This window comes from Homalodisca vitripennis, chromosome 8 (assembly GCF_021130785.1).
Source record: "Homalodisca vitripennis isolate AUS2020 chromosome 8, UT_GWSS_2.1, whole genome shotgun sequence".
NCBI classification, from domain to species: domain Eukaryota; kingdom Metazoa; phylum Arthropoda; class Insecta; order Hemiptera; family Cicadellidae; genus Homalodisca; species Homalodisca vitripennis.
In genome coordinates, this window is record NC_060214.1 from 39,939,385 (window position 1) to 39,991,711 (window position 52,327).

At 32.4% G+C, this 52,327-nt stretch overlaps 5 protein-coding genes across 7 annotated transcripts; 3 read left to right on the top strand and 2 right to left on the bottom strand.

Annotated features, from left to right (window-relative positions):
* Nucleotides 1-699: 699 nt before the first annotated feature.
* LOC124368113 (esterase E4-like) lies at nucleotides 700-20,454 on the bottom strand. The gene is made up of 11 exons (XM_046825386.1): nucleotides 19,608-20,454; nucleotides 16,951-17,056; nucleotides 15,541-15,678; nucleotides 14,436-14,592; nucleotides 12,994-13,179; nucleotides 11,556-11,746; nucleotides 9,550-9,715; nucleotides 8,596-8,777; nucleotides 7,385-7,541; nucleotides 6,010-6,142; nucleotides 700-1,102 (listed from the first exon to the last, which is right to left on the bottom strand). The coding sequence occupies exons 1-11, from the start codon at nucleotides 19,820-19,822 to the stop codon at nucleotides 880-882; spliced, it is 1,854 nt and encodes a 617-aa protein (XP_046681342.1). The 5' UTR covers nucleotides 19,823-20,454; the 3' UTR covers nucleotides 700-879.
* Nucleotides 20,455-22,550: 2,096 nt separating this feature from the next.
* Nucleotides 22,551-24,571, bottom strand: LOC124367584 (esterase E4-like). Its single transcript, XM_046824538.1, has one exon. It carries the CDS (start codon nucleotides 24,357-24,359, stop codon nucleotides 22,659-22,661), a length of 1,701 nt encoding a protein of 566 aa, XP_046680494.1. The 5' UTR covers nucleotides 24,360-24,571; the 3' UTR covers nucleotides 22,551-22,658.
* Nucleotides 24,572-31,320: 6,749 nt separating this feature from the next.
* Nucleotides 31,321-45,844, top strand: LOC124367586 (mediator of RNA polymerase II transcription subunit 9). Of its 3 annotated transcripts, none has more exons than XM_046824542.1 (3): nucleotides 31,321-31,352; nucleotides 41,263-41,368; nucleotides 45,704-45,844. In XM_046824542.1, exons 1-3 carry the CDS (start codon nucleotides 31,336-31,338, stop codon nucleotides 45,842-45,844), a joined length of 264 nt encoding a protein of 87 aa, XP_046680498.1. In that variant the 5' UTR covers nucleotides 31,321-31,335. The 3 variants fall into 3 exon arrangements, with proteins under 3 accessions (XP_046680498.1, XP_046680496.1, XP_046680497.1); XM_046824540.1 differs by lacking the exon at nucleotides 31,321-31,352 and adding an exon at nucleotides 33,244-33,642; XM_046824541.1 differs by lacking the exon at nucleotides 31,321-31,352 and adding an exon at nucleotides 33,263-33,337.
* Nucleotides 45,845-45,849: 5 nt separating this feature from the next.
* LOC124367587 (protein NCBP2AS2 homolog) lies at nucleotides 45,850-46,107 on the top strand. The gene has a single exon (XM_046824543.1). It carries the CDS (start codon nucleotides 45,850-45,852, stop codon nucleotides 46,105-46,107), a length of 258 nt encoding a protein of 85 aa, XP_046680499.1.
* An 85-nt stretch (nucleotides 46,108-46,192) lies between these two features.
* On the top strand, nucleotides 46,193-47,158 carry LOC124367585 (protein YIPF3-like). The gene has a single exon (XM_046824539.1). It carries the CDS (start codon nucleotides 46,193-46,195, stop codon nucleotides 46,871-46,873), a length of 681 nt encoding a protein of 226 aa, XP_046680495.1. The 3' UTR covers nucleotides 46,874-47,158.
* Nucleotides 47,159-52,327: the final 5,169 nt, after the last annotated feature.

Consider the following 52,327-nt stretch of genomic DNA (forward strand, 5'->3'; position numbering starts at 1 on the left):
GGGAGCCCCCTCCCTTGGCTATCAGCAATAAGTTCAATCTTAACTTGTTCACACCATTGAGGTTTGAGAGAAGCCCTGTTTGTCCCTCTTGTAATCCTAGCTTTTGATTGATTTGTTTTAGGTTTTTCTAAATTATCCTTATATTTGTTTCCATTTTTGTTTTGTTGAAGGACATTAAATCTGTTAGACACAGATATGCCAGATTTGTTTCCACTTTCATATTTTATTAGATTAGAATATTTAGAATTGTTTACCTCCTGCCATTCTTCTCTAGGTGTTTTAGCCATTATATTAATTTGCTTATAGCCTGTCAGCCAATAACCCTTATACAATCCATTTTAGTCAAATTCAATAAGTATACAAATACAGATTGCTTGAGTAGTAAAACACGCTTTATCCCATTATTTATCATCACACCATAACAAATATGGTGTCAAAATGTTTGTCTTTAACAAGCTATCACAGAATGGCCTTGATAATTTTTCTCTTCGAGTTGGTTTTCATAAAATTTTGCTTAAAAATTAGCTGCCATTTTAAACTATTAACAATAAATGTGTTTCATCTAATAGAAAGTAACATCCTAATTATATACAATAAAAAACTGTAAAAATTACAAAAATATAACTTAATCATTTCCAAGTTATGGTTTTTTTATTTAAAACTCAAATATACGCTAAAAAAGCTAAGTAGTGTTAAAGGAACTTTTTATAATTTTCACCTCTTGAACCATATTCCAAAATATTTCTTCACATTTATTGAACACTCTGTATACATTAAATGACTGTTGCCATGTTGGTTTAACCTGTATAACTAGAAAAATCTCATTTTTCATAATAGAATATCAATAAAAGGTATCATTTAGATTGAAAAAAGCCTATCTTATGAGATCTTTGTACACCTTGAAGGCTTTTTTGAACAGGACTCCCTTCCACTCTCAGGTTCCTTGAATGGAAGACTGTTCCAGAAGACTTGGTTGCCGAAGTCATATTTCCTAACCATCTGCAGCCTGTCTGGTCCAGCTATGTCTAGGAAGGTCAGGTACCCTTGGCGGAAATCCGAGCAAGGGACTGGATCCCAAGTCACACCTCCCACATCAGGAACCCTGTCAGTAGTTATTAGTCATTATATACTTTCCAGTATCATTACTTACAATACTATATGGTCCAAATTGCAATACACATGAAAAGACAGTTTCTCGAAGCACAAGAAAGGTACAATATATCAGGAAGTGAAAATGACAAATTGATAATGTCACGGCTCAAAAAAGACTTGAGACTTGAGGCTGAAACTCCTTAGGAAACAAGACCATGCAGAAACAGTGTCAAGGTCAGGTAACAAATCAAAAACTCTTTGGCAAATTATAAATTCTGAAAGGAAATCAAAAGATGAGAAGTCCCTACCTTTAGCACTGGATATCCACGGAGAACATGTACAGGAACCAAAACTGATTGCCGATCACCTTATCACATTCTTTACCAATATAGCCCACGAAACCATTCAACTGAATGGACACACTAATTTACAGAAAATAACACCAGCAGAAAATTTCAGTGTCCCAACTTTGATACTTCAACCAACAAACAGAGAGGAAATGACTAAACTCATTCAATCATTGAAGTTAAAAACCTCTACCGGTTACAACAATGTCTCTACAAGACTCCTGAAAATCTACAAAGAGGAGCTTGTCGATCCCTTAACAGAAATTATCAATAGTTCATTTAGCCGAGGAATATTCCCATCTGCATTAAAAATAGCTAAAGTCTACCCAAATACAAACAAGGACCCACCACGCAACCTGCAAACTACCGCCCTATATCATTGATACCAACCTTCTCTAAAGTAATTGGAAAGCTTGTTCTTAATAGGATTTTAGAACATTTATCAATGAATCAACTTTTGACTCCACATCAACACGGTTTCTTACCAGGTAGATAAACTACAACTGCTTTAATAAGTCTGGTAGAGTTTTTAGCTGATCAACTCGAAGATGGAAACACTTCCACAGCCATATTCCTTGACTACAGCAAAGCCTTTGACTGCCTTAGCCACGACCACCTGCTATCAAAACTAGCCACGCTTGGAATACGAGGACAATCCCTGGAATGGTTCCGAAGCTATCTCACAGGACGAAGCCAGATGACAGAAGTGAAATACACCGCCAAAGGAGTTACACGCCAAATATGCTCAGGACTACAAGCCATCACTCGAGGAGTGCCGCAAGGCTCTGTTCTTGGACCAGTCCTCTTTATCCTCTACACAAACGATTTTCCTCAGTACATAGAGGATTTCAGCAGTACACTGATGTATGCTGATGATACTGTGCTTCTGCTCGGGAAAACAAATCAAGACGAGCTAGAGATAGCTGCTTACACGGCTGTTAATATGGCAGTGCAATATTGCCATGGCAATGACCTTGTTGTAAACGAGACAAAAACAAAACAGCTATTCTTTGGAAGACACAAAGATACTGTAGGAGGACTGCTTGAACTGGAGGAAATCAGCACTTCAAAGTATCTCGGAGTGACAAAAGATGATTCTCTGACGTGGACACACTACATTGACAACCTCTGGAAAAGGCTTAGCGCAGAACTGTACGTGATCCGCAGGATGAAACATATCAGCGACCTAGGAACACTAAAACTGCATACTATGCTCTCTACGAATCACATGTTCGATACGGTATAGCAGTCTGGGGAGGTACCGCACTAGGCAACCTGCAACGGGTCCTAATACACCAAAAGAGAGCAATTCGGATCCTTGCAAGCCTACGCACAAGAGAATCATGCAGGCAAGCCTTTCAAGAATTGAAGATTCTCACTGTGGTTAACCTATACATCCTAGAAGTTGTGACCTACGTACACCTGAAATCACCCGATGAAGTGATGACTGGAGCACAGCAACATGACTACAACACTCGGCATGCTGCAAACTACCATCTTCCAGCTCACCGCCTAGCGTCCACGGAGAAGAAGCCAACGTATGTCGGAGCAAAGCTGTGGAACGCCCTCCCACTAGAACTGAAGAGGAGAGACCAACTGCAGTTTGGACACAAACTAAAACTCTGGCTTCAAGACCATCCATTCTACACAATAAATGAATTTTTAAACAAAACTTTCTAACCTGCTGTAACAAAATAAAATCTGATGATTGTACTGTTCTCTAAGAATATGTTCAATAAAGAATATTTACTATAGATGAGCCACTTTGAAAGCGACCTGTTAAGTGAACAATGTGGGGGGGGAGGAGTGAGAGAGAGAGATGTGGAGAAAAGAAGCGCGGACTCACTTCTCCCTCCACATTCCTTACCAACCACTCCTCAGTCCCTACTTTACCACTCATAGGGTATGTGTTACATAACAGCTGTTTTACAAACCCAGTAATAATAACAACAGCTGTTAACAATAAAAATTTGTTAAAATAGTTCTTAATTATATTAACATATTAAATAGATGCAATGGACTATTGTTAACATGAATAATAGTATTTGTTATTCCATAACAACAAAAAATAGCGTGATGCTCCAAAACACCAACGCAGGGAAGCAAAGCACTCGGTTTCCACTTGTGCCTTGTAATGGAAATAGATCAAGCAGTGAAAAAGAGGGTGGCAGTAGGCGTGTTCGAGCTCCTGCTCCTCCCTCCCCCTATGTGCAAGAAATCTTCGTGCAGGTCTCTTTCAAAGCGGCTCATCTATAGTTTACAATGCTAGGTATTTTGATACTTTACTTTTAAAATTACTCAATTTGCTGTAACTTTTTAAATTTAGCTTCAAAAATGAGAATTATACAATCAGTATTTAAGAGTTAATTTTTCCTAATATTAATTTTAATTGAAATAAAAACCAACAGCGAGTTTTTATTTCAATTCTTCCTTAACTGATTAAACAAACACATTTTTCCAAGTAAAGTAGTATAAATTAATTAGCATTTATTACATTAACATAAGTATGGATTAATAATTCAAATGTATATAACTAACCGTTGAGTATGTCTGTGAACCCGTTTAGTGCCAGCATCTAATTGAACAAAAGTCAGTTTTTCTGCCAAAAAAAATCAATGTCCAGCTGATTGGAAGATCTACATTTATTTTCTTCCAACACCAAATATTATTTGATAATACACTAGAACTTGGATAATTCAAACATTTTAAATTTAAAATCTTGGATAACTGAAACCCCTCCTCCTTGCAATGTCTTTGTTTAGCATTACTATTATGATAAATGAGATTATCGTGCATAATGATATTCTTATTGCATCAGACATAATATTTTGTTTATCTTTTGTCTAAGAACGTTAATACAGTGCTTTAGACTTGCAGTTTAATATTTGTTAGTTCGATTTTTAACAGTAATATATTTTTATATCATGGGTTAAAATAATTTTTTTAGTCTCTCTTAAAACAAATTTAAAATGTGGGTAATTTGATTTTTTAACAATCACTTGAGGTTTGAATTATCCAAGTCCCACTGTATTCTTCTCAATAAATTCAATTTCATGAATAAATATTTTTCTTCTATTGGAGCAGCCTGCATGAAAATAACCGATGATGGCTGGTGAATTTGAATCTCCCTCTACACCTGCGCCTAACACTGTTGCCAATTTTACGTTAATGGAGAAATTACTAATCTATATCAACATCTTTTGCAATAAACAAACATCATCGGCTGTTATTGTAAACAAATATGCATGCATTTCATTTCATTCATCTATATTACAGACAACATGCAAAGCAGGGACAGTAAATGACCATACAGCCATGTACAAAGACGTAGCCAGCGAGGGGGTCCAAGTGGTCCTGACCACCCTCAATTTTCAATTCTTTAAATTACTTTTTCAGTAAACTATTATTATTATTTAAATAATTCAGTATTGACATGTACTGCTGAAAGATCGTTCTCAACAAAGAAATGGGCCAAGAACTTTTTAAGGAACAATATGGAGCCTCACTCTCTGTCCACTACGGGAAAATATCAGTTGTCTGGACCCCCAAAATTTTTTCCTGGCTACGTTCTTGTGCATATGTCATAGAGGGAACAGCTGGTGGTTAGTATCAGAATGGCAACACAAGACATAACAACTGACTATTTTGGTGCAGGTTGCTGTAGTAAAATCTTCCTTTCGTTATTTTCAAAGTCAAAAGCCATTGTTTGTGACAGTGTTAATTTCTTAATAAAGAATGTTTACATTTTTAAGCTTTTACGGTACCAACAAAAATCTTTATTTGTAATAGCCATACTTAAAACAATATCTATTATAAGTTCTTGAAGAGAAATTGTGTGTGTATAGTCTACCGTGCCAAAAACTTCAAGATAAAAATATCAAGTAATCTGTAAAATGTAATAAAACAGTTTTACGGACTTTTACAAAAGCATACATGTTTTCAGATAAAAAAAATTTTTCATGCCAAAAATGTTTTTTTTAATTATTTTTGGGCTTCATAAAAAAAAGCGTAATACGTGTGTACGCAATGTTAAAACACAGTAAAAAGCTCTTTGTAAGTTAAAAATAGGAGCTTATATTTTTTTTATATAGTAAATATAGTTAGTAAGACAACAAACCCAAAGTTTTAATCAATTAGTATCAAAACTTATATATATTTATATAATTAATGTGCAATTAACACATTAACTGTCATGATTGTAACTTCCTACGATTCCGGTTATGTTAAAGTATGTACATGACTTGTGTCTCAGTAAAAGTATTAAAAACATATTCTGTAGCTAGAATATGTATCATAGTTAAAAACATTGACTGCGATGATTAAAAATAACTATGATTCCAGCTGCCCTAAAGCTGGTTCTAAAGTAGTGTATGTGAGAAAACACTTACAAAAAAGTTTTAAAGTGAGCTGGCATGGCACTAAAGAGTTTATTAAAGTTATAAGCATTAATTGAGTTAAAACGTTCATTTAGAAATATAAGCAGCTTATATACTTCCCCCCCCTACTTATACTTTTCCCTTTTTTAAAATATTCAGGTTTTCATTTTAAGTCAAATTATAATGCTGATTACCCTGTGATAGCAAAGCTGGCCCATAATTTAACCATCAAGTCTCTCATTTCTGCATCCCTTTGGTCAGACGAGGAGTTGAAAAATAATACGGAATTTTCCAAAATGTATAGTAAATCGTCTCCATTTGCTGCCCCTGTAAAAAATATTCAAGTTCAAGTTCAAAAATCATTAATAATTTTAAAAATCTTTTTTTATTTATGTAAAAAAGTATTATTTACAATATTGTGCATGAATACCACTGAGGTCAGACTAGGAAATGGAAAATGATACATAATGTTCCAAAATATACAGTAAAACGTCTCCAATTGTTACCTCTGTGAAAAATTTCTTTACAAAACTGTCCATGTTTATCACTGAGGTCAGATGAAGAGTTGAAAAATGATAAAGAATGCTCCAAATGTGGAAGAAATCGTCTCCATTTGATGCCCCAATGAAAAGTTCTTTTACAATATTATGTACTTTTTTCATGGGTCAGATGAGGAGTTCAAAAATTATATAGAACATTCCAAAATGTATTGTAAACTATCTTCATATGCTGCCCCTGTGAAAAATATTCTTTATAATATTGTACATGATTATCACTGGTCAGACTAGGAGTTGAAAAATAATACAGAATGTAACAAAATGTATAGTAAATTGTCTCCATTTGCTGGCCTGTGAATAATATTCTTTATAATATTGAGCATGATTATTACTGAAGTCAGACGAAGAGCTGAAAAATAATACAGAATGCTCCATAATGTATAGTAAATTGAGGGAAATTCCCTCCTCCTTTGAAAAATGGGGGAGGGAATTTTTCATCCTCCAAAAAAGTATTTTAAATTTTAATAAGTATAGTGAAAATTGTACAATGATATCTCAATCCGTTTAGAATATATCAAGACATATCAGGACTTAATTTACACCCTGTATAAGAATATATGCAATTCCAAAAAACCGATTTATTAAATAATATGAGATGATGTTATAAGAGGAAATGATTCTTCTCATGTAAACTAAGTTTCATTGAACAAATTTAATAAAATCAGACTGCGCAATTGGTGATATTAAATTGAAACAATGGTTAATCAAAACTTTAAATTTGTCATAAACTATTGCACGAAACAGATAAAGAAAGGACCATATTTTGAATTTAATATAAAAGCAATATAAAGAAGTGGAGCAGTAAAACGTTAAGCGTTTCTATTAAACTTCTGGTTAAAGATGGTTGTAAGATAGTATTTTCTGCTATAACAGCCTTTGCACAGTATTTGTGGGAAATGATGTCTACAATACATAGACTCCACAAATACATATATACTCAACTTGGTGTATTTTATATATGTTCGAAACCAGCAGCAATTGTTTTTCAAGTTTTAACCACCAAGTAATTTACCATAATTCCCATAGTCAGCCGGGTTGTAGAATTCAGAGTTACTGTTCTGTCCTCTATATCTGAACTGGTAGAAATAGACAGGACTAAACAAGTTAAGCTTTGCTTGCAGGGCTGCAGCTCTTCCGTTGTCTGCAAGAAATTGTCGATCCCCAAACAACTGCAAAATTTGAAGAAAAAGATCATTTCGAAAAATTATTGTATTATTAGTTTGAAAAAATAGAAAATTATTTATTACAAATTACAAATATACCAAAAGTTATTTTTTAGAAGTAAGAAATTAGGATTGCTGTTAGTTGTTTAAGTGAAAACTTACAATGAGGATGAAATTTTTCATTGTTGGTCTACATGTTTTAAGAGACTGTTATAGAATTAATAGAAAGTTGAAGATTAATTAGAATAATCGTAATTTCCTTGTTCATAATTATTTTTCAATTTTTAGTAGTTCTTTATTTTAGGACTGAGTGCTAAGAATGCATGTAAAATGGCACTTTTTCATATTTGTTTACAAATAATGAATAAAGATAATTTAAAATCAATTATCTTTTTAGTTTAATATTTTTTCAATTTTAAAAATTAATTAATTTCTAAATAAAGGAATGCCAATGTTATAATACATTAATTTATACTATGATATTTTTTCTAATATAATTAAAAAACAAACATCCATAGAATATTAGAAAAAAGTACCCACATATGCAAGCCTGTGCGTGGGTACGAATTGTGGCTCAAAAAAAAAAAAAATGAAGGTAGATTGGGTGATCTGAAGTACTTCCACTCTGACCCCACACTTTAAGATGTCTGCCGCAGTCAACATGTTAAAATAATTTAACGTTTAAGAAGATGACATTTGACATCGTTCAGTAACTTTTTTTAATCAACATCACTACAAGTTTTTTGACATGCAGTTTGATTTCTTCCTTAGGTGGATAACTAACACATAACTGTAGTCTATATTAAAATAACTAATCATCCCAAACTGTTATGACACTCAGGAATAACAACAAATATGTGTGTCCATCCTTACTACCTCTAAAACATATACTAATTATAGAACTAACACTAATTATTATAAACTGAACTAAAAAATACAGGTCACAATAAGTCTACTCACAACAACCAACCACTGACAACTGAACACTGACCAATACAGTCTAGTGTTTATAGATAAGATCAAACAAGTTCATAACAAAAATAGTTTGGTTCAGACTTACCTTAACAACATTAAAAGCTGAACTGGCTGTTATAGGACCCTTCACATAGTGGTTTTGTATTATGAGCGACACTATAGGTTTAAATATTTCAGAAACAGTTTCGTTATAATTCAGTAAATACGGCGCAACATCAACCCATCTTCTATTCAAGAAGTCCAACTGCTCTTCGTTATTCAGGATTGCTAAAATAAAAAAAAAGAATACGATGTTCAATTTAAATAAAAATATGAAATTTTACTATCTCCTTAAACAAAAAATGTATAAGAAAATTGTTTTGAAAATAACGTTATTTTATTATCAAGTACAAACTTGTGTCACAGTTTTTGAAAAAGATTTCCCAGACACTCTTGGCAACTTTGTATAAAATTTCTATCTTATTAAGAGACAAATCTCTGATCCGAGTTTAGCAAAATGTCTGTGTAGTATGCCAGTTATTAATTGCTAAAAGTGTGTTTACAAAAATGTTATAATAATAGTTCTAGACTATTTAGTTTAAAAATGAAAATTATTTTCCTGAAATATATAAACTTTTCTACAATTTTATTTTAACTAAATTTTAACCTTTTTCAGTACATCAAACTACAAATAAAACTAAAAAGTTGGGAGAAATCATGGTTCAAAAAAGTACTATTGATTTTTTATTTAAAGCATTGAAATCATGCTTAGTAATAACTTTAAAGCACAGAAAACTTTCTAATATTTTCTTTTATTAACTTCAAAATATAAATATTTTCAGTACAATTTAAAACTAAATTTTGTTTTCAACCAAAGAGCATAATGTGAATGATATAGTGTACGTAGTAAATATACAAGATTTTGCTGTGTTTTGTAACCATTTATTAAAGTATTATTTAACTAAAACACTAAAATAGGACTTGTGACTCATATATTAAATGATAAAAAAAACAGGTACAGTGTTATTAAAAATAACTTTGCTCATATTATGATACCCACCTGCTAGAGGGTACAAGCCCTCATATTCACAATCGCTGAATATAATTGGCCGATCCAGCGCATATCCTCTTTCAAGGAGTCGAAAAGGATATTCAGGCAAGAACGGGCGTTCCCCTACTCTCTCCACGCATGGACCAAATGGGGCAAAGGGCGTATTGATGAACACCTACAAGGTATTCATCTGAAAATTAATCTGTTTTATACAAAATATCAGATCATCAGGAGTCCAGTCGTATCAGTATCAGATTCCAGATGCTGCACTAATAAGAGGAAGGTGAACTGGATTTAAACTCAACATTCACATTGAATCAAGCCTTGATGATGATGAGCTTATGATTATGTGAACCAAGTTGGGTTTTATAACAGTCTTTAAATAACCCAGTAAGCAAAAGTAAGGTAGTAATGTGTTTGATATCTGTATGACACTACTGATCAAACACTACATACTTAATATGTCCTAAAATTTACATTTTACTTTTATTAAAACTTTCGATTTTATTATCTGGATAACCTCTGTATTCAATAATGTTTAGAAAAGGTTGATATAAGAAATGTTGTTGCTTTTAAGCTTACTCTATGTATGCTTTCAAGTTATATATGTAAAGAATATTAAACCAGTACTTAAATTAACTAAACATGTCATATTGTCATATTATGTTCACAAAGAACAGTTGATTATTTTTTAACAGGATCTTCCAATGAATAACACGTATTTGCTCAAATTAATTTCTTATGGAATTTTTAGTAACTTTAGAGGCCAGTGGGGCAAAGTCCTGAGGTTGGAGGGAAAAATTCTGCCTTATGGCACCTCTAAAGCAAAAAAAAAAAAATGGATGTGCCAAATTTCAAGCCTCTATGTTTCATAGTTTTTGCTGGGTGTTGATGAATCAGTCAGCGCATCTCTTTTTATATATATATATATATATATATATATATATATATATATATATATATATAAAGAGATAGATCCACATTATACACTAATCTTTATTAGTTTTCTTTAAGTTTCTTTTTAATATTTTTGTTGAAATTTATTTATTGGTATTTCCTAACACTCAATCTTCAATTCGATTTAGTCCAAAACAAAAAATGTACGGAATTTAGATCTACATGGAATTAAATTTAATCGACTTTTACAAATCAGGTATTGTAATGAAAATTTGACTAAACATTCAATAAACTATACATAACTCAAAGCTATACTCCTAATGTTGATCTATTCGAAGATATACAATGTGTGCTGAACCATTTGTTGCAAACAACATAATAACCTCGTTCAAGAAATTAGTGGTTCTGTTGGGTAGAAGACATTGTTATTCAAGTTTATGGAATTGTAACCCTTTTACTTCCCCCTTAACACCCTTGTAAATCATTTAGATAGCAAGCACGCTCTCCGATCTAAGAAACACAAGCCAGGTAGTTGAAATGAATTCTTGTGATAATAATATATATTAATCTATGGATGGTATGTATAGGATATGCAGATTAGATCAAAACAAACCAATATTAGCTTTGAGCTTTATTAAAATTAGTAAGTGCATTACAATGGCGTAGCTACCTTGGGTGGCACCCGGTGCGGAAGTTGGTGGTGTCACCTCATCGAAAGTAAAAAGCAATAAATTTTATATGATAAAGGTCATGGATATAACATTTTTTTTCTTTTTATTAACTATCACTATAGAATAATACACATTTAACAATTCACACCAACCAAACATAACACGAAACAAATGAGAAATGTTGCAACCAAATTATCAAAGATCGCGAGTATGGGACGGGGAATCCCTTACAACAGGGTTAGGCTCTTTTGCGGGAATCCCCGAATTATACAAAGAGCTGAGCTAGTGCTAGTGGAGGAAAAAGAAATTTTTGTGCTAGGGATTTTTTTAACATTGTTCTTAAAGTTGAGAGACCAGGTGGGTATCACCCCAAAAAAAGGTGACACCCGGTGCGGCCCGCCTCCGCCGCCCCCCCTTTGCTACGCCATTGAGTGCATATAAACCAACCTCATAACTTTGAGTAAACAGTATGAGCTGTTGTGGAGCGAAAGTTCTCAGACAGTCTACCATCAGCTTGGAGTTGCTCGTTGTACAGTTCAGAGTAGCTGCTATGAACTGAGTTTTTGAGAGCAAATTCTCAGCGACAGCCCACGGCATAGTGGCAGACCCACTCTGAGCTATCCCTTGCTGGAACAGTCCTAACAAACACATTCTTAGTTCTTAGCTTACACGGTAGGTGTCATGACCATCGTCTAAGTTTTGCGATTCACACTGTGTCGATAAGTATTGTTAACAAGTTCAATTTTTGAAATATTTAGGCCCTACTGTGCAGAACTATCTTTAATGAACAGATGTTAAACTAAAACTGCCAATAATACATATCATAGGTGTATATAAGGGGGGGCTCCAGCCCCCCAAAATTTTGAAAAACAAACATTAAGATTGTACCCAGTAGTTTGTTGTAAGCTAAAATACAGTTATGAAGTTCTAAAGCTCAACAATTTCTGACAAACTCAACAAAATCCCTGATCCCCTATTTGTTGATAGTATTTTATACGTCCTAAACCGCCCAGTGTCAGCCTCCCCGAAATACTTTCTCTATGCACGCAACTAATACACACCAATGCAGATGTGTTGAATGGATTGGAACTGTATCATTATTGGTTGAAGCTTATTAACTAATCCATGACCAAATAGCAATCAAAATGGCTTCTTAATTATAGACTGCTAGGTTTTTGATCATTTGATTTTGTCTTTGTTGGACATGTTTTATTTCCTGATATTTTCTAAGGTTTTTCTTATTATCCTTGGTTAATAGTATGGAATCTACAAGCATTTGTTTTATTGAATTATGTTGCATGTTTGGTTGTGTGAGTTGAAACTTCACTTCCTTCAACTCAGCTATACCAGTGGATTTGTGTTATTGGCATTTTCATTGTAACATCTGTTGACTGAAGATGGCTTTGCACACTGATGTTGAAATATTTCAAGAATTCCTTTGTGTTTACAATGTTATAATGAGTTATGAACCACTAAACTTATATTATAGTCCTAAGGCATCCTAACTGGAAGCCTCTCACTGTACAGCTATAAACTGGATCTCTGAAAGCAAATTCTGGGTTCTAACAAACATTGTTCATTCATCACGTATAATATTTGCTGTATATTCAATTACATTAGGCTTTAGTTTAGTATTTAGAATACTCTTTGATATCAGTTGAACTATTTCAGAGCATTCCTATGCCAAATCAATAAATTGGTGAGCTTATCCAGTGACCATTGGACGCTTACCTCTAGAGAGAGGGGAAAGGTAATGGAGGTGGACTGACACAGCTCCAGCTGTGTTCCCTGCGATGGTCGCTCTCTCCTCGTCACCACCAAAGGCTTGGATGTTCTCCCGCACCAAGATTAGAGCTGCTACCATTTGAAGACATTGCATACTTACCTCTAGAGAGAGGAGAAAGGTAATGGAGGTGGACTGACACAGCTCCAGCTGTATTCCCTGCGATGGTCACTCTCTCCTCGTCACCACCAAAGGCTTGGATGTTCTCTCGCACCCAGATTAGAGCTGCTACCTGATCCTTGAGCCCATTGTTTCCTGGAACCACTTCATCTTCTGTGCTCAGGAATCCTGTTGGTGATTAACAGTTGTTAATTTTGTCACTATTCCAATGTGCATTCATACCAGTGTGTTAAACTGGACATCTCCATTTCACTTGCTGAATTGTGGTGGGCAGTTAGTTAACAGAAGCTAAAAACTTTATTCAACCTCAAGACAGGATTAGCTGAAAAATTTAGTATCAAAGATTTAAGAACTTCTTAAACCTTTTTCCTAGTTAAGAGAAGAATGGTACTCTGCCATCTATAATAAAAGTTATACAGTGTGAGTTAAAAGTAAGGATTCGCTCTGTTTAGTTTTATGGATAAAGATGAGATATGGAATTCAGAACACCTTTTTAGGAAATAGAAATGATCTTTTGAGTCACTGTTACAAAATGGGATTGGGGGGGAGGTGGCTCAAAAGTTTTAAATGTAAAAGACATTTAAAACATGGTAAAAGCCAATTAAGTGACTCCTCATTTGAAAGGTATTGATAAAAAAGAAGATAGTGGAAACTAGAGCTTTCTATTTCAACCAGTACAAAATGGCAGGACAAAGTAATTTTTTCATTTCAAAGAGATTTTTTAGAATATCCAATGATGAATGTATGAATAATATGACTGGAATATCTTTAGGTAAAATCTTCAAGACCATAAAGTACTTAGTGGGTGAACATTTATTCTTTTCCCTTGATTAATCGGTTATTTGTAAAATTATTTTATGCTTTTTGGGTAAAATTCGAGTATTACAAATAAATGAATTCACACATAACATTTTTATTACAATGAATTTTGTCAGAATTGGCTTTAAATACATAAAAATTTAAAACTTTATCTTGTATGGGGGGGGAGAGGTAATGTTTCTTATATGCCAATAGCATTGTTAATTAATTGCACTAAACGTATTTGAGGGGAAACAGTCTAAACATTATTCATTAACCTCACAAGTAATGGAGTCCTGTGACGTTTTAGTTAGAGAGCTCTAGCTTTTTCCCTTTGATACGGTGAAGATTAAATAAAATTCACTATATGCCTATTGTGATAAGTTAAAGTCATAAGCCATGTCGGTATAACACCTCTGACTAAAACCATTATGAACGAAACACTTAACACAAATTTAATAACTACTACATATTAAATTTTCATTTGAATTATCATTTTCTTTGAACCACATAACTAGGTAAAGAATAATCAGATTTTGGAGGTTAAGCAGTTTATATAGATAAGATATTTTTATGGCTTTGACCAAAAATATACCTGAATAGCTTACATGAAATGAAAATAATACCTAGGACACCGAGTCGGAAGTTGACTGTTACAAGGATGACGTCCTGGTCAAGCAGAAAGGTTGGCCGAAACATGTTTGAGTCTCCGGTGATAAACACCTGGTTGTGGAAGAAAACTATGGTGGAAAACCATGGGGGGATGGCACTAACATTTGGCAACTGCAACAACAATATTACTTTTTACAATGCCAACTCTTTACTCTTAATTGAAACACTACAAATTGTGACGTGCAAAACTGTGTAAATCTTTTGGATTAGCATGAGTGAAGCCTATCACTTGAAGAGGCGAAAGTCATTTCTGTCTGTCTGTGTGTTCACAAGATGATTCGAGAATGAACTGTCCTGTGCACTCCAAATTTTTCAGGAAACTAAATTTCTGAATAGGCAACATCGAGTTCATATCAAAATAGTGTATATCACTCTATGGAATTTGACTGAGCATTAGCAAACATTTTTGAATTAGTCTTATTAGCATTGGCTACTAAATTTCAAAACAATGATACATTGTAGTTTTTGGTAGAAGTACCTACTGCTATTTGCAGTTCATCACTAAACAAAAATTGTAAACTTAATATTTATTTCAATATATGTTCAAATAGAACAAAAAATCGTCATGCTTGGGTAGACCCAATGCACAAAAATACTACTTTACAGACAGTTGTGAGTTATGATAGTGTATAACAACAGTTAAACCTACATTATTGTAAAAATATTCCATTCTGAGGAATACTTTTAAACATTGCATAGAAGTCATTTTGGCAAAATCTGCCATTAGGTCAGTAGACCTATTTACATATATATCACATTATTTAATAATTAATCATAATCAGCATCCTGATGCAAGTTTAGACATAACTTGCAAAACAATGATTTGCATCAAAAACACTTTCTCACCACTATACTTCATGCAACGACTGCACCCAGGATTACAAGGTATAAATATATTAATTCAAATATAGAGTATTGATATGTATGAGGTTGTATCGTTTAATTTATCAATAAATCTTCTAAAATGTTATTATTTGTACTATTAAAAATCTAATTTTGTCTTAAGTAACATTGTTGTACTTCCACTATCTACAAGTATTACACACTTGTACCACTTACAATAGGAGTGAAGATGTTGAGGTAGAGACAGTCCTCTACTCCCGTAGTAAGGAAGGACTGAGTGATGTGTTGTAGGCAGGCCTTGCCTGGGACAGTGGCATTTCTCACTCCTACCCATGGATCCGGGGGCTGAGGCTCCTGGAACAGGGAGAGTCAGAGCACTCCCTGGGTACGGACATTTCACTGACTAGATATCTGGAGGGATGATGGAGAGGGGATGGGGTGAGGTAGATTGGTGGAAAATAATGGAATGAATGAGGAGTGGTGATGGGGTGAGGTAGACTGGTGAAAAATAATGTAATGAATGAGGAGTAGTGATGGGGTGAGGTAGATTGGTGTAAAATAATGGAATGAGTAAGAAGTAGGGATGGGGTGAGGTATATTGGTGGAAAATAATGGAATGAATGAGGAGTGGTGATGGGGTGAGGTAGACTGGTGAAAAATAATGTAATGAATGAGGAGTAGTGATGGGGTGAGGTAGATTGGTGAAAAATAATGGAATGAATGAGGAGTAGTGATGGGGTGAGGTAGACTGGTGTAAAATAATGTAATGAATGAGGAGTAGTGATGGGGTGAGGTAGACTGGTGAAAAATAATGGAATGAATGAGGAGTGGTGATGGGGTGAGGTAGATTGGTGAAAAATAATGGAATGAATGAGGAGTAGTGATGGGGTGAGGTAGACTGGTGAAAAATAATGTAATGAATGAGGAGTAGTGATGGGGTGAGGTAGATTGGTGGAAAATAATGGAATGAATGAGGAGTGGTGATGGGGTGAGTAGATTGGTGGGAAATAATGGAATGAGTGAGGAGTAAGCTTTTATTTCTTATTTATTTGTACTTCACGTGGTAAAATAAGACATCTTTACTTTACTAAACTTTATTTTTTTATATATTAATTCATTACTCTTATGAGCTTTTTATGTAAAACTGATATTCCCACATAAGTTAAGTAAAGAGTATAATTTATTTTTCTTACAACATTAATAAAGTTATTATATGATTTATTATTGTACTATTACTATATAGAAATTATTACATAGTAATACTGAAAGGGATAAAGATGTTGTAGTGATATGTTAGGAGTTGGTGTGTATGTATCTGAAACTTGAATGTAATTTTTATTATATTTTTAATTTCTAGTGGTTAGAAATATTTTTGAAGATATGTTTTTTTTTTACTTTTATGCTTAGTTGAATATTATACTTTAATAGAGTATTATAGTCGTTATGCTTTTGAGTTTAGTTCATAACTATTTAGTTCATAAAAATATTGAAATATTATTGAATTCCTACTTTTAATAAAACTTAGTAAACATAATGCATTATGGAAGCCAGGGCCTTTTGTGCACCATAAGGGAACGAAAGATGAACTTTTATTTTATTAATATGTGTGTATGTATGTGTTCATGCCTGGTAATCGGCCGGTGGTCGCACGTCTGCAGTTCGAGTGGCCAGTACAGCAGGCCCTTTTGCTGATAACAGAACCCAGGCCCCGACTCTTCCCCTCAGTGAGGTACTGATTTTAGGTTATTCAATTTACAAGAATCAAGAATTGTATTGGCATTGACAACTTTACATTGAATAGGTAAAGTCAAATTATTTTCTAATTTACACAAACTTAATTGATTTTAATATTGAAAAATAAAAAAGTAAAAACCAGTAGTTATAGCACAATGAGAACTATTACGAATAACTATTAAGAATAGTTAATTTAGGTCAATTACTTCGATCATTTATAAATATAAAGTTTAAAATATACTTAGAAATAAATAACATATGTAATTATTAGGGAAAATGTACAGTTTGAAAATATATAATTAAAAATATGCTTTAATACATAAAGTTGTATATACCCCCACCCCCCGGTGATGGGGTGAGGTAAATTGGTGGAAAATAATGGAATGAATGAGGAGAGGTGATGGGGTGAGGTAGATTGGTGGAAAATAATGAAATGAATGAGTGGTGATGGGGTGAGGTAGATTGGTGGGAAATAATTAAATGAATGAGGAGTGGTGATGGGGTGAGGTAGATTGGCGGAAAATAATGGAGTGAATGAAGAGTGGTGATGGGGTGAAGTAGCTTTGTGGAAAATAATGGAAGACTATTTATCAAAATGTAGATTTGCTATAATGGCTAAACAAAACATTATAGTATTATAATTTATGTGCATTTTCAATCAGATAAAACTAAACTCAGCCAAATAATGTGTTAACACACATATGTATGAATAATTGAAATATTTACTGTTTAGTTGTAAACATCCGTTCTTAAACACTGGAATTACTCCTTGTCTACTCCTATAAATGGCTAACCATATATCAAAATTTTCTTTTCTTGTGTTGAGTGTTTTCATGTGTATGGTTATTTATCTGTACTTTTGTGTAATTTTAATTATGACTACTACTACTACTAATAATAATTGGCATTTTCTAAGTTTACTATAAAAATATTAGTTTTTTTTGTTATTTGACTTTAATATTTTTCAACAGACACCATTTTGTTAATATTAAAGCAACCCATATAATTATTTTGTAGATTGTTTTAAATTTGTCCTATTTTTTATTACTACTTATGTGCAAAGTGCTATGTGTAGCTTTACTAGTTCTAGGGATAATACTGTTTAGTACAAGGATACTATTAGCTAAACAATTAATTAGCCATAGAAGTTAAAATGTTATGGAAACCTGATTAAATCTATACAAATAATTATCTGTCTATTATAAAACCAAGATCAAGCAGAAGTAAAAATATAGTATATTATGAATTTAATCAAACAAATTTGGAAAAAACCTGATAGTATTATTAATTACATTTATGCTCAAGAATAAGCTGGAAACAACATTTGAACCAATTAACCACTTAAAGCCAATTATTATATTAAACCAATTAAAGATATTCACACTTTTTCTACACAGCTGAATATTAAAAATAATAGTGGTCCCAATATTGATACCTAGGAAACTCCAAACTTTATGACATTTGTTGATGAGGAGTAGGCAATTAATTAATTAAAACTATTAACAAGATCAATGACTTCCTATTGTTTTCTACTAATAAGATGAGACTCAAACTATTGTAAAGCTGTATTTCTAACCTCAACATAAACCGATCATTGATTAACAATCCATGGGAGACACACATTCAAAAACTTAAGTCAAGTCTATGAAAATTCCTATAATTCTTTCTTTTTGTCAATAGAATCAATATTTATTCTATAAACATCAACTCCAGCATTACTTAGTGACCCTCCTTCTCTAAAGCTATATTACTACTCATCTAGTAAATTATTTACATATTGTGTTGTAAATTGTACGTAAAATTAATAAAGTGGTTGATTGATTGACATGTATATGTGCCATCAATATCCATGATTGAACCTGCTTATTGACATGGATACTTTTTTCAACCTGTTGAGTATTTATTATGAATTTGCATAAAGTTTAAAAATATAAAAATTAAAAAAATAGGTATTGCTACATATATTTTATAAGCCTACCTTGTAATCTGACAAAATACACAATTGTTTATTGGACTGAAAATGTGGTTTATTGAATAAATGTTTTAAATTAATACATAAAAAGTAGTTTTAATATTTAAAATGCACACATACATGTAAATATCTCTAAAGTCGGATCCTATATTTGCATTTCTTATAATTGTTTTAAATGATGTCTTTCACCAAAATTATAATAAAATAATTTTAAAATGTTTTGCACAAATTTTCTTGTAGTTATGTTTTGAACTATTATGTTATATAAGAGCTATAATTGGTACAGTTTCAATAACAATCATTGAACAAAACAAAATAAACAAGAAAATTTAACAAGTTGGTATGATTGCCACTTTTAGAGTTTTCTTTTAATAAGTTCATTCATTTGATCATAGAAGATATGCATACAAAGCAAACAGGCATACATATCCAAAAGAAGATTTTATAATTGTAAAAAGCCTTCTGTTAATGTTGTCACTGAAAAGCAAATTTTCATTTTAGGTTCAGTACAGTACTTTTGTTAAATACCATATTTCAGAAGAAAAATAAACGTTTACGAAATTTTAAAATAACTTACATACATACCCTGAAACGATATTGCCCTATAGGTGGTTTTGCGTATGGAACATTGTAGAAAGCATATATTTTCCGTCCTTTTACTGTGGACAGAGTAGTTCCTCCCAGTTGACCCTGCCGTACTGACACTCTGATATTTTGGGTGCACACAGATACACAGACAGACACACACACAATCATCAGCACTAACCACCTCATGATAGTATCAGTAACCATTGGTACTAGCCCACATAGTACTGTAACAATTTCCTAGTTTATCATGACCTACTTTACTTCGCAATTAAACAGAGCTGCTGGTAGTTTTGAAACTGATTTATTTTTCACTGAGCATATTACGTGGTCTGAACATTGCAGTATTGTACTGTGTGTACAATTATGGAATGGAAAGTGAATTTTGTTAGGCATTAGTCAGAGTTCGTACTGAAAGATCACAAGACTACAGCATTACAAGATCAAAATCATGAAAGGAGGCTACTGAGTATTACAAACCTATAAATTCTTTCATGATTCAACTTGTAAAAATTAAATTTTGCACTCAGTAAAGGACCTAAATATTGATTTTAACCAACCATCTGACAGAACAGTTGCAAATATTCTAAAATATATTCCCATTTGCAAACCACTTACAGCAAGAGTGTAAAAAATATGTAATATTGTATTTTGTAATTATGCAATTCTAATTTATTCTAATAATGACTTACCAAACAATATTTGAGAGAGTACTGCTAGTACTTAATTTACAATGCTGGTTGCTAAAAACTCTGATTTCATATTACAAGGAAATTAGGCCAGATAATTCTCTCCATAATTCAATACAATAATATTTAATAATTAATATATACTTATAATATAAATAATAATATATAGTAATATATCATAATGTTCAATAACAAATAAAATCATGATGCAGCTGTTTTTGTGTGATTTTTATGTCTAACTTTTCTACAAAAATAGTTACATATAGTTTTTATAATAAAACTAATTGTGTTTATAATTCTTTAGAGATATACTTTACCTAATGAAGGTGCAAATCGATTTCATATCCAAAATCTTAAAAGCTGACTTTAGAAAATGACATTGAGTTTTACCCCAAAAGCGCAATATTAATTTTTTTTTTTACATTTTTATGTCCTTATTTTTTTGTCAAAAATGGTGGTTGATATCTTGTTTTAAATATATAGTCAATATGCATCAAAATGCTTTTTAGTTTTTCTTGCAAAGTGTATCCTTTTTGAGTATTTAAACGGTAAAATATAAAAAGTTCAAGATTTTTCTAAATAACCAATAAAAATCAAAAACTGAAGGGGTATGCATAGTAATAATATGTTTTAAAACGAGACATCTGCCATGATTTTGTGATTAAAAATAAAATCGTAAAAATGGTTGTACTTTAACATTATTCTTATAGGGCTAAAATCAATACAGCCAGCTGTTACAAGTGCTTTACTGGTTAGGAAATGTCTGCATTCTTATGTTATTATATCATTGTTAAAATGAATTGTTAATTGTTTCTTCTTTCCTCATGTGCATTATCCCAATTAAATTACATAACTCAAATATATTATTTCAACTACAAATTATATGGGCACTAACAGCACAAAATTTTATAACAAAATTTTGATAAACATGCTTTTACTGCCCTTGTAAAGCAGAAAGTTTAATGTTAGTCACTGTAATTGAAAACCCTTTGTCCAATGAGACTAATGTTATTCTTTGCTACTTACCTTCATCTTGAAATCCTTGACTCAAACTTAGTCCGTAAATTGCAAGTTTTAATCAAATAACTTTAAGAATCCTTACAATTTGAAAATGTACATAACTTTCTTCTTCATCTGTGATAAAAACTGTAACTGCTTTTATTTATATTACCTAACCCCAACAAAAATAAATTTTATTTATTAAAATCAATATGAACTTTAGAAACTTTGCCCCCTGGCACAAGATCGTAATTTAGATTTTTATATTAAATTTACTTTACTCAACTCATTTATGTGATCAAATTAGTTCAATTGACTGATTACTTCTCATGTATTCTTGCTAATTATTTATTACCCAATGATTGTCAACCACTAGCTTGATCAACTAACTACCCTCAGATCTTATAATTTGGCATTGGTCTCACTCTTCCCTGACCAAAACCTAGGAACTGTCTTATATTCTTTGATAAAAAAGAAATTAATCTATTTTGACTCCTTAATATAATTTGTATATCTTTACACAGAATAAGTCAGCGAAGGTGTCCTAAACTTATATTAGGAAAATGATTAGAGCTATAACAAATAAACAAAATGCAAAAGTCCTTAAATCCCATAAAGGGGAACCTTTTCCAAACTTAAGGATCAAGATGTGACAAAACTTGAGACCCGGGATTTGAATCCCAAAATAATTAAATGTAAAATATGGCATATTTTTTAAAAGCCATAGTAGACAGGTACGTTTAGGTAATATTTGTTTTTAACCGTACTTAACCATTTCCAAACGGTAGAACAAAAATAAACAAAATTATGGTTTACATAATACCCCAACTTATCAGAAAATAAATAATGAAATAGTGAAACCAGCAAATTTTTAATCTGCAATGAATTTCCTTTAATATTACATAAACATATTTACTGAAATTTGCCTCCTCTCAAAAAAGTAAATTTTTGAAATATTTATAATGTGCATAGAAATTTCTTGGAATTTAAATTCCAAAATATATTAAAAAATTTTTCTCAGATATTCACTAACTACACTCAAATGACAAATTGAATCAAAATGTTTTTAGCTATGAATATATTATATTTAGATACCGGTACACAAATATACATATTTGCATTATAAAAACCTTTTATGTACTTAAGTGGTCTAAAAAAGATATTTCCAACCCAAAATCACAGTTCAGTTTGTTGGACCATTGTAACTAAATTCTTGTTAGATGGGAAAAAGTAAAAAAGCGTATGACTCTAGGTAGAAAACTTATTTAACATAGAAACATATAAAATTTACAATTTTCTATAGACAGTAGAAAACAGGATAGAAATGCAAACCAGATTATCTTATTTAAAAATTACTAAAGTTCATCAGCATGTTTTCTTTTTTCATCACCTTTTCTCAGTTCTCCAAGGTGTAGATGGTCCCAAAATTTGCGATTGCCGAGGTCTAGAGAGGATGATGGCTTTATATCCTTACTGGAGGAAATCTGGAGGAAATTGAGGTTCCCATCTTCTTCTGCATCTGGAGCGACTGGAATCCACACAGCTTCTGGACTAGCTGTCGGAAAACCCGACTGGATGAAACTGATCCAAATATTGACCATTGTGTCAACCATTTCTTTGTCTTCTTCTGTATCTATAGAATACGATCCATATCCTGTTGTGAGCAAATAAAGCAAATCATCTCCGTGGCTTGCTCCCCAATTGTCATTACAGTTACAGAAGAAATTGCCCGCACTGTATGTCCCCCTGTACGAGAAACTGTAAAAGTACACAGGGGAAGACGTGACAGAAGCATGTAACCGTGCAGCTTTCTCTATATCGGCAGCAAACAACCGATCACTCAACATCCTTACTAGTTCTGCTGTCTGTGCTGTACTGATATTTTTATTGCCAAAATAAAACTTTTTTATCTTATCACTTATTTCATCTTGTAATTCTTTAGCAACTGTATTATTGTAGTCAAGAAGATGAGGAGCAATTTTGTTCCAATTTTCGTCCAGTTCTTTCATTAGTTTATTGTTCTTTAAAAATGTAGATGCAGGGTAAAGTCCTTCTTCAGTCGTCATACTTGTCAACCAAGGAGCATCTTTGATGTTTCCTTCTTTTAACAGTTCATAAGGATCTTTGTCCAAGAATGCCTCACTGCTGTTTTTTTCAACTACTGGTCCAAAAGGTGAAAATGGATTGAAATGCCAGGGCATAAATAGCTCTTCTGTTTTTAAAAGAAGGGACTTTGCTGGTTTTGATCGTAAACAATCGACCAATGAGTTTGAATTATCAGTAGGACACCCAACAGAATCTGCTAGAAGTTGAGATTTTGCACGAGAATTTTCCGCTAACACCCAGGGGCATAATGCAGACCCACTTACAGATATACCTTGATGAAATAAGCGTTTGGATAAAGGCGACAAATAATGCAGATGAACACTTGAACCACCAGCAGAATGTCCTGCAATTGTAATCTTATTTTTGTCACCGCCAAAACGCTTGATATTTTTCCTAACCCATTTTAGTGCCAGGACTTGATCTTTCATTCCGTTGTTTCCAGGAACGACCTCATCCTCTGTTGACAAAAAACCAAAAGGACCCAGTCTGTAATTGAATGTAACAAAAACAATGTCGAGATTGTCTAAAATGAAGTATGGAGTAAACGAATCACTCGAGCCGAACATATACGCACCTCCATGTATATAAAACACAACTTCAAGTTTACTATCACTGGATGCACTAGGAGTAAAAATGTTCAAATATAAACAATCTTCATCACCTTCAATATTATTTCCATCATCTGCATAATAAATAAATTGGATACACTTTGAACTGAAATTTTGTCCAGACCGAACTCCTGTCCAGTTGTCAATTAACTGGGGTTCCTTAAACCTCAGCTCATTGACAGGAGGTTTTGCGTAGGGTATACCTAAGAAGGCATTAACTAATTTTCCTTGTGATGTTTTAAACTCAGTACCACTAATAGATCCATGTTCTGTCCGCACTATCACAGTTTTGACAATGACTGAACAACACAATAGTGAGAATACAAACAATAAATAATGCATGATCACCACTCAGTTTCGAAGACAAGACTGAAGTGAACTGCTATCTGAACTTGGACCTTGGCTCTTCTTCAAACGAGTTGGCACTGATGACTGTAATTATTTTTAACTGACAGAATTTACCTAATGACTGAGCTATTATCTGCTGTTAGTTTTTGCTTACCGTTCAAATAGTGATAACATGGTGATATTATGAGGTTAACCCTTATATTAGACTCAACTTTTTAGCATAGCAATAAATAAGTAATAATGATAGTATCAGAATTATTACTTTTTTTCACAGTTAACCAAAGTCTCAATTATAACTGTGGCTTTCTTCACATTGTAAACAGTGGTCCAAGTGTAAACAGTTCTCAATTTTTTTAATAAATAAGAAGCAGGAAGTCTATTATTAAATTACGATTTAATGGCATTGTGTAAACAATTTTTTTGGTTCAAAAATAACACAATTTAGGTTTTATGGAGCTAAAGCATTTCTCATGATGAAACTTTTTTTAGTTTTGCAGAATTGTTCCAATGCTCAATGTATACAATGTACAGGAGTGTATACAATGTATATTTCATCCCTGACTCCCCTTTTTGGGGGATTATATGGACAGTAAAAGTTATTAAAAGTCTGTGTTGACCATGCCCAATAAGCTCCCCTTGGCAGGGGGGGGGGGTTAAAAATGACCCAAATTGTGAAAAAATATTAGATTTGGAACAAACTGTTTCTAAAAAAAAGAAACATGGTTAGATGTCTATTTTGTAGAAAACCAATCAAAAATTTGTCATGCTCCAAGTTACTTTGGGAGAATCAGAAAACCCCACAAAAAAATATGACATTTCACATTCTTAATACCCTACTGCTATATCTAATGAAGGATTTCATAATGCTCATGTTTTAAATAATTAAAATATCCTACAGTTTATTAATTGTACTTAGGTATGCCAGTAACATTATTATACATTCTCCCTCCCCAATTTAGAAAACATAATTATCTCATTTGTTTTTCACATTCATCACTAAAATATTCAAAAAGTATACTTTACAAACAGAAAGGTGTTTGGACGTGTATTAATCACATCTTTAAAATGAAACAACTCCCACAACTCTGCGTTGAAAAATAAGGATGTAAAAGTGTTTGAAGTTTAACATTGGTCTTATGGAGTAAGACTTGAAACTGCATTTCTCTACATCCGACTCTTGAAAGTGTTTTACTGGATAGCAAGTATCTGCATCCAATATTTGATTATATCATTGTTAGAATAAAATTGTGAATTGTTTTTAGTTTTTCTGAAAGACAACAAGACTTAGAACTTCCACAAAGATTCATTTAAATTCAGTATACTAAATATCAACATTATTTGGTCACTGCAGTCTAAATTATAGTACCAAAGTCTGATTGAAGCCATTTTTCTGTCATTTTGAAGAAGCAAGTTTTATGTTATTAATTAAGCATATCAATAAGTTTAATCTGATAGGGAGTAATATCAGGGTTTACACATAAATACTAAATTTAATTTCCCTTATTTTCCATCACTATGGGCATACATTTTCTCTGACTTTTGGCTTGTAATACAAAAATATTTTTGAACATTTTCTAAGGTTAAATAAAACATTTTATTTTTAACAATTGGCCTCCACCCTGATAACTGTCCAAGACTCTCCTGGTATTTTAAATGTTTAATAAGAAAGATTTTTATTCATAGAAAATGATACAACAAAATCAATTAAATACAGAACAAAAAAAACATAATTAGAACTATTTTCTTTAATTGAAATTTAGAACACTATCTATAACATAAAATTGTATTTAAATAGTTTGAAAGAATGTGCAATGGACAATAATTTTAACTTGATGTCAGAAAAAGTTACAAAATCTAGGACTTGTCAAATTGTTTTGATAATTATTATTACAAATTAGGGTAAAGATATTAAATACCCTTTATGTTGTTTTTTCTTAGAATTGCAATTTTACGTTTAATTTCATCCTCATCTTGAGTGCTTTCATATTCATAAGCTTTTTTGTTTTCTTCCAATATCTGGATTTCCAAATTAAGTTTTCTTTCTTCGTCTTTTTTCTTTCAACCTAGTATTGACTTTTCTTTGATTCTTTCTAATATTATTCATATTTCCTCCTTGCTTCCCTAATGTAAGCCAATCCTTTTACGAATAGGGACTTTTAGGACGTCATAAAACATCATATACTGTAGCTCTATCAGTCCTCCTTTGAGCAATAAGGAATTTGTTCAAATAAATTTCTACAAGAAAGCCTTCATTATACAAAATCCGCTTTCACATTTTTGCATTTCCGTGTGAAAAAGTAAGGCATGTGATGACATGCCACAGTTTAAGTAATTTGTTGTTTCAAAGTAGTAATTATAAAGAATAAAAATTATCCAATCTTTTCTTAGAACTTGAGTTTTTTCTAAGAACTCACATACAGATGTTTTGAGCATGCTGTTTCATCATTAAAAAGCAATGCATATTGTTCTTATCTTTTTTCTCCAATACTGTCTAAAATTCTGTTGTTTCATAGAACACTTTTAAAAGCATATTGATTATCTAAGTTTTCTTGGTTTGGTTATTGAATAATTAATTAAACTTGGAATCAAATCTGACAAACCTTAAACATTCTTGTATTCTAGAGTGCTTCTCTTATTAATAGTTTAATTCCAATTATTATTTTTTGGCATTCTTGTCCTAATGTAGAGATTAGATTAGATTAAAGAAGGGGGTATAAAACAATTCATAGTTCTCAATGAGTTAATTTAAACTTATTGTGCACCCCACATTCCACAAGTAAGGACTGTTTACTCCTAAGCCTTTAACGAAATTTAAGAACTTCTGCCCAATACTGATGTTGAGTTCATCACCTGTTTGCAATGTTCCAAATAGGGTTCTTCTCCTAATTTCAAGCCTCTCACAATCCAAAATAATATGTTTAACAGTCTTCTCTGGCTGATTATATAGTCTATACCTAGAATCTTCAGTAGTGAGTCCTAAACTGTGCAAGTGGTTTTTGAATTGATCATGTCCATAATAAGAGACAGAACCTGTACCAGAAAGTCTTTGTTTGGCTTCATCAGCCAGTTCGTGAACTCTTTAGTGCCTCTAATTATGACATTGTCATAAGTCATCTTTATTGTATATTAAAATATATTCAAACAGAACAGGTGCATGTTAATGAGTAGATACTAAAACATAAGTTTGTAGCAAAGAGACTGAACTAAATAATAAAATATAGTGGCTAGGTGTTAAAAAATTCTTGAACACTATAAAAGCAGTGGCTGGATAGAAAAGCCAAAGTCGCTCTCTTGAGCTTTGTAAAATATGTATCCTTCTTTATGTAAACTGGGAAATGATTGAACAGTCTGGTGCAGGTATAATATGGAGATGTTTGATAGAAGTTCCAGATTTTATGTAGTGGATACTGTATCGAGAAGAGTTTTGAGGAACATGGGAATGTACATAGTTCGTACTTGAAATTTTGTCTAAATTACTTCTGATAAAAACTACACATTCTTAAATAAATTAGGAGGGAAGGGGTTAAACTTTGAGATTTTTAAACATTTCCATGCAACAGTGTCTGAAGCCAGCACCACTCAGAACTCTGATTTTGCATAAGGATCACTCTAGAATACTCACTGGAGGTGAAATAATAAAACTAAAAAATAAAACCATAGGATATTAAGGAATTGAAATAAGAAAAGTACACTTGGCGGATAATTAGATGATCAAAAACTTGAGAAAGAATTGAATAGAAAGCTTTGCTGAGTTTAGGAAGCTTGCCAAGTGACAGAATCGTCGATTAACAAGCCAAGAAATTTAGTACAAGAAACATTATTGAATTCAGATGAGAGATATAAAGAGTCTACCTGAGGAGTTTTGCATTGATTTAAATGAAAATTTATAAACTGTGTTTCACTAGGATTTAGTTTTAAGATGTTTGCATCAAACCAGAAATTGAGTTGTTGGATACTTTGAATTAAAGATTGATGAAGGAAATTTTTTTACGTGCTGAGGCAACTATGCACTTTTGACATTAAGTTCTGGAAGTTCATTGCAATATATAAGGAAGAGGAGTACATTAAAAATTGACCCTTGAGGGACACCCAAGATGACTTTTCCATAGCTGCTCTGAACATTATCATCCATAGCCACCCTTTTTGAGGATTCATCAAAAATGATTTTAGCCAGTTTAGGGCAACTCCACCAATGCACCAAATTTAAGTTTCCATATATATATATATATATTATATATATATTATATATATATATATATATATATATATATATGTCGTATGGGGGACAAAGGCAGCTATCCATAAATAAATAAATTAAAAAAATTACAATTATTAAAAAGTACGTAAGAACCAAAGTTCTTGACTCATAAATTAAATTAAATTAACTTAACCCTTCCGCGCGCTACGGCAATTTGGGACGCACCATACCCAAACGCTACATATACCTCAAATTTTTTTTCCATAAAGTCAACGCTAATGTTGTATTTGAGTTTGTTACCATATAAAAAGACTTTTGGGAACGAAAAAAAGTATAATTTTTTTAATACGTTTATTTAAATTATAAAAACAATATAAATACACCAAATTTAACGAAATGTTACTATCGTGTATAATATGTATATTATAGTATATTATATGTATAGTATGTATATTTACAATTAAAATAAAACATTAATGGGTATAAAAAGATCTAAAATTAGCCATCACGGTGTTCAAGATAACGTCAACGTGTGGTACGTCTTGAAAACACGTATCCGGGTGCAGGTTCTGGCGGGCGGTGCATGTCTCGCACACGTAAATGGTCTCCTTGCGTAAACCGTTGCGTGTACACACAACACATCTTCCCAAATATGATTTGACAACGTAAAACACAACATTGACGAAACACCGAATAAACACAACAGTCACTAATGGGGGACAAAGGCAGCTATCCATAAATAAATAAATTAAAAATTACTATTATTAAAAAGTACGTAAGAACAAAGTTCTTGAGTCATAAATTAAATTAAATTAACTTAAATTTAATTTAATTTAAGTTTACCAAACATCACTTCAAAATAAACACAGCCAAAAGCCTTGGATAGGTCACAGAAAGCACCAATAGCAAAGTGTGACCCTTCCACAGCCCTTGAAAACTTATCCACAAATTCAAAAATAGCATCAACTGCATTTCTTCCATGTCGTAAGGCAAACTGAAAAGGGGCTAAGATAAGCTTTTGCTTTCAAGATAATCACAGTCTTTTGAAGGTGATCTCGAATACCTTTGAAAAGCTAGATAGAATAGAAATTGGTCTCAAATTATCAACAGTATGTATGTGTTTCTGTTTTGAAACTGCCTTTAGGGATGAAAATTTAAAAAGATTTGGGAAAATGCCACTTTGAAAGGATGTATTTATTTATCAGATATACTAAAGGTTTGACAACCAAGGGAGAGCATGTCTTTAAAACAAAAGGAGACACCTCATTGCCCAAAGAAACTCTGCCGTCGATGACAGTGCTAGTGTTTATCTCTAAACCATTTCTTAATAGCCTGGTAAGCTGTTGACCTCACAGTCTATACCAGTGTTGTTCAGAGCTGGCTGTGAAGAAATGACCTTGAGTTTTACTCCACAAGAACAATGTCAGAAAGTGCATTCGTTTTGAGTCTGAGTTGTGGATAGCTTGTGTTAAAATCTTGTCTGTGACTGTTGCACTTTTTATCAGTACAGTTGACTTTATACTGTACCAATTCTTCCCTCTTATTCTGTTAAAGATGCTCGCATATGCTAGTGCTCCATGCGGAAAGGCAGAATAAAACTGCAGAGGGAACTGGCCTCTCTCTTTAAAAAAGTATTATTTAATCCTACATGTTAAAGGATACAATAATGTAACTGGACACACAAGTCACGTCTGCAGTAGCAATAGATGTTAAGCGTCCGTCGTAGCTGGACAATATATAGTTATGCTAAAACGAATTTTATTTGATAGAGCTGCACATACTCCGGCGTTCTTTAAGTCCATTTGGCTTTAGCGTGCAATCCCTGTAACGGTATTTTAATAGTCTTCTTGATATAACCAGCAAGAAATAATACATTGTGGAGATGTTATTTATTTCAACGGCGCAATTAAAGCCCGAGTTATCGGACCAATCTGTAGAATTATATAAAGATAGAAACTTCAATAATAAAGCATGAGTTGAATTTTGTTGTAAGATATTCACATTCCACCTTGAAGAGCGAAACAGAAAAATTAACAGTTTGATACACATGAACATTGCTACTTCAGCTGGATTATTTCATCACAAACTTAACTGAATAATATCGCGAAAGAGTTGCAACGCAATAGGATCACCTGTTTTAAATTTCCATTAACACTACCAGACTTTGGATAATCATAGCTTGATATATATTCACGATCTAAGATATAAAATATGTATCTAGGCAAAAGTAGCACATATTATCAGACCTTGCTGCTTTTTCTAGATTACATTTCAGTGCTATCCATCTAATATAATTGTTCTGATGTATTATTTTGTTCCATCAAATCTTTCCCTGTGGAATCTTATCCTGCTACTTTTCAATGATGTTATCCATTAACATGTTGACTGCACGAGTTCCTAAAATGCTGTACGTGAGGGTGGTCAAGCAAGATAACTCAGTATAGACCCACAGTGAATAAGTTAAGATGATCAACAGAAGACAAGACTCTCCTATTTGTTTAAAAAAAAATCATATTTCTACCTCTAAAAACTTCAAATCTTCAAAATATTACATTTTAAATGATTGTGTACGACAGTTACACCAGACTTTTAAAATGTGTTATTTTAAAAGCAGATTTTAAATTTGTATGCATTCACTATCACTGCAATGGGCTTATTGGAATTTACAGTCTGTATTTTATCACACTGTAAACAGTGTATTGAGGCCATTGTGTTTCTTATCACATTGTTTGCTGTCTCTTTCTCCTGAAGAATACTAACCTTGTAATAATTATGACTAGTTCTGGGCTGTAAGTATTAAAATATATATACTTATATAAAATAAAAATAAAAAAATATATATATACTATATTTCATAATTGTTATTTTGAATTTTAAGCGCTTTTTTTATAAATACAAGTTCCATGTAATATTTTAAAATGTTCGACAAGAGTGTTTATTGGATAACAACAAGTAAATATCGAATGGAGGAGTTTAAGAACTAAATTTAACGTAGTTTCATCATTTGCCAAAGATTACAATCCTCATGTGCTCTGTATACGTGAACACTGCTTGACGAGACAAGACGGGGAATTTCATAAAAAAATTGGGCAATTAAATCTTATTACTGTACCCAACACGGACAAGGTGAAGGAGCTGTGTATATAAATAACACCTTCGAAGTTAAACCACTCGACCTAAGTATATTTTGTCATGAAATGGTTACTGAGATGGTTGGTGTAGATATCAGGAATTGCCTCATGTATATAGACCGCCTAGTGGAAATATAGATATTTCCCTTACAGAAATTGATAATGTTTGACCACGTTGGTCACGGAAAAAGTGTTAGGGGATGGTCTAAATAAGTTTGATGACCAAAACACTCGGTAAATTCTGCAGCGTCATGGACTATATGTGTCAAATCTGGACACAATTGCTACTTCTCTGGGCAGATGAGACTACGGACACTCCGTGATGGATCAAGCAATTACCGATCATAACCCAGTGATTATTAAATTGCAGCTGCCATCAGTAAGTCTTTAAAATATTATTCCATATTAGAAATGTAGCCTCGAAAAGTGTTTGATACAAGTAAACAAAAATAAAACTGTTAATACTTTTGTAGTTTTTATTTGTACAATGTATATATATATATATATATATATATATATATATATATATATATATATATATATATATATATATATATATATACATCTTACAAATCCATCTTCATGTACTTGTAGGTTAATTTCAACGTAAATAAATAAATAATTGAAACCAAGTTGACACATGTTTTAACTACCTTGGTGGCTACATTTTCGTATACAACTGTGTGTGTAACTGTATAAAACTGTGGGTTCAAATCCCGGGGAGGTCCAGTCATGATAGGAATAACAGCCACAGCCGACAAAAATAAGCCAGCATAGCTTTTACCAAAAGCTGAGGCTTAAAAGAGAATTAAAAAAAACTGTATAAAACATGTCAAGTGTTGTTAAATTAACAAAGTAAAGAAAATATCATAAAAATAAACATAATAAATTTGAATATCAGCTGAGCGTTTTTAAATATGAATACATACTATAACAAATTTTATAATTTCTTCCTCTGTAGAAAGTTTATACATTGAAATTACATGAGTGATATATGAAATTAAATTAATAAAGAAGCTTCAAAAGTTAACTAAGCACAACAGAATTTATGGGGAGATACAAGTATAAAGTTTTTTTTTATATAGCAGGTAAGCAAATATATAAAGTATAAAATGAAATGCCTACACTACTGAACACAATTTTACAAACATATATTTATCTTATTTAGTCGAAATGAAATTTTATTTTGATTTTAGCACTAATGGGTGTGCTTGTTTTAATTATAAACTTTGGAACGTGGGTGGTTTTGGGCTCTGGAAGCATGTTCCGAGAGGCCACGTGGAAATTTTCCTTGTGCTACCACAAGGACAGTTATTGCAATACGCTGGTTTTTTACACTGATGTCTACCTAAAATATAAATTTAATGTATTGTAACTACACAAGTTTCAGTACAGAAATAATATAAATTATTATACCTGGTTTAGTCCAGCTACACTGAAGAGTCAATAAAACACAATAGAGAACAGAGAAAGCTGCATGGTAAATAAAAAAAACCTACAGATAAGCAAATAGAAAAAAATATTGCTAAAAACATACAATGGGACTTTGGACTGTCTGTTGAAGTTGGAAGTAAGGTAGGCCTAATGAATGAGATTGGACTCGGCTCGGGTTCGGGAATTAAGAAGTGCGAGGGTGTATTCAAGTGAGCCTTTCATTTTAATGGTTTTTGCTAATAAATTTGTTGGGACGTTTTTATTTTGTAAGTGCATTTATTTTTTAGTGCGTTAGTTAGTCTTGCTAGTATTACGAAATATTCATATAACATTTTCTGTGTGAATCTTTTACGTATGGTTCACTCAAGGAAGTTGCAATTTGTTTACAAATTACAATGGATGTACATGCAATCAATAACGATCAGCAAGAACAAACATCTACCGATTATAAACCATTAACTGTAGAAAATCTCGATGTTGATTTTTTGCCACTCATTTATGACATCATAAGGAGGTAATTTTCATTTTCTAAACATTTATGAGTAGCCTATATGTAATTGTGTCAATATTCATGGTAGGAGTTTAATTTTAGGTTAAATCATATGTTTAAACTATTTATGGCAAGGTGCCAACTATTTTGTAGGTTACAGAAGTGGAGGTTTTTTACAGAGGTTAGTTTCTAGGTTGAATACATCATCATTATAGTGGTGAAAACCACTGTGCTCTTTTCTCTTTACTACATATTTGATCCTCTTTATTGTTACACTATATTTAATCAACCATTATTATAGACCCAAGCCTATCTTGTGGATTTGCCACTTCTAATGGTACTTCAAAAGGTCTAGCAAGCTATCTAGGGCTGTACTGTGACAAAAATGTGAGTCATGTTTATTTTATTTATTACTAAACCTTCACATTTAGCCTATTAGTGTAAGTTCTAGCTTAGTTTAAATATAGCATACTGTAAGGCAGTAGAACAACTAAAGTTGGTAAACTTTAACTTCCTCAGCCTCAATAGATTTATACAATTACCCTAGGGTATATTACTGTACTATGAAATTAACCCTTAGGATACCAGGACAAAATTTTGGTGTCTTGGGAATACTGGCAACTTTTAACCACGGATTACTTAATAATTCAATAATTTTCTGTAACCCCTTTCCTATTTATTTTACAAAATTAATGATTTGATAAAAAAAGATGATGTACTTTAGTATTATCCGAAGGCCACTATTTTTTAAGCTTATCCTACTGGTGACCTAAAAAAGTACTATACTAGAAAAAACTATTAGAAATAAGAGACTTTATTTGACTTACTATAAAAATTGCATTTCATTATTAACCCTTTTAGTGCCAATGTCCGTATATACGGACGTTTGAAAAACTACCGTGAAATGCCAACGTCCGTATATACAGACGTTTGAATAACTACCGAAGAATGCCGACGTCCGTATATACGGACGTTCGGAGTAAAAGTCATACCGCAATCATTTTTTAACTTGTTATAAATTTGTTGGTATACAAACAGTCAGAATGAACCAATCTACATAAAAAAATAATAATAGTAATATCGTATGGTTAGTCAGGTGTTTAGCCATGTGATAGAAATGGCCGTGGTTGTTGCATCAGACAAAGTTGTGTCAGCTGATAGTTCACGTCTAACCTCTGTGTTTGGTTGTTTGTGTTGCTGCTTCCACAGTGTTTGTTTGTTGATAAATAGTTTACTAACAATGTTTTACTAACATAAAAAGTAAACTTCAATAAAATGAAACAACACCAATAAAATGAAACCTCATTTGTGTGCAAACGCTGTAAAAAAGGATTGCATCCCTTATGTTTGCCACACCATATTTGTGTTACTGGCTAACTATAATACCTATGTACAAAAGTGTGTAAATTTTTTTTTTTTTTTTTATTAATTTTACAAAGTGCACATTATTTTTTAAGTAGAAAGTAGTTTCAGACATTTTTTAATGGTTTCATAGTGGAAAATATTATAAGCTTTATAAAGAAGCTAAATAGTGTAAATAACACAAAAAAGTGAAAATATGTAACTTTCTAAAAACATTAACATGATTTTTTTGCTTTTTGAAATATTAATCAAAACTTTTTATGTGTGTATTCGGTAATTCTAAGCAATATATGGGTCAACCTCGATTTTTCTCATATTACAATATAATGTTCCAATAGTCAATTAGAAAAGGAAATGACTAGAATTTCTTTCAGGAAAGGCCGCCAGTGACTGATAACGCCGAGATAACGCCACGCGGACTGAAATTAATTCAGTATATACCCAGATCATGCACGATGCCTGCCCGCTGCGCAGCGCTTCACGCTGCTTGCTCTTTTAGAAAAAAAATTAACTCAAGTAGTTCCAAATTTGAAGCCCAGATCACGTCAGTGCCCCTGATCACTAATAGGTAATTCTAAGCAATATATGACCGTCTGGCGGTTGCCTGCTCCCTATAACTGCTTTCCAGCAAGAAATTCTAGTCATTTCCTTTTCTAATTGACTATTGGAACATTATATTGTAATATGAGAAAAATTGAGGTTGACCCGGATATATTGCTTAGAATTACCGTGTATTCAGTTTTAATTCCTCTTTCAAGTGATAGTATGTGTTATAGTGAAATAATTTTTTTAAATATTATTTTTCATGTGAAACTGGAAAAATATAAAAACTGTAAGTAAAATGTCTACTTTTTAAAATTTTTTTAAGTTAATTACATTTAGAAATGTAATTTGCTTTATAGTTTTTTATAATGGAATTTATTTTACTGCAAAACAATGAAAAAATTAGGAAAATATTTCAATATTTGTAATTTTTACAATTTTTTTAGTAAAACACTGCAAAACGGCTGAAATAGGCCTGGCATCCTTCAGTAGTATTATGTGAAAAATCACTGGCATTTCTCAGACCAACTTTTGATTTTTTGTCTGGCACTAAAAGGGTTAAAATTTGATCTTGTTTTCTGCATCCCAAACCGATTAGATGTCGGTGAGAAGGAGGCTATCTATCTCTGTCTACTAGTGTACTTGTTATTACACAATAGCCTATAAGTAAGTTTGGATTAGGTTATCATAAATATGTTACTTCTAGTAGTACCAAAGTTAAAGATAACCAATACGAGCGTCATCTGAACTTAATTATGGTACTATCTCGAGGAATATTTTTCTTCTTAAATGCTAGAAGTGCAGGGTGACAAGGCACCATCGAAGCCTAAACTAATGGTCCAGGGGCATTGCCAATTATTTTCCCGACCTCAGATCACGTGTCAGACAGTCCAACTTTTCCAATGTCAGATCAGAGAGAAAAAACAGGTGAGATAGTACCTAATTCAAGTTCACATCACGTGAGCGCCCATTAACTTTTTATATCTATAATACGTACGTATATATTTACCTACTTAAATAGTTAAATAACAAATAGTAGATAAGGAAATAATGGCCCTGTTCTCACCGCCACTACTTCCAAAGTACCACAAAAATTGTACATAAATAAATTTCGTAACAGTGAACTAATAACTAATACTAATAATATTATAGATGCCTTGTGTTTTTTTTTTTTTTCATACGTAAACTACTCCAACCGATTGTACAGAAATTTTATATTGACATTCTTACGGTTCCTGGGATGAATATAGGCATATTCTTATTTTGGAAACCTTTCGGGCTACGTCCCACTGGTCTTTAAAGCAGCGAAAAATCCCATCTTGATCTCTAAAGTTGTGTAATATTAATTTAACGAGTCAAATGCAATCAACTGTTCTGTGTAAACATTGTGTATTATTTTCAATTTTATTACATTTATAGAGTGTAAATTGTGAAAATAGTAACCATAATTCTTTAAGCTCATTCAGCGATTAGCCATTTACAATCTTCCTTAGAAAATAATTTAAAGCATAAGAAGGTCAAAATTTGATTCTAAAGACTCCCTTTGAAGCAGTCCACAAGAACTATGCTAGATAAAATTTCACTATGAACTAATGTACCATCTCCAGCTCTAAATGTCCTAAAGTATTAAAAAAAATGTTACTATAAATTTAAAGACTCATATAAAACCCATCTTAGTTCTCTTTTGACAAAAGTAGGCTTTTCTGATCTGTGATATATATCTTGATTAGAAAACAAATCAAAATCAATTATGGAACAAAACATACTGAGAACGAAGTAAATTACAGTTACCATAATTATAAGTTTTTGAGCTTATTTTCTTGATCGTGGCAACAAGACACTCAACATAGGCATATAAGAGACAATGTAATCTAAATTTTTCTTTACATTTAAATGAAGTCTAAATTAGTTATCTTTTGACAGAAATATGCTTCTCAGAGCTGTGTATGTATATTTATTTTCATACTCGGGAAAGTGGCAAAATTGCCTACGGAACAATCAATACAAAGATCAACGTAAATTACAATGACCATAAATAGCCTATACACTTTTTAACATATTTTGTTGATCTTAGGAAGAAGGCAAACTCAACATTGATGTCAGAAATATAATCACATGCGAAGCCACGGGTAACTGCTAGCCTTTTTATAAAACAATAATGTAAAAATTAAAACTTGGTAGGCCTAATAATACAAACCTAGTCCTTTGGTATTATCCGGAGGCCACTCTGTTCCAGATACTATTTTTTATTAGGCTATATGAGTTGGCAAATACATACATACGAATTATAAACTGAAAACAATTAAGATTACGAGCATTCACATGATCTGAGCTTGAATTAGGAAGTATATTTGAGGGATATGTTTCTTTTTGAACTAGAACTGCAGGAGGCGTCAATGAAACAGGCACTGATCGACAGGGGCATTTTCGATCCAGTCGGTACTTTCCCGACCATATATCACGTGCCAGATCGTCCAACGTATCTGGATATAGGAAAAGTACCGATTGGAAATGACCCTAGGTGTAAAAAAAATACATCCCCCGTGATAGTACCAAAATTCAATATTATGTGGGCACACGTAAAGGTTAACTTTAACTTTGGTTCTACTATTAAAAAGAATTTATGGTAATGCAATATAAACCAATTTATATCGTGTAGTAACCAAAAATTATTGTTTACTTTTGAATTTAAGAAATTTCTGTATGCAAAATGTTTTATTTCAATAAACACTACAAATAGAACTGTACACAAGCACAAATTTGTATTGGTTTTACGATAAAAATAAGTTTTTATCACACTAAAAATAATGTCTCATTTTCCAAATATTTTTCAAGTTTATAATGACAAATTTCAGTGAAAACCCATAGTTCAAAATATACTATACATATACACACACACACACACACACACACACACACACACACATATATATATATATATATATATATATATATATAAATTAATTTGTACTAATCATTGAATCACAAAAAGTACTTGCTCCGCCGGGACGCGAACCCAGGTCTCTCACTTGCTGGGCGAGCATATTAATGCCACTCCACAGAGTCCTTACTTTTTACGATTAAATTATGTTTTAAACAAACTGACTTATAGTCTTGAATTTTGCATGAAGCGTCATTTCTATAAACGTAACATTATGTTGAATGATGGTGCATGCCACTCCATGGGATTTAGCAGGGCTGGGCGTTAACGGTCCGTTTTACATTTGTTTTATGAGTAGTCATGACTGATTGGAACGAGATAATTATAAATTAATTTGTAAACAAACTGAGTAAAATCTAATGACATTTTGACATGTACATGGTAGCATATGTAGCCTAATTTTAAAGACAGAGCTATAGACTTAAAATTTTCTATGTAGCATTTGCAAAGCCTGGTACCTATGTGATAATTAAACAAATAAATCTACATAATCCAGTGAAACTAGGTATAGGACTCATCCGAGTTATTTAACCACACTGGTGACAAAAAGAGTTAAACAGTTATGGTTAAGTTATGGGTTGTTTGTTATGAGTCTGTGTAGCTGCACAGTCTGGTGTTGGTTAAAGATCATCTTCAAATCTTTGAAAATTTTAGATATGAGAGGCATGTTTTTTTAACTCAACAAACCTATTTGCAATAGAGTTCTGATAATAGTGTCTATATCTATTTTGTTGTAATACTTTTTAGCAATTCAGAAGTGATTTAAAATTCATATAACTGTAATTTATAGATGATAAATATTGTAGACTAGTGTCAATAATTTTATAACAACTGAACTTTGTGAATATACACTAATATTTCTTTGTATGTAGTAAAAATATTATGCATACAGTACTAGACCAGTTTGACCTGTAATTGTAACATCATTTCAAAAGTAGAGTTTCTACTATAGAGTAATCAGAGTAATGATGAAGTATCAATGGATATCTTAATTGCTTAAATCAGCTGTTTCCAACCTGTGGTATGCATACCCCTAGGTCATCTTCATTACTTCCCGGAATATTTGGGAGATGTTAGTGAGGAGTAAGGCAAGTGTTTCACCAGGACATTAAATTCATAGAAAAACAATACCAAGGCTTGTTAGAACACCAATATGATGGGAGACTATGATTGGGAGTGCCGATGGCTGAGCGGTCTAAGACGTTGGACTTTGAGTCTGAGTTAGTGATAGCGCAGGTTCGAATCCTGTCTATGACCCTTGCACTTTTTATCAGTGCCATCGACCTTGTACTGTATCGGTACTCCTCCTTATTCTGTTTGATAAGATTCTCGCACAGGCCAGTGGCCCATGAGGACGGACAGAATAAGGCTTAAAAGGGGATCAGTTTCTCCTTTATTAAAAAAAAGACTACTGTTGGTCACTTCACTGAGAATTTACTTCACGGTCATATCACCGTTTTAAGTAGCCAACTGTAAATATAACCTGTGCTTATGATGTAATACGTTATGTGTGATGTGTTTTGTTAATCTCGCTATAAACTGTATATATATATCCAAAATTAATAGTTCAATACCATCCAGGGCTTCACAAAATTAATAATATTCTTAAAATAGCATTTAATACCTTACAAAATTCTAGTTCAACTAATGATATTTTTAAAACAACTCCTAGAGTAATCTTTAAAAGACCTCCTATTCTTAAAGATATATTGGTCAAACCTAAATTACCAATGACAAACACCAATGAAAAATCAATACCAAAACAAAAAGGATCACATCCGTGTAATAAACCAAGATGTGTGATTTGTAAAATGTTACCAAATTCTTCAAAATTCACTAGTAGCAAAACACGCAAGACATATCCTATCATCGGCAACTTGTCTTGTGAATCTAAAAATGTGATTTACCAAATTCAATGTAAAAAAATGTCCAGCAGATTATATTGGCTCAACAACAAATACCTTAAGGACAAGAATGACAGGACACCGATTTGATTATAAACACCAAGATTTAAAGAAAACTGTCGTGACTCATGGTATAAATCACAATGAAACTTTTGAAAATACATATTCAGTCAACCCTATTCGGCAAGTACATACAAATTCAAACCCAATTTACCTCAGAACATTAGAACAAGCACACCAATTGGTTTTAAAGAGCAAAATTCCACATGGACTCAACATCAGATAACTTAGCCAAAAACGTCTAAATTTGAAATCAACATATGGAACAGTTGTTTAGTTCATGTCATCTGTATTTATTATTATTACTTATTCACTGTTTATTTACTTTCGTTTGTACTGTTTTCTTTTATATTTTTATATTTTATACAATTTTTGCACCTGAAGACGGTTTTTTTCACCGAAATATAGTGCCAATGTTTTAAAAACACTTTGTTTTAATTGTAAAGTAATTTACTACAAATAATATATATATATATATTATACTATATAGTAAAAAAAAGTAGATTGCTCAAAAATTAGGGCTCATACAAAAATATTAAGGTTAGATCTGAATTCAGCACATATAATAGTTAATATTAGACTAAAAAAAAGATTTTCAAACAGTTTTTATGTTATTCCATATAAAATTTTTTATTGTTCCAAATTAGATTAATCTTGATGGTTCCCTATAAATTTGTCTTAACGTAATTTAATAAAGTGAAATAACTTATAGTAAAGTTTCAAGCAGGAAAACAAGCAAAAAATTTTTAAACCTTATTTGAAAAATCTTGTTGGCTACACTTGGTAACTGTTTTTATTGGTGTTTGTTGATTTACATTCTGTGTTGTTTTTCAGTGTTGAACGAGATCCGCATGACAACGCTCAGAAGAGCTCTCAATCTCAAGATATAAGCCAAAAAGTTATAGAACTTCACAATAAGCTTGAACAAGCTAAAAAGCAAGTAAGTTCTCCTAATCTTTAACCCTATAAGTGCTATGAGTCACGATTGTAACATGTCAGAGTGCTGCCAAAGCGATAATAAGTGAGTGAGTGATGCTAGAACGAAATCGTAAGTGAGCTATTTGAACACCCAAGATATCGTCAGGATGGCTGTGTGGTATAAGCCACTACTCTCGGATGTGGGAGTTGGCTTTGGAGTCTCGGGTTCGATTCTCGCACCGGACATTAGGGCTTTTAGCGATCTGGTGTACCCTTTGAGAGTTATTAGCAGGCAGGAGGGTCCACTTTGAATCAATGGTGGTAGGCTTGGGTGGAAGTTGACAGGATCATCCTATTCTTTTATAAGTGTACCAAACAAAAAAAAAAACAAAAAAACACCACTTGATTTATGTCATTTTGTATCTTGGAAGGCATTTATTATTAAATCAAAGTTATAAAAGTACTAGCTTTTAATAGTAAAATAAACCATTTAAACCATATCTAGTGTTTAATACAACTAGTGAATTACAACACATTTTCACTAATGGTATTAAATAAAAATATTTCTAATGCTCCAATAATCTTCATTCATACAGGTATCTAGTGTGTTGCGAAAAATAACCAGCAGTTTAGAGGGTTAACCAATAAGTTTTAATTTTTGTTGTGGAAGAATTTACGATTGTGGAATATTATATAACATTCTATTCACAGTTAAAACGTGTTTCTTGTGTATTTAATTCTTAATATTTTGTTATACAGTAACAGTATTTACTTCATAAAATAAATAGATGGTTGAAAACGGGAACACAAAAACCTTGCAACTATCGCAGAGATTAATTTTTGTGCAGTTCTATGCAAACTGATATACAATCGCAATTTCCCAGCTTAATAAGCCTTAAAGTATTGTATTTTTGCGTCTGATACTTTTTATTGTTAGATGGATAAAGAACTATATTATGTTTTAATATGAATAAGTTCATATTATAAATAAATAAATAACAAAAACAGGTATGTAACAAATAAATAAACAACAAATAACAACAAGTAAAACACAGCCTCAGAAATTACAATAACAGAATTATATAACATTGATACATTTTCTATTATAGTTTGTATAAATAAAAAACATATAACATTAACATTTAAAATCTAATCATTAAATTAAATAGGTTATGTCTAGAAACTAACAGTTCCATGACAGTCAAAAGATTCTTTCAATGAATAAAATGGATTGACTAAAAGCCAGGAATAAAATTTTTGTTTAAATTCATTAAAAACTATATTTTGAGATAAGTGGTCTTAAAATGTTGTATACTTTCAAAGCGATTACTGTGTGACTATTAATAGTTTTGTTTAGTCTATAAAATTCTATGGATACATTTTCTCTATTTCTGGTGTTTTATACATAGTCTGTCACTGTATGTCTTCAGAGGTTCAGGATGTTTGAGTATGTAGAGTACAATATCAAATATATATATATATATATATATATATATATATATATATATAAATTAAAATATAGTTTGAATTTTATTGGCAATAAAATTTGTTTACAGTGAGCTAATGGTTCACAACGTGCAATAATTCTAATGGCTTTCTTTTGTATAATAAAAATGTCTGATATCATACCGCAGTTTCCCCATAGAATAAGGCCATATCTGAGCACTGATTGAAAGAAAGCAAAATATGCCGTTCTGAGGTAATCAGTGTGCACACAACGCGTGAGACGTCTTAGGAGGTAAACAATCCTGGAGAGCTTAGCTGATAGGTGATCAATGTGGGGTCCCCATGTTAAATGATCATCCTACACAAACACCCAACAACTTCACATTATCCAACAAATCAATTTCAGAATAAATATTGTAATTTACTTGTCTCAGGCTGAAAAATTATATGCTGTGTCTTGTTTTTTATTCAACAAAAATCCATTGAAATTAAACCACCATGATGCTTGTTGAATGGATTCCATTGAAATTTGTTTCAATTCATTCAGGTCATTACTACTACTTAAAAATTGTTGTGTCATCTGCATATAATATAGTTTTGGAATTGACTGAGGTAAGTCATTGATAGCTACCAGAAACAAAAGTGGTCTGAGAACAGAGCCTTGAGGAACACCATTCTCAACCAAGAGCTCTCCTGACCACTTTCCCTCGGCAAATACTTTCTGTCTACGATTACTTAAGTATGATTCGAAAAAACCTAAGAAACATTCTCACTTAAACCATAATATTGTAATTTCATAAGGATGTCATTGTGATTTACACAATCGAACGCCCTGCTCAAGTCACAGAGAGTGGTCTGAGCAAAGTCTTTGTTTCAAAGGTTGCTTTTGCCTGACCTAAAGCCAAAATTGTGACATACTCAAGAAGCCATTAGTTAAAAAAAAAATGCTAATTTGATCGTTTACCAAAATTTTAAATAATTTTGACAGTAATTGGTATAACAGATACTGGGCAGTAACTATTTGGCTCGTTCTTGGGCCCCTTCGTATAAATAGGACAAATACGAGCTATTTTTAAGTTTATTTGGGAAAACCTGTTTTTATAAGAAAATTTGACATATCATATATATCACAGCTATTGGAGTTACTTAGACGCTTGGTAGAATTATTATTATGTCATTGGGAGATATATGTTTCCAAGTAAATTAGAAAGATGGAATGTAATGTTTCCGAACAAGATCTTGAGTGCTTGGAGTTTGGTTGGACATATTTATTTTTTGTTTAATATTTTTCACGGAATTTATAAAGAAATTATTAAAGTCATCAGGAGGTATACCACTTGTTACTTTACTACATTTTCTATGTTATTATTTATTATTCTCCATGCTGCCTTACACTTATTATTACTGGACTCTATAAGTTCATAATTGTACAACATTTTAGCGTCTACTATTGCCTGTCTATATTCTCTTTGTAAGGTTGTAATATGTTGCTGAAGCTCATTGCTGGTAGTAATCTCCATTCAGTGACTTTAATAAGAAAAGTCTATCCCTTATGGAAGACAATTCATTGTTGAACCACTTATTTTTTATTTGTGCATAATTTTTTCTAAACTTAAACTATTTTAATTGTTTGTAGAAATTTGATATTATTAACTAAAATAGAAAAGATTACTTCAAATACTAACTCTGCATTGTATTTACCTGAAATATAATGAGAGATCAGGTTCAGCCAATCATATGAAGCTAATCTAATGGCTAATTCATTGATTGCAGTTTTTGGAAAAGAGACTGTTCAATAAATAAATAATAACAAATTAAAACAGGTATGTAACAAATAAATAAATAACAAATAACAACAACAAGTAAAACACATAAAGTCTATGTACTATAAAGTTGGAGTCAAATTTATCAGATTAATTAAAATTGCATCATGGTCTGAGAAAATAAAAGGAACTACATTACATGACAAAACATATTTTCTATGACAGTTAATAAAAACATTATCTAAGCAGTTATGACCTCGTGTAGAGTTGTTGTTCAAGTGATAAAAATTGTGTTGTTGAAGGATGTTGAGCATACTTTTGACAGATTTTTTATTTACATCAAAATTAATATTTATATCCCCACCGACTATGACAGTATAGTTTGGCCACTTAGATGTATAAGAAAAGCAAATTTTCCAGGGTTTCAAGAAAAATATTATATATTCGCCTGCTGTGGAGTGGTATAAAGATATTATTAAAACTTTCAATTCATCTATAAAACTTCACAACATTCAAAATGAAATTCTCTGCAGAAACCACTCACATCACATGGTCTTGACTGAACTTGATCATTACAAAGATCAGACAACCACCTCTACAATGAGAATTCCGGCAATAGGCCGAGATGCAACTAAAATTCCACTTGGGAATGATGATGGCAATTCAGCAGGGTTAAGCCAATGCTCTGATAAACAAATGAAAATTAAATTTGAAACATTAGTTAAAGAGGTCTCTAACAGTAATGTTTTGTTTCGGAGCCCTAGAACATTCAAAAAACATACCAAAATAATAGTTAATATGGTTATTATGATTCTTATTTGCTTCATATGTTAGACTATTGCTATTAACTAAGGCTTTGTTACATGGTGTTTGTTTTTCCTTAAAAAATAACTATTTTCTATTTTAATATAACAGATCTGTATTAAATTCCATACAAAAAGTTTGTCCAGCAAAGTATTTTTCAGTACAATTCCTTTTTAAATATTATGATAAGCTGGATTAAAAATTTTAATATCATAATATTGCTGTTTATTAAAGACTTGACAAGTCTTCTTAAAATTGTGTGGTTGTCTATCCATCCATGAGAGAACTCGTAATAGAAAGGTTCTACATTTCAACATTTTAGATCTGATTTGTACGTGTTGCAGGTTCGAAGACTGCCTGGAGTGGAATACAGCAAGGAGGAACAGTTGGAGAAACTCGAGACTTTACGAAAACAGCTGCGACTGAAGCGAGAACTTCTGCAGAAATATCGTAATATGTACTTGTTCGACTCACCTAAACCTTGAAGGAGATGGTGTTGCGTTTTATCCTGCGATATCTCGCCAACAACGAACAAGTTGTGAACAGACTGGCCGAGTCATACCCCATCAGGAGAGCTGCACGATTTGTTGTCTACTTATTCAACCGTTCGAAAAGTATTGTGGAGAGTGAAATAGCCTCTGGGAAACTGAATGACGTGAATTTATCTAATATGAGAAACCTCGCTGCGAGACTTGAAAACCACTTGAAGCAAATAAAAGAGGATTTAGAGAAGCAGGCAAAAAAGTGATGATTAGAACGAACGTTGTTCAGTAATTATTTTTATAAAAGTGTAATATAAGTGTTCACTAGGTTTACTTACTGTTTAGAACAATATGAAGAATCACTCTGTAATATTTATTGATAACCACTGGTCAGACGATTATAGTGGGAAAAAAAGATATCCAAATAGTTCAATAGGTTGCATTGTCAACTACTTCACTGTACCTCCTCACGTTCTGCCGAAAAGGATCGCTTTAGCGTTCACACCACCCATACTGGGCGATAGTTCTAGACGTGTATATGTCGACTTTGTAGGACCATGCCTCGCAATCCTGACTCTGGCCGGTATCTTGCATTACGGCCATGCGTACAAGGTGCAGTCCGCTGCTTTGAATGTCTCTCCGACTGAAGTTCTGCTGTATTATTGTGCGTCCCTGCCTCTGATCACATTTTTCCTGGCCAAGCTAGGTCGAGCTGCATTAGGCTTTACAGAAATAGCGGCATTGCTCGGCTACGGCCTGTACGGGCACATTCTCACCCTTGCCGTTTCCCAGTTGTTCGACCACGAGCGAAGCAACACTGTGTTTTTTGTTAACCTTCTCATCTTTGGAGGGTTGAGTGGGCTGCGTATCGCGTTGGTGTTGCTGGCGTCGATACCTCGTCCAGCATCCCGGCTGCTTATATGCAGTGTTGCCACAACTGCACATGTGATGTTTGCTGTGTTTGTACACTTTGCCTACATGCACTCGACATTCGTCTATGGCTCTGGGCCAGTAGTGAGGCAGAGGTTATAAATATTTAGCACAGTTACTGAAGCTTATTTTGTGAATTAATCATTTAGTTTTCAAATTATTTTAGAATGTTTTTCTTTAGTGTGTAACATAGGAATTAAAAATTTTCTTAATATCACTTTCCTAAGAATCAATTTACTGGATGGAATTAGAATTATAGTATTTGTAGAAATATGTGTGAATTAATTTCATTATTGTTTTTGAAACTTGAATATTTGCTCCAAATACTGCATTGTTAAATGTATTGTGAATAAATGTTTTGTAGGGAGTGTGCCTTACATGGGGTTACAATGTCTCAATTTATTCCATAACCTAAATTAGCCTTTTTGTTGTTAGTATGTAGTCTAAATGGTAGGTGTGTATAGGCTTGTTGAATGATATTACTACTGCAGTTTTATGTAAACTGTATATTTCATTGATTTTGAAACAAGAGAGTTCACGTGATGACAACAAGCCCCGAAGATGTCACCGACAGCCATTTTAATTTAAACTTACCAGAAAGGAAACATGGAAATACGTAACCCAGTCTTTTACTGGTAGCCTTGATTATGAACCCTTTTGAGAAGATTTTTAGGAATCCACATAGACTCAAATCTAAAATGGACTGAATCTTTTCAAATTTTGGGAAGAAAGCTTAACTCTACTTGTTTCCAGATGGCAATCTTAAAAAATGTTGACTTAAAAACAAAACTTATGATTTATCATGCTAAGTTTACTACAGTAATGCAATATGGGATTGAAGTTTGGGAAGTTCTGGTAGGCTGACAGACATTTTCAAAATCCAAAAGAAATATTTAAGGATTATAACATTTTCCAAAAGAAGAACTTCATGTAAAGGAATATTTAAAGACTTAAATCTGTTAACCTGTCCATCGGTTTATATGCTGAGATGCTTATTGTTTGTAAGGCAGAATTTCGAGCTCTTTTTTTGCAAATTACTATAATCATAATTACAATACAAGAAATAGATATATGTTGCACTTTCCAATTCATAGACTTTTTTTGTTTGAGCGTTCACCAATATTTTGAAGAAAATTATACAATAAGTTGCATACTAGATTTAAATCAATACAAAAAGGCAATGACTTTAAAATAAAAGTTTCAGATATGTTAAAAGAAACAATTATTACTGAATTGAAGATTATCTATGTGATACAATAATTTAATAACATTATGAATATAAATACATAAACTTTAAACATTTTATTTTTATGACTTTTATGATAAATTATAATAACATTGTATATATTTAATTGTATAACATTATACTTAATTAATTAAACTTTTGACTTTGACAATGTTTCATGACTGACAATAATATTAAGTTCTATTTTATATCTTGACGATGCTACTACCACCGACATGCCCGAGCATTAGCGCGAGAGGCTGACGGATGAAGCAATGGTTGCGACACTGGTGGCAGGTATGAGAACCGTACACCAGCTGTTCACACCCATGCAGTAGGGATGATTTATCTTCTCAGAATGATTTATAATCAAGGCCGGTAGTTATGATTTCTGAACTTACCTATTCAAAATTTGGAAGCTCAGGGTGCCCTTAGGGAAACTGACCATAAAGGTTAAAACCATAGCTTCTCCTGCAAGAAAGTGGAAAGAAGTAAGGAGACAGACCTATTAGTCTCATTCTATCGTCCGTACAAATCACAGTAGGGGATTTAGAAAGCATCCTCTTGAAGTTGTGCAGAAAGCGGTCCCAAAAAGCAGCAATCCCTGACCGAATGGGTATTTTAGTTTGATTCACTACTGTGAGCACCAACAGTGCATGAGTGTTTTCCTCTGACAAAAAATCTCTTAGATGAACTAGAAGGGTTCATATATAACTCACATTGAGTGGTGGTGAATGGCAAGATGGATCAAATTGGGAGTGGTGTCTAAACAGGGACAGTGGCAGCAAAACTCTTCTGACACACCCTTGAAGTTATCCAAGATGAGCTTCATAATTCACATACCACAGAAGCAGCTTCAAACATAAAGTCAAGTTTGGTGACATTTTCCTGGCCAACTGTAACTGGTCCTTATTTGACACTTGGTCTTGAAAATAGCAAACATTTTAGTTTGTTTTATTTTCAAAAGTGTAATAATAATATATCATGATTAATACCAAAAGAGCAACAGAATCTCAATATAATTATTGTGTTATCTTAAGTTATTCCTCATTTTGAATTAATACATATGAGACGGCTTTCTGCCATTCAGTGAGATATAATGTGCTGACAGGTTGTACCAACAGCATGTCTGGTGTAGTCATGATGTACTTCTCTATACTGTGAGACTTGATTTATTTATTAGTCAACTAGCGGGCCCGGCGCGCTTTGCTGCGCATTTCAATAATTTTTTGCAAAAGTTGCCCGCGGCTTCGCACGCAATTTCCCGTTGAAAACAGTACACTATATTCACTTATTCTTTTTCTATCACATTCTAAACATTGCTGAGATAATTGATAGTCGTTCCATCGTGAGCCTCTTGGGCGTATTATGAAGGTACGTACCATATTCCTGCCTCTATCTAGCTGTTACCCACGGCTTCGCACGCAAATCTTAAGAACCGAAGTCCTTATATTACTTAGTAATTTTTTTTTTTTACTATAATAAATTTTAGATTAAATTAGTTATATCTCCGATGCCACGATTGAGCTTGCTTTGTTGTCTCGATCGAGAGAATATGTACACACGGAGTTTTGAGAACCATACTTCTGTCAAAAAAAACAACTAAGGTTGATTTTATAACATTCTTTATATTTGTAGCCAACGTAAGATAGTAATTATGATATCTGCATTACTCTTCTGATCAAGCATGAGCATGGTTTATATTAAATAAATATTGCAGTTAAAGGTGAATTTTTACGTCAAATTTGAATTGTATTATCTGGATAGTAAAGTCTATGTTTAACAGTGATTGCAAAAACAGTTTAAACAAAATTTGTCGTTTCTCTTAAGCTTACTCTATGCTTTAAAACTATAAGTGTAATATATGTTTACAAAGAACAGCTGATTAAAAATTTGAAAAGACGTTAACATATGTTTTGCTGCAATGCATTTCTTATGGGTATTTCTGTAACCAGTGGGGCGGAATCCTGAATCGGGAAAGGGATGGGCATAGCTTATAAACCTTCTCCGTGGAAAAATACATATACGTACAAATTTTCATCATGATCGGTCCAATAGTTCACGATTCCATAAAGGACAAACATACAAACATTCATTTTTATATATATAGATGTGCATAGATAATTATTGTGCTGAAGAAATAATGTTTTTAATGCAATATTAACGTGTATTAGACAAAAGCCCAGTAAGTAATACATAACACAAACAAACAAACATTTTTACAGTTACTAATTAGTGTGGTCATACAATGGCTATCCAGAAAGTAGATTACATTTTGATATAACCAAAGTACAAGAAGAAATTTGTATTATATACATTTAAAATTGACACTAAAGTACAATTTTTCTCTTATGGCAAGAAGCTTATAATTTGCACTTAGTCCTATTAGCGTTGCTTCCAGAGTGATAGGATGGGTAAGATTAGGGGGTAGGGGCTACCTCCTATCGAGATCCATGAGGAAGAATTAGGGCACTAATCTGATGTCATGTCTCCCCGGAAGAATTTTTCAACATAATAATACAAATTTAGGTACTCATCATAGCGGTGAACTAGTTTTGAAATTCCAGTGTTATCAAATTCTGCCACCTGAGACTTCAACCAGGTAGTCACATCCTTACGCAGTTCCACATCGTCATCAAAGCACTGCATTGCAAGCCAGGTCCAATGGTCAGGTGTGTTTGGAAACACGTGATAGTTGCTGAGTGCAAGGTCCGGACTGTTAGGCTGGTGTGGAAACACCTCCCACTTAAAAGCATACAGAACTTCTCGAGTCTGATTTGTGATTTGCCATGTATGGTTGGTACCTATCTTAAACAAAATGTATGGTAACCTAACTTCTACTTAACAATATTTTGTGTAGCAAACTCCTTGAAATGAGAGGAAAACTAAGTGAGAATTCTGTTATTGTGAATTGGCGGTCTTCTTTAGTCCTATCGACTTTTAAGTCGATAATAAAAATAAAGAGTTTTGACTTCAAGAAAATTTCATCAGTCACAATGCTTGGTCATCCACTTCGTTAATCATCATGCACTCAGCCATTTTAAACCTAATGCACTCCCATCTTCAGTAATCACAGGTTTCCCATAAACGTCACAGGGTTGGCGATAAATCTCAATTGGTTTATTGTGCCAACAAAAACAGTATTACTGACTGAATTTCACAACTCTCGGGATGTTCTATTGAGCCGCACATTTTAAAAATGATATTGTAAAACAACAAGGAGTGACAGTAACCTCTTACTAGCATGGCTGGATAGCCCATTGAAAGGAGAAATGCTCCGACATCAAAATGGCCCCTAGCGACTACAGAGTGAAATGTAATCTACTTTCTGAATAACCCATGTAAATTCACCTATATTATATCACATATATTTTGATACTAAAGGAAGACACTTTAACGTTCTAAGCTGAATATTGAGTTATAGGTTTATTAAAAAGTACATTTTAAAATTATTTCTTTCATAATATTTTCAGCATGTTATTTAATGACTTTTATATACCTATGACTCAAAGTTCAGCTCAGAAATTAAAAGTGCCTTCCTTTAGTCCATTACATTTTATAATTATTTCTTTCATAATTTTTCAGCAAATTATTTAATGACTTAAAAATGTCGCAATAAAACAACCTTTGATAAAACTTGTATATAATATGTATTCTTCAGTGACTTTTTATGTTGAAATTAAATTACTAGGTTTTCTCTAGAATTGTAATTTTTTTATTTGTATATATGAAGATGTTAAGAGTAGTTCATAAAAATGCCAATCTCTCCAAGTCGTCTAACGATTGGCATTTTCTTCAAAGGCCTATAACGAAAAAGGTAAAGAATGTTTTATTTCACCAGGTGAAATTAGGGCTAAGAACTCTCTATACAACCTACGAGTTAAAGTTGGCTTCCGAACCATATTATTATAGAAATATTATGAAGAATAACTGGTGAAAAATAATTATGTAAGATGTACACATTTAGGAAATGCCTGTGTTTTGTTATAATGTGTAGGCCACTAAATGATCTATGTAAGATGTTTTTTTTTTAATAAGTATCTTTTTGAAATATAAAACGAAAAACAAGTAGATTTTTTGTAACAATTTTATTTTGATATGAAAGCCCACATATTAAAGGAAAACTTTGATTTACTTTTCTACATAATTGCCACCAATATTAAGGCACTTGTCATATTAAAAAAAAACCTTTTGTATAATATATTGCTGCTTAATTTAACACGATAAATTTGATGCTATTGTTGTTGGAGCAGTGCCGAACTGCAAAATACTTCTGATGAAAAAACAAATGGGCGCTTAATTAGGACTGTTAAAGGAGTATATCAAATAGT

Coding starts and splice junctions, on each gene's coding strand:
- LOC124368113 (XM_046825386.1), bottom strand. CDS start 19,822: ATGGTTACTGATACTATCATGAGGTGGTTAGTGCTGATGATTGTGTGT. Junction 9,716..11,555: donor TGTTTACTCAAAGTTATGAG/GTTGGTTTATAT, acceptor AATACCTTGTAG/GTGTTCATCAATACGCCCTT. Junction 8,778..9,549: donor GGGCTTGTACCCTCTAGCAG/GTGGGTATCATA, acceptor TTTTTATTTTAG/CAATCCTGAATAACGAAGAG.
- LOC124367584 (XM_046824538.1), bottom strand. CDS start 24,359: ATGCATTATTTATTGTTTGTATTCTCACTATTGTGTTGTTCAGTCATT.
- LOC124367586 (XM_046824540.1), top strand. CDS start 33,524: ATGGATGTACATGCAATCAATAACGATCAGCAAGAACAAACATCTACC. Junction 33,643..41,262: donor ATTTATGACATCATAAGGAG/GTAATTTTCATT, acceptor GTTGTTTTTCAG/TGTTGAACGAGATCCGCATG. Junction 41,369..45,703: donor TTGAACAAGCTAAAAAGCAA/GTAAGTTCTCCT, acceptor TACGTGTTGCAG/GTTCGAAGACTGCCTGGAGT.
- LOC124367585 (XM_046824539.1), top strand. CDS start 46,193: ATGAAGAATCACTCTGTAATATTTATTGATAACCACTGGTCAGACGAT.
- LOC124367587 (XM_046824543.1), top strand. CDS start 45,850: ATGGTGTTGCGTTTTATCCTGCGATATCTCGCCAACAACGAACAAGTT.